Below are 64,938 nucleotides of genomic sequence, written 5' to 3'. Positions count from 1 at the left end.
ATTTATTAACGCATGATTTTGAACTGTTTTCCATGAAACCCTATGAGACGATCTTAGACATGTATACCAGATTCATTCAAATTGTAACATCATTGCATGCTTTAGGAAAAGAATTTTTAAATTTTGAAAAAGTTAACAAAATTCTTCGTTGTTTACTGAATAAGTTCAATGCTAAAGTAGTTGTTATTTGTGAATCAAAAGATTTGAATGAATATTCTATTGATAATTTGATTGGCTCACTCATTGCTACGAGCAAGGTTTGGGTCAAAGACTTTTGGATGCAGGTGAAAAATGATTGTTCTAAAAACTGAAGATACAGAAAGAGATAGCTTAGTTGGTGACGAATGCAATAACTTGACAAGCAAATCACAAAGCTCACCAAAGCATAAGCAAAAGTGAAAAAAAGTAAAAGTGGTAAGGATGTCCATATTTCTTCTAACGTTATTTGCTTTCGATGCAGGAAACTTGGACATATAAAAAATCAGTGCCCTAATTTAAGAATTCTTCCTACGAAAGAAAAGGGCAAGGCGAAGCAAAATTTAAACTGGGGAAATAATGAAAGGCAAAAAATCTCATGGGCCGATTTGGTTTCTAAAGCATCGGACAAGGAGAGAGATAATGGTTAAAAGCCTTTCGTGTTTTTGTGTTGTGTATTTATTTTTATGTTTTTCATTTTTATTTTGTGTTTTGTTTATTTATTCTTTGAAATTTTTATTTTCGTGAAAGTTTTTTTTTTCTGATCAACACACACATTCAATTTTTTAAAAATGAAAAATCTATTTCCTATTTTTTCTTGAAATCTTTGGTAAGTTTTGTTTGACTTTTCTAAAATAGTCACAGGAAGAAAACTCATGTTTTTCACTCTCAATCTCTATTTCCTAAAAGTTGTTATTCTACTTTTGATTTAAAATCTTTTTCATCTTTTAAATTAGTTTTTGATACTAAATTTTTTATCTCCTTACATTTTATTTATCGCATAGGAATCTTTGCAAGTTGTTGAATCTAACTTATAATTTTTTTAATCAAGAATTCGCTTTATCAATAGGATGCGTTCACTTTTGCTTTTAAGATTTCAGAAAGGTAGCATAAAAAAAATTGGTCCATGATGCCAAAAATAAAAGATGCGTAATGATGCCAAATTGAAAAATATACACAAAAGTGTATCAAAAATCAAAAGATGCGCAAAGAGCGCCATTAAAATTGACAAGAGGCATAAAATTAGCCCACAAAATTTTAATGCTTACCATTCTTATACTTTTTAAAATCTTAAGAAAACCCTTGATACTTTCGATACTTGAGTTTGAAAATCTTGATTCCTGATTCAACAATTCATGCATTTATCTTCTATAAGATATATTTTATGAAAGGAGTTTTGAAAAATTTTTGTTTCTTTCTCTAATTTGTCTTATGATTTAGATATTAAATTAAAAAGTTTTTGAGCCTTTTTAAAGAACTTTAGTTTGGATTATCAAATTCTAAATTTCTAATCTTTTCTAGCTGTGCGTTGTCAATCCAATTATACTAAGTTTTTTATTAAAACCAAGAGGTAACTTTGGTTTTTTTTTCCCTCGTTTTCTGTGGCTCTTTCGCTTATGGCGAAAGATCCTTCGTCGGACGGTGGTGGTTATGAGGTTTTTGTTGGGCAGGCTTCAGGTGGTGAAAACCTCCTTCATGCTCGTCGATGGGGAGATGGCAGACCAATTGTGTTCAGAGAACCTAAGGTCCCTGGGGTGAATTCTTGCTCGCCGGTGATTGGTAAGGGGAAAGCGTTGGTAGATAACTGTTTGACGAATCTTCCTGCTGTTCTTGATGATGTTGTTTCATCAAGAAGGATTGTAGAAGCTTTATCGTCGGATAATATTTCCATTGTGAAGAAAGTGGGATTCGTGGATGGGATAGATGTTAAAGAAATTAGGGACAAGGATTTGAATCCTTCAGATGTTTGTGGTATTGATCAAGAAGATGTTAATGAGGTAAATTTAGGTAGAGAAGGATTTATGAATCCTTGGGTTAGGCCAAAGAATATCAAGATCAATTTTCAAAAAGATCCGTCTATTATTTCGGAGGATGGGTTAGCTGTGTAATTATCCGAACCAAATATTAAGGCTAATTCAGATAAGTTGCAATTTTTGATAGTTGTGAAAGTGTTTGGAAACATTATTCCGGTTCAAGTTGTTGCTCGGGAATTACGCAGGCAGTGGATGCAGTTTGGCAAATTCTATTTTACTGTTCTTGGAATGGGATGGGTTCTATGTTCTTTCTTTTCTTATGAAGCTATGGCTGGCGTTCTTTCGGGTGGCCCTTGGTTTGTGAATGGGCATGTGGTTTGTTTAGATAAATGGAGCACTGATTTTAACACAACGTCTTTGCAAGGTTTAACATCTCCAATTTGGATCAGGATGCCATATTTTCCGCTGTATTGTTGGGATGAAGTCAACCTCATCCAGATTGCTTCTATGGTGGGAACTCCATTATTGATTGATGGAAATATGTTCCAATGGGGTCGTAGAGAGTTTGCTCGAATTTGTGTTCATATGGATTTAAATAAGCAATTTCCATTAGGAGTCTGGGTGGAAGGAGTGAGAGGCCGATTTTTTCAAAAGCTGGAATATGAGAAAATTTCGTCTCTGTGCTTTTGTTGTGGTAAGATTGGTCACCAACAAGAAGATTGCGATCAGAAGGTAGGTGCAGGGGGATTAATCAAAGAAGATTTTAGCAAGAAGTCAGATGGTGTAGAATGTGCTAATTCTATTAAGGCTGATAATACGACGTATGGTCCGTGGATTCATGTTAATAAGAGTAGTAAGAAGAATGTCTTTGGATTCAATGCTAAGAAGCAGCGTTCTGCTTTGAAGAAAGATAGTCATTCTGAGCCTGCAAAAGATTTGGACTGTCTCCCTGATACGGCTTCTTCTATGCAGTTGGTGGATAGAGGGGTGGATGAGGGAGAGAAGACTGGAATAAAGGTGGGGTTGGGCTGTCAGAATTTACAGGAAGATATTGTAGATTTTCCAATCAATGGTAATAAATTCCAGCTACTGGATAATGTGAGGGAATTGGATGAGGGTGTTAAGTTGATAGAAGATTGCTGTAAAGATGGCTTAAAAGAGGAGGGGGAAATTTGTGATAGAGAAGTGATCTATAACAGAAAGCTTAAGGAGGGAGCGGACAAGGTTGCTGGGAATTCTAAATCCAAGCTTCAAATGGAATTAAGAAGATTGGGAAGTAGTAATGGGCAGACTAAAGACAGAAAACTAGATTTGTTAAAGAAGAAAGGTGGTGGGACTTTTCCCACACTTACTTCTAAATGACGTCCATTTTGTTTTGGAATTGCCGAGGGGCTAGGAAAAAGGTAGTCTCTCGATATTTGAAGGAGGTGGTGGGTGAGCAGGATGTCTTTTTTGTTGGTCTTGTTGAGACTAAGATTCGTCTGTAGATATTCGGGATGTTGAGATGTTGATAGGGAAGAAATGGGATTTTTTTTTATGTCCCATCTGATAGTTAGCTGGTGGTATTTTTGTTTGCTGGAAGTCGGAGGTTACTTCTTTTTCTGTGGTTTTTTCTTCTTCTCAGATGGTTGTGGGGGAACTGAAAATGTTTAATAAGGATACTTGGTTGGTGGCTACGATTTATGGGAGCTGTGGTGTTGTGTGCAGGAGGCAACTTTGGAGCGATTTGGAGCTATTAGTGGGTAGTTCTCTTCTGGTTATTTTGGCAGGAGATTTCAATTGTGTTCTTTCTCAGGATGATAAAAGAGGTGGCAAGAAGTTTATTCTTTCTCAAGGAGCTAAAGATATGCTAAACTTTATGAACGGGTATGATTTTCATGAAGTTGAATTTGTTGGTCCAAGATTCACTTGGTGTAACAACAAAAGTGGCTCAAACAGAATTCTGGAAAGATTGGATCGTTGCTACATTAATGCTTGTGCGCTGGATAAACTTAAGTTGCCTGTAATCAGGCATTTGGCGAGAGTTGGATCGGACCACTGTCCAATTTCTCTGAAAATTTTGACGGTAGAATTCAGAAGGATAAAGAAAGTCAGGTATGAAGATGTTTGGTCATCTTACCCTGCTTCTCATTTGATTGTTGCTAGATCTTGGAAGAGACGGGTTGGTGGCAATGTGGCGGAAGCTTTGAACAATAAATTTGCTAGTGTTTTAAAAGCTCTGTTTTTTTGGAGTAAAGCCAAACACAAGCACCTGATGGAGCTAAAAGTTCAGCTTAAGAGTGATATTCTCAAACTTCAAAAGGAAGAGGCTGATAGTGGGGGTATTCCTGATCATAATCTTGCTCTGTTGAATTCTAAGGTGGCTGAGTTAAATTCGACTCTAAGTAGACTCTGTACTTGGTGGAAGCAAAGGTCTAAGGTGTCTTGGTTGGAAATGGGTGATACCAATTCCAAGTTATTTCATGCTTTTGCTTCGGCTAGAAGAATCAGCAATTGGACTAAGCAAGTTAAGGACGATAATGGGGTGTTGATTGAAGATTCGAAATTAATAGAGCATATTTTTTCTCAATTTTTTCAGAAAAAATGGGATAGATGTGATTGCCAGTTGGATAATTGGCCTGATGTTTCCAATAAGATTTCTGATGCGGAGAAAGGATCATTGAACAGAGATTTCACTAGAGATGTGCTGGAGCGGGTGATAAAATCTTTGAAAGGAAATGTGGCACCAGGTATGGATGACATTACATATTCTTTCATTATAAACTATTGGGGGATTATTGCTGATGATGTTTGGTTGGCCATTAATGATTTTTTTACTAATAGTGTTATGTGTCTGGGTTGGAAAGAAACTGGGGTGATTCTAATTCCAAAAAATAACAACCCTTGTTTGCCGTCGCATTATCGTCCCATTAGTTTGTGTAGCTCCATTTACAAAGTTGTTGCTAGCATGCTTCTGAACAGGTTCAATGATCTTATGCCTAGATTGGTTTTGGAAGTTCAATTTGCTTTTATTAAAAATAGGAATATGTCTGATCAAATTCTTCTGGCTCAAGAGATCTTCCATAAAATGAGAATTTCTAGAGCTAAAAAAGGTATGGTGGCATTGAAGGTTGACATGGAGCAGGCTTATGATAGTATGTGTTGGGACACTTTAGGAAAAGTACTCAACAGGGTTGGTTTTCCTGTAATCTTCTCAAATCTTATTTTGGAATGTGTCAAGTATCCTAAATTCTCTATTATGCTTAATGGAAAAAATTCTAAGATGATTGTAGGCAATAGTGGATTTCGTCAAGGTTGTCCACTCTTTCTTTATCTTTTCATTTTATGTGCTCAACTCTTAACTGATGCTTTTGATCAATTTGGTATGGGTTTTGGCATCAAAGTGGCTTTGAAAGCTCCTTGGATCTCTCATTTAATGTATGCTGACGACGTTTTGGTGTTCTCTGATGCTAGCTGGATGAGCCTTAAGTTAATTAAGACGATTCTTTTTCAGTACTGTAAGTGGACTGGTCAAAAAATTAATTTGCTTAAATCTTCTATCTTGTTTGGTAAAGCAGTGAAGGGAAGTAGAGGCTCCAAATTGGCTAGGAAGTTGGGCTTTAAAAAAGTTCACGAGTTGGAATATCTGGGAGTGAAATTGGTGTTGAGAAGGAAAGTTATTTCAGATTTTTAGAATCTGATGGTGAAGGCAAATAACAAGTTGAATATGTGGGGTAACAGATTTCTTTCTCAAGTGGGAAAACTGACTTTGATCAAGTCATCTTTTCTGAATCATCCTCTGTTTTTAGCTGCCCATTCTCTTATTCCGTTGCAAATTCTGAAGGATTTTGAATACATGTGCAGAAGTTTTTTATGGCACAATATTAACGGGAAATCTGGTATGCACTATGTTCCTTGGAAGGTGTTGTGTGCTCCAAAAACAAAAGGAGGATGGGGATTACATTCAGTCATAGAGAAGATTGGCCCGTTGAGAGCCAAGTTTGCGTGGAGGTTCATCTCTAATCCAAACTCTTTTCTTAATAGATCTCTTATTGCCATATATGGTAATGATCCTTGGAAAGTTGACAACAGGAGTTGTAACTCGCCTTCATGGAAAATTATTCGTCATGGTGCTGCTTCATTGCTTCCTATCATCAGATGGAATATTGGGAATGGCTCTAATATTAGCATTTTGAAGGATGTTTGGCTTTTAGATCGGAGGATCGATAGATGGCCTACTTATGTTAACTGCTCTGTTTCGGAGAATGGAATGGTTTCTGATCTGATTAAAAACGGAGTCTGGGATATGGCTGCTTTGCAGTGTAACTTTGGAGTTTTGTTGATTGAGTTAATCATTCAAATTCATGTCAACACCGCACAGCATGAAGATTATGTTGAATTGATGTATAAATTGTCGGGAAAGACTATTGCTGCTTTGGCTACAGAATATGTGTATAAGAATGAAGAGGATGTTGATTTTTTAAACTGGTTAAAAAAGCTTAAGCTGAGACCGAGAATTGAGTTTTTTGGTGGAAATTGAATAATGGAGCAATTCCTTGCATGGCTTTTTTGTTTTATAGAAGGTTAGTTAATACAGAGAGATGCCCAAGAGGTTGTCTTTTGGTGGAGGATGGCTTTCATGTAGCTGTCAAGTGTAAGAAGTTGATACAAGTGCTTGCGGTTTTGGCGACGTGGGGTTTCGCTTTTCCTATACTAAATTCCTTTGAAGATTGTTTGGTATTTTTGAGAGATTGTGCTCGGCAGGATCCTTTCTTAAGCAATCTTTATTGCTCTGTGGTTTTCTTATGTTGGCAGAGTAGAAATAAAGGCAATCATGGTGGTTCTGAACATGGTGATTCCTTCATCATTGTGACTGCTGTTAGCTATGCAGCTGCATCCTTTTGTCTTATTCACATCAAGGAGAGTTGGGATACTAATCAGCTTTTTAAGCTGTCTCCGATTTCTTGGTATCCCCCTCCTCCGGGGTGGCTTAAAGTCAATTTGGATGCCTCCTTATCCAATTCCAATTTGGCAGGTATTGGGGGAGTCCTCCGGGACAGCAAAGGCGGGTTTATTGGTGCTTTTGGTATCAGCTTGGTGCATTGGGATTGCTCTCATTTGGATGTCCTTGCTTCAGCATATTTGGGGAAATATATTCAAATTGATTTGAATGATTGGAGAGGCATTATTATTGAAGGAGACAACTTGAATGTAATCAAGTTTTTTCAAAACTCTGTTAATAAGGTGGACATCAAGATGGAGGGGGTTAATCCAAAGGATTTCTTCTATCTCAAAGATTTCGGTCAGGTTGTTTTCCAACATGTAAAGAGGGAAATCAATAGAGTTGCTGATTTTTGTGCTAAGATAGCAATATCCAATAGTTTTTTTTGGAATTCTTTGGTTGGTTTTGATATTCCTACTGGTTTTTTTGCTTTGTTAAAGGAGGATATTACTGGTGTGTGACTGTTTTTTTTTTTCAATAATATTGCTTTAGCATTTTCTCAAAAATAAAAAAGGGGGAGATTATTGCGGATCTATTTTTATGGTTTATGATTTTGATGATAGCAAACACTCTTATTTCTCTACGACGGCCTTATTTACTAACATTTCAGGTCCACACGATCAAACTGCAATTTGGAACCAGCTCAAGATTGGGTAGATTAGGTCTGAGTCAGTTTGTACACTTTTTTCTTTCTTGAGTCTATTGTATTTAGTGTGGCTCTTGATGTTTTGTAACTTGAAAGATTTTCTGTTGCTCCCTAAAGATTTTTGTTTTTGGTAACATCATTTAGGATGATATTTATATCGTCCAGGATGATCTATCCAAAAGCAAAAACCTTAATTATGGCATTCTCATTAAAGCAGCCGTCATTATGCAAAATACATCGTCTTGGACGATTTTGTATCGGCCAGGACGATAGGCTCAATTCAGAAAGAATCTGCCGCCAAATCTAATTAGAAATAACTTATTTTTGGACATCATCCAGGTGGATCGTCCAGGACTATAAAATATTGTCCAGGATGATCCAGGTCAATTTTGCCAAAATTTCTCTGGAATTTAAGGAAAGCAATTATGACTTGATTTTATGGTCAAATCGTCCTAGACGATCGCAAAATCATCCAGGACGATATGCTGGATGATTGGTCATCGAATAGCTGTTTTCCAGGGCGATGTCGAGGATGATATTTCATAATTTGTACTGTTCGTCCAAGACGATATATTATCATCCTGGATGATATGAATAAATTTCTTATGATCGTCTCAAATCGTCCTGGCTGATTGGGCTTAAATTTTACTGATTGTACAGGATGATATTCCAATCGTCCTGGACGATAATGTCGGCAACTTGCATTAATGAGCTCATTTTGAGAGCTTCTATTTAAGCTTTGTCAAGGCACTTGTTAAGTATCTTTGACAGCCATTGTAGCTTCGTCCTTGTGGGGGAAACTTGAAGAGAGAGCTTGAAAGGGAGTGAGGAAAGGGTAGAGTTTGTATAGGGAGAAGATCCCGTGAGGGGGGACTCAAGGGAGTGTGGAGGGGGATCCACACGGTTGCTCTGGAAAGCTCGCACCTGAATACCGTTGGATTCAAGGCTTGTCTCGAGGGAAGTTCACCAAAGAAGAAGATCTCTTTGGTGTCAAAGGACCCAGCGACTCCGCCGCACCGGGGAAGGTGGAAGTGATTTTGTAAGGGCTTCTCCGCCTAGCTGTGGGGGCTAAAGGAGAGACACTTGTTTTAGTGCAATACTTGGAGGGTGCCTCCAAGGAGTGGACGTAGGTCAAGATTTGACCAAACCACTATAAATCCACTGTGTTCTTTCTTATTATTTTCTTCGGCATTTAATTTTTGCATTTGGTTTTGTTTGTAGTGATTTTGGTTTGAGTTTTATCTTTGGTTTTAAAGTTATCTAATTCACCTCTCTCTTTGATAGCCTTGGGCCAATTCATAAGGGCTTGACATCCCTAACAAACTTTCAAGTGCCATCTGAGCATTTTCATATAGTTCAGTCACTTTCTTTTCCTTAAGGTTAGGTGTGAGTCCCACAACTTCCTTTCCTTAAGATTAGAATCACTAGTGATGGAGCATGCTCGTTGTGGCACCAGCCTAGTTTAAAACTTAAATCTGATCCTTTAGGAATAGGTGTGAGTCCTTGTGTTTTCTATCTCCTAGGATCTCGACTAACTAGTGGTGGATTTAAGCCTATCAGGCCCCACTATAGTTTGGTCACTTTCTTTTCCTTAAGGTTAGGTGTGAGTCCCAGAGCTTCCTTTCCTTAGGATTAGAATCACTATTGATGAAGCACGCCCTTTGTGGAACCATCCTAGTTTTAAATTCAAATCTGATCCTTTAAGAGTAGGTGTGAGTCCCTGTGCTTCCTATCTCCTATGATCTTTACTAACTAGTGGTAGAATTAAGCCTGGAGGGCCCCACCATAGTTCAGTCACCTTCTAGTCTTTTAAGGTTAGGTGTGAGTCCTAGAGCTTCCTTTCCTTAGGATTAGATCCACTAGTGATGGAGCACGCCCTCTGTGGTAACATCCTAGTTTCAAATTTGAAATTTGATCCTCTATGTGAAGCAATACTTCCTTCCCACATGATCAACTTCTTTTTCGTAAGGATAGATGTGAGTCCCATAGCTTCCTTTCCTTAGGATTAGATCCACTAGTGATGGAGCACGCCCTCTATGGCACCATCCTAGTTTCAAAATCCAGATTAGACCTTCTGTGAGAAGTAATTCTTCCTTCCCACAGGGTCCTCCATCCTTCTTCTCCTTAAGGTTAGGTTCTTCCCTTCAGTAGGATTAGATCTACTAGTGGTAGAGTACGCCCCTCGTGGCACTACCCTAGTAACCAATTCAAATTCGATCCTCTGTAGTTAGGATTTGTTCCTTCCTATACGATCACTCAGTCTTTTACCCTTAAGGTTAGGTTTCCTCCTTCCCTTAGGATTAGATCCACTAGTGACAGAGTACGCCCATCGTGGCACTACCCTAGTATCAAATTCATTTTTGATCCTCTGTATTTAGGAATTCTTCCTTCCTATACAATCACTCAATCTTCTTCTCCTTAAAGTTTGGTTTCTTCCTTCCCTTTGGATTAGATCTACTAGTGTATGCTCTTTATGGCACTACCCTAGCATTAATTAAAATTTGATCCTCTATATTTAGGAGTTCTTCCTTCCTATAAAATCATTCAAGTTTTCTCTTCCTTGAGATTAGGTTCTTTCCTCCCTTAGAATTAGACCCGCTATTGGTAGAGTGCGCCCTCCATTGCACTACCATAGTATATATTCAAAATTCAAACCTCTAAGGTTGAGCCTCCCCTTCCTTTAGAATCAAAACACAAATCAAATCCTCTAAGTTAGAATTCTTCCTTCCTATATGATTACCCAGGTTTTCTTTTCCTCTAGGGATAGATTTTCTCATCCTTTAGGATTCAACCCACTAGTGGCAGAGTATGCCCTCCTTGGTACTACCCTAGAATCAATTCAAACCCCGATTCCCTAGGGATAGACCTTTCCTTCCCTTAGGACCAGACCCACTAGTGGTAGAGTACGCCCTCCATGGCACTACCCTAGTATAAATTCAAACCTTAATTCCCCATGGATGAACTTTTCATTCCCTTAGGATCAAAATTCAAGACTTAACCATTAAATTTGTTCAACGCCAATATATACAATAGAACTTCATTCTATTACACATATTGGGGGTCCATTTGTTAATCTCATTTTGTATGGGATCACTTGGACCAATTTTAATCCTAAATCAATTTATTCTCCAGACCAATCTAGACTCTAGGATTGTCCCAAAATCTAGATCCTATGATCTACTCTAGACCCTAGGATTCCTCTAGACAAATCTAGACCTTAGGATCTATTATAGGTCATAGGATCCTTTTAAACTCCAGACCTTAGGATCTACTATAGACCCTAAGACTCTTCTAGACTCCAAACCATAGCATCCACTATATATCTTAGGATCTTTCTAAAATTCAGACCTTAGGATCTACTCTAGACCCTATGACTCTTTTAGACTCCAGACCTTAGGATTTTCTTATACTCTAGGATCATTTTAGATTGTAAATTTTAGGATCAATTTAGGCCCTAAAACTCTTCTAGATTCTAGATCTTAGAGTCTATATAGATTCTAGGACCAATCCAGATTTAAATCAATCCAAACCTCTAATCAATTCAAATATTAAACTAATCTAGACATCAATCAAGTCAAGCTTCAAACCCATTCAGACTTTAACCCAATCCAATTTAGAATCCAAACTCTAATTTAAACCTTGATCCTGGCTTTGATCAAGCTTCAATCCTATTCTATCATTTATGATCATCCAAATGATATTAAATGATTTGGATAACTCAAACTTAATCAATCAAATCTAGAATCCAACTTAAACTCTTAAATACAGACTCAAATCTAAGCCCAAAGGTCCAAGTCCTAGAAGCCTTTTTCATTGAATTTTAAAAAACTTCAAAACCTAGTCAAATGACCTCTGATTTAGATTCTATTAATTGTATATTGATATAACATGTCTCTAGAGACAACCCTACAAATTTGAGCCCATTCTGAGGTCTCTAACCCAAGAAATTGAATTGAAATTCAAAGGCTATAAAATCTTCAAATATTTACGGCCTATGCCACTAGACTGCCACCTAGTGGATTTTGACCTTAGAGCTTTCTCCAAAGCCTCTAATTATATCCAAACCCTTAATCTTGACCCATTAAATATTAAACTATATTTTGGTGGACCCACTTTGACCCTTAGTTGACCAGAGGTCAAAATGACCAAAAGGCCCCTCAAGGGCTTAAATAGTCAATTTAACCCAAATGACTTTCTCAGACCCTGAGATCAATTCCATTCAACTTTAAACATCAAACTATGCTTGTTGAGTCCATTTTTAGCTCTTCGGTCAACCTGGTTGACCAAGTCAACTAGAGTTGACCCAACGACCCATTAAGGGCTCAAATAGGCGATTTGACCCAGATAACCCCCATGATCCCTCATATTACCACCACTAGACTTTAAATAACATGTCAAACCCATCAAGCTCAAACCCTGACCCTAGGTCAATCGGTTGACCAGTTTAAACCGTTAATTTTTTTTTACTTTGAATCAAGCCTCAAATTCATTCAAAACTCTTTCAAACTATTATGATCACTTCAGTTGGTGATTTTCCTCCGATTGGACCTTTTACCAAACCATTAGTTGACTTGATCAACTAGACCCAAGCCTAGTCGACTCAAGTTAGCTTGGATCAATCCTTTGAATTTAATCGAAGTAAACCTTAAAACCCTTCTATCACATTCAAGTACATACTTCAAAATTCTCTAAACTTACCCAACAAGACTTTGTAAAATTACCTCAAGTCCCTATTTTTATTCAATTTCAAACCCTTTAACCTCAAGCCTTCTTCCAAATCATCCCAACCAGCTCCTCAAGCCTCTTTGGTTGCCACCTCAGCACCTATTTGATCGTTTGACTAGTCAAACAGTCAACACAAGTCATTATATGGGTCAAAGAGAGTCAAATCAATCCTAGAGTTAATATCCTCTAATCCAATCCACTCCAGCAGCTCTAATCCTATTCTAGAACCTTCGTAGAGCTCCCTCAACCTTTTGATTGAAATTAAATGGCTCTCAATCTTCCCATTTTCTCAAGTGGGGACCAAGAGAGCTTTCCACATGGCTGTCCTTTCCCTTAGCTTTCCAACTGCCCTAGGGACATGTGGCATCATCTGGGAAGCTCTTGAATTAATCTTAGCCATCCAAATGCACGCATGCCATTTGAATAGAGAAAAATACCCTAATGGAGCCTAATTCTGTCCTTATCATTCTCTCACTTAAATCCCAATCTCCAGAGCTCTCCCAACCTTTAAGTTTCCCCTTAAATCTTCTCTAGCAATTTCTATAGCCTCACCAAGCTTTTCCCCACAAAAATCTAGCCTCCAAATCATGTTTTGGTGAAGAGAGAGAGAATAGTGAGAGAAAATGAGATTTTGAATCTATTTTCCAATCCATCCAGAATAAAGTCTCAAAGTCTTCTAGCAAGTTAAAGAGCACATCTCCAGATTTCCAACAAGCCCAAGAAGTCAAAAATTTGATGGTTGGATTATAAGTTATTCTGATTTTTAGTTAATATTTAAATTTGGAACTGTAGAAAATCTACAATACATGGAGCCTCCAAACTCCAGGAATTGGAATATTAGGCTACCATGATTTTATGTTTCAAAATTTATCTAATTTGGAATTGTATTTCTAAAGTTATGGTGATTTGAATATTTCAATTCATTTTGAACTAATCTGAGCTAGCTCAATCATAGCCATCCGATTGTTCATTTTGCATGATCGGACGGCCAACAGAGTGCCACATCACTCTCTCCAAAATGGCGTGTCATTGCTGGGTTTAGAACTTGGGTCATTTGGAACCACTAGGTCGACGTGGCCGCCTCGGAACTGCCGGTTTAACACACACGGATCGGACGACCTTAAATGTCGTCCAAAGTGTTTAAGTGGTGCACGGATGTTTGCCTCGTGGTGGACACGTGCCACCATATGGTTCGCCATAGCCGTTTCAGCGCCAATCATTGATAATGATTGGCACCGGCTGAAACTGAGTTAAAAAAATCAATTTTAATTGCCAAAATGTTTAAAATTCATAGTAAATTGAATTTTCACCAAATTTAATGTTCTTGGGCTTGTTAGAAAGCTCTTGAGCTCTAGTATTTATTAAAATTAAATTAAATTTATTTTTATCACTGTAGTTTGAGATGTTTGGGTTTGTTTGAAATCCAATTTTCTCTAATTCCAGTGGTCAAATAGAGTTCAACTTTGGTTGAAATACTTTTGGACATCTTAGCCATTATTTGTATTTTTCTTAGATCCAGATGCCTAGTGGATTGTTATGGAATGAATTTACAAAGTAATGGGTCCATTTTGGACCCAAAAATTTAAAAATTCTTAACTGTCCAAATTGGTAGAGTTAGGCTTTCTAATTGCTGTGGTATTCTTGCACATGTCTAGGGGTTAGATGAACAAAGATTTAACCCAATTGAACACTAGTGCCACCTAAGAACAATAATTAAGGACAAGGTCTAGCCAACTTAGAAAAATCATAGGATATTTTACACACACCCAATGTTGAAACTCATTCACCATGAATTAGGTTGTTAAACTTAAGCTTATGTCCCAAGGCTATCCAAGAGGGGGGGGGGGGGGAATTGGTAATTTAAAAATTTATCCCTCTTTTGAATATTTTGAACCGAAAGTAAACTTTAATGATTTTTTTTTTTAGAAATAGTTTTTCAACCACAATTTTTAGAATAGAAAAAGCAGAAAATAAAAAGCAGTAAAGAATAAAGACACAAGATTTATAGTGGTTCGATCAAAACCAGACCTACATTCACTCCCCTGAGGCACCCTCCAAATATTGCACTAATACCAATAGTGACTCTCCATTTGCACCCACAGCAAGGTGGAGAAGCCTTTACAAACACTTTTTCCACCACTATCCGGTGCGACAGAGAATCATCGTCTTTTTACACTATCCCCAGTGTTGGCAAAGAATCATTTGTCCTTTCACACTCTTCTGGTGTGGACAGAGAACCCTTCATCCTTTCACACTCTCCTAGTGTGGGAAGAGAACCCTTCGTCTATTCACTCTCTCCAAGTGTCGGCAGAGAACCGAATCTTCTTAACAAATCTCCTCACAAGAAATTTAGAAGGAAGAAAGAAAAGAGTGAAGTAATCACAATTCAAAAGCAAAGACTCTTACCTTTAAACTCCAAGTGAAGCCTTCACGCTCCAGCAGCAAGAATCCTTCTTCAAAACACTCTCTCACATTCTCTCCTTGACTCTTCTTTAAATAGGCACGAAGATCAATGGGCAAAAAGATTATGTGACAATTTAGTTTGGACAATATAAGGAAAGACACAAAAAACCATCCAAAAACTGTAAATTTTCAAGTCAATATGAGTTGGATCGTCCCATATGATCGTGGATCATCCTGGATGATTTTACTTAAGTGTGTTGGAAATGAACCTAATGTATATGAGTACGAAATGACTTCGTACACACATATCGTCTCGTACGAACTAGGTTCATTTGGTATGAACGGTTATTCCATAGGTCGGTTCCCAAAATCTATAGAACAACACTTAATTTTCAGAGTCGAATCACTTCGTCCTGGTTTGAAGTTGAGGTTCGTCCATACAAAATTTTTACAGAGAGCAAATCATCCCGAGATGAAAACACTTCGTCCTGGACGATATCAATCTAGAGAGCAACTCGTCCTGGAATGAATACACTTTATTTTTGAACGAAAATTTTCCAGAGAATATTTTGGCTTGGGACGAATACACTTCGTCCTGGAAGATAAGGACTTAGAAAAATTTTCTTCGACCTCAGTTCGTTCCATTGCTCTTTTAGAGGTGATAACTGATCTGATCGTCCCGTACTAACTATGTTTGTCCCGTACGAATTATGTTAGTCCCATACGATCAATACAAATTTCTCATGATCTCTTTAAGTGTGTGTGTGTGTGTATTCACTAAATTACAATCACTCCCTCTCAAACTTAATTAAAACAAAAATTACAAGCTTCAAATTACAAGATATCTCATGGTGAATTTGATTTGAAGTCTTCATTAGTTTATAGTTCGATTTTCCTGAAATGTTAGTATACATAAGGGAAAAAACAAATTTTCCAAAAAAGTGTTAGGAGATAACTACACATAAAACAATAATATTTTGAATTATCAAAACTATACAAGTTGCAAGAATGTAAAACATGCAAATAACAACTCTCTTAATAATCTCCCCCTTTTTTATGATGGTAAAACAATTATTGTTTGTTGGATTTTAAATTCTAAGAATCTCCTAAACTCCCCATGAATTGATGAATATATGAAAATAAGGAGGCATTGATTCAAAATTTTTGTTTTTCAAAAGTTTTTACACAAAACAAAATGATACAAACATTTTTACACAAAACAAAATGATACAAACGAACAAAAAAAACAAAATGATACGAACGAACAAAAAAAAAACAAAAAATGATACGAATGAAGAACAATATACGAACGAACAAACAATTTCTCTCCCTGTTTGACAATAGCAAAAAGTGAAGAAGAAAAAAACTTGAAATGTAAGCAGAGATGTGAAAAATAATTGATAATTTAATCTTTAAAGTGATTTAAATAAGTTATGCAAATAAAATTAAAATATTAGGCAAATCAAAAAAATTCATAGAATTTAAGAAGAGATATAACTTAGATAATAAAAAGAATTTATCAAAAGCATGGTTCAATTTATACATTGATATAGAGAAAATCATTACAAGAAGGATGAATAAAAAATTGTATATTTCAAATTTCAATATGAAATAGAAATGAACATAAGATTAATTTGAATTAAGAGATTAAAAGAGTTTGGAAAGAAATAACTACCACATGTGGCGCTTTGCGCATCCTTTTTTTTTTAATTTGTGGAACATTTTTGTGCATCTTTTCACTTTGGGCTTATTTTGTGCCTCTTTTTCACATTGCGAACATTTGCGCATTACTTTTGATTTTTCTACATCTTCACAATTTTAAGAGTAATCGTATTCTTTCAAAAAACAATAATTTAAAATTTCAATTCTTTCTATGTGCATAAATATTAATTGAAAAGTGAAATAAAAAATAAGAAACTTATCACACTTACAATAATAATATTAACAATAATGTAGTCTAAATAAGAGACACGAATTGATAATCTTAATAACATCAAGTTATAAGAAAAACTTAAATTTAGAAAATTTTGATTTTCTAATGAATTTATTTTTAACTTATAATTCAAGGTATAACACTATTAAGATTAAAAAATCTAATGATTTTCATAATGCTGCCACACATTTCAATAATATTAAAGCCAAAAATACAAAATCATATATTGATATCAATGTGATGAAAATACAATCTAGCTCAAGATATTAATATAAAAACACCAAAAAAAAATACATCAAACTTCCTAAAAACAACAATAAACACACAAACTACAGAAAAACACATAAAAGCAAATGTAACTATTACTGAGATGTACCCTGATCTAGAGGAGGAGGAGGAGCTGCAACACCAAAGATGTTAAAATATGTACTCATCATCATCATATTGGTGCTGATATCATTCATTTGCTCCCTCATAAAACCCATGTCATGTTGATATTGAACATCCTACTGTTGAAGATGAGCATCAATTTGATCAAAACATTGATCAAAATGAGTCTCTAGCCGATCAAATCTTTGAACCAAATCCTGATAATTTGATTCATTAGCGGGTGCAGGAGTAGCTTCTAGTTCTTCCTCTGTATCACTTATGACATGAGTTCTACTTGGTTCTTCTTTGAAGATCGCTCTAATTGATTCGTCATTGTAGTAGAGCGGTTCTTCAAAGTCTTTATCAGGATGAACCAAATTGTATTTCTTCTCCATAATGTAGGAAATAAGATGTCCTAAGGCGATATTCTTCTTTCTCTTATGCTCTACATGTCCAATTTTAGACAGCCCATAAAGATAGTCAACGATAAGTTGGGCTTCATCTATAGGTTCTTTAGTTATGATCAAGAAAGTCACCATAGTAAGAAGAGGGGTAATGTTGATCCTATCACCAACTTTAGGAATTATAGAAGTTCTAAGGACATGCTGAATGATTCGTGCATTACGAACTAGACCGGATACTCTAGCTATATGTTCATTCACATTGTTCCCTTTCATCAAATTATTAATTTCAGAACTTGAATAATCATGAGTGTTGATCAAATGATGGGCTCTGGCTCCCTCTGTCCTTAAGTTCAAAAAGGCTCCTAAGTCATGCTTGGTGATTTCAACTTTTTGTTTGAAGACATAGGAACGGATTATAGAGTGGTCAGAATTAAAAGACATGTTTGCGAAGAAGAAATGGAAGGTTTCCTTATTATAGAGATGGACGAGGGTAAGGATAAAACCAAATTGAGTTGAAGCAAATAAGTTCATTACCTGAAAGGTAATTTGTTCATGGATAAAAATTCTTGAGGGAGTGATTTTTGCAGAGGCAAACCTAGGAAAGGATTCCTCATTTGCTTAATATTAAATCCTAGAATGTAATTCAAATCTCCCATTAGACTCATCTCAAATTCACTACTCATTGTTTTAGAAAAATTATCATAAAGATTTTTATTTGAAGATCAAAAATTATATCATCCACATAAATTTGAACAATGAGTATATCCTTTTCACATTTCTTTAAAAAGAGAGTTATATCCACACTTCCTTTTTGAAAAGATCTTTCAAGTAGGATGGTGCTCAACCTCTCATACCAAGCCCTAGGTGCCTATTTTAATCCATATAATGTCTTTTTCAACTTGAAAACATGATTCGGGTATTTAGAATTTTCAAAACCAAGAGGTTGTTCTACAAAAATATCATCTTGAATTACCCCATTTAAAAAGGCACTTTTGACATCCATTTGATACAATTTAAATCCTCTAAAATAGGCAAAGGCTAGCAAAACCCTAATTGCTTCAAGTCTAGCTACAGGGGAAAAAGTCTCCTCAAAATCAATCTCTTCAATCTGATTATACCCCTTAGCAACTAATCTAGCCTTATTTCTAATGACTACTCCTAAGTCATTCATTTTGTTTTTGAATATCCACTTAGTTCCAACTACACTTTGATCCTTTGGCCTTGTAATTATTTTCCAAACTTTATTTCTTACAAATTGATTCAACTCTTCTTGCATGACCAAAATCCATAATTCATCAGAAAGTGCTTGATCAATATTAGTAGGTTCTATAGTTGAAATAAAGGCTGAATGATTGACTTCTTTGTTTAATCTACGCCTAGTCCTTACACCCTTACTTGGTTCACCTATAATCAATTCCCTTGGGTGGTTTTTAGAAAATCTCAAATCTCTAGGCAAAGGGTTTTATATTTCCAAATTTTCTTCCAAATGTTCTTCCAAATTTTCTTCCAAATTCATCTTATGAATCTTTTGGGAGTTAATCTCAATTTCATCTTCTTCAACATTTGGCTCTTTTATATTTCCAGATTCATCTAATACAACATGTGTGGTCTCCTCAATTACCAAAGTTTTTCTATTGAATACTCTATAAGATTTTCCAACACTTGAGTATCCAACAAAAATTCCTTCATCTGATTTTTGATCAAATTTTCCTAAGGTAGATTTTTCATTATTATGAATGAACACCTTGCAACAAAAAATATACAAATGAGACAAATTAGGTGTTCTTCCTTATAGCAACTCATAGGTGTTTTATTTATTTTAAATCTTATATACACCCTATTCAGAACATAACATGCAATGCTAACCGCCTCAGCCCAAAAATATTTAGGAAGTGAGTATTCTGCCAACATTTCTTGGGCGGCTTCTATTAATGTTCTATTTTTCCTTTCGACTATCCCATTCTACTGAGGGGTTCTAGGTGTAGAAAATTTTTGATCAATTCCTTTCTCCTTACAAAATCCTCAAATTTCTCATTCTCAAATTCTCATCCATGATCACTTTGTATAGAAATAATTTCACACCATAGTTTTCTTTGAATCCAAGTCAAAAAATTTCTAAATTCCTCAAATGATTCACTCTTATGAAATAGAAATCAAACCCATTTGAATCTTGAGTAATCATTTACAATCACAAATCCGTATACCTTTCCTCCTAGACTCACAATTCCAATAGGTCCAAAAAGATCCATATGCAAAATCTCTAATGGTTTACTAGTTCTATGATCCTTATAGGACTGAAAAGAGGACTTCACTTGCTTTCCTAGTTGACATGCATCACAAAGGTGGTCCTTAGTAAAGTCTAGTTTAGGTATACCTCTCACTAAGGTTTTCATGCTAGAATTACAAAGTCTCCTATGCCAAAGCCATGACTCATCATATACTGTTTTCAAAGAAAAAGCAGTAGGAGATTGAATGCAGTTCAAATCTATCATATAAATATTGTTTACCCTTTTTTCACTCAAAATATCTTTTCTGTTTAGGCTTAATATGCAGCTAGTAGGGAAAATTTTTACACAATAACCTTTATCACAAAGTTGACTTATACTTAACAAATTATGCTTTAAGCCTTCAATCAATAACACATATTCTATAAAAAAGTTCTTAAGATTTCCAATCATACCTGATCCAACCACCTTCCTTGTGGTATTATCTCCAAGTGTAACCTTGCCTCCACTCCTGGCTTCTAGCGTTCTGAATTGAGTAGTATCTCCAGTCATATGCTTTGAACATCTGCTGTCCAGGTACCATATGCTCTCACGAGGTCTTGTATGAGAGCGGCCCTCTTCTTGATCTGACTGATCAAGACTATTGATCATTAAGTAAAGATTAGTGACTTCTTCTTCCTTTTCAGTCTTTGATGAATCTGAAGCTAAGTCCGCCCAGAAAGCTCTTTCAAACTTCTTCTTGCCCTTCTTTACAATTGGTTTCTTCTCTACCTTCTATTTTCTAGGAGTGATTTTGAGTTTTGAGCAATCAGTCTTGATATGACCAGGTTTCCTACACTCATAGCAAATCACATTATTTGAAACCTTGACATTTCTTTTAAATTTAACTATATTCCATTGCTGGCGTCTATTCTGCTTCTTCTTCAAAAAGCTTCTGAACTATCTAGTCATCAATGCTATGTCGTCTTCATCCTCAAATTGAGAGTGTTCACTCTCAGACTCTTCCACTTTTAGTGCTATGTTCTTCTCCCTTCATGGTTCACCTGCATCAATCTTTCTTTGGCTAACTCCTTGCTCGTAAGTAATTAGCGAACCAAGAAGATTATCAATAGAGTAAATGTTTAAATCTTTAGACTTTTTAATTGCAATAATTTTAGCATCATATGCAGTAGGCAAATAACGAAGAATCTTATTAACCATTTCAGCATTCGTTAGTTCCCTACCAGTGCATGCAAACAGGTGACTATTTGTGTGAATCTTGTGTACATATCAGAAATGAATTCATTAGGTTTCATGCAAAATAATTTATAGTCATGTAACAAGATATTAAGTCTAGATTACTTAACCTCATTGGTCCCCTCATATGTTATACAAAGTCTATCCCATATGTCCTAGCCACTTTTGCAAGTGGAAACCCGCATGTAGTCTTCTGATTTTAAAGCACAAAAGAAACTATTCAAGTATTTGGCATTTAGTTATGCTAAGTCACGTTCTTCTACTGTCCAGTCTGCAAAAGGTGTTTCAACTCTAACTCCGTCAACTAATCTAGTTGGTTTTGTATATCCTTCATGGACTAAGATCCACATACGATAATCAAGTGACTGTAAAAAAGTAGACATGCGAGTTTTCCAAAAATCAAAAGGTATATTGTCAAATAGTGGAGGTCTAGTTATAGAGTAACCCTCAAGTGTTTTTTGGTTTCCAAATGTATCCATCTACGTTAATCAAAAAGTAGTCTAAACTTATGATTTTGAAACAAAACTTTGATACCACTTGTTGAAACTCGTTCACTATGAATTAGGTTGTTAAACCTAAGCTTATGACCCAAGGCTATCCAAGAGGTGGGGGGGGGGGTGAATTGATATTTTAAAAATTTATCCCTCTTTTGAATATTTTGAACCAAAAGTGAACTTTAATGATTTTTTTTTTAGAAATCATTTTTCAACCACAATTTTTAGAATAAAAAAAGCAGTAAAAAATAAAAAACACAAGATTTATAGTGGTTCTGTCAAAACCAGACCTACATCCACTCCCTAGAGGAACCCTCCGAGTATTGCACAAATACCAATAATGACTCTCCTTTTGCACTTACAGCAAGGTGGAGAAGCCTTTACAAACACTCTTTCCACCGCTACCCGGTGCGGCAGAGAACCGTCGTCTTTTTACACTATCCCCAGTGTTGGCAGAGAACGGTTCATCCTTTCACACTCTCCTAGTGTGGTTAGAGAACCCTTCGTCCTTTCACACTCTCCTAGTATGGGCAGAGAACCCTTCGTCTATTCACACTCTCCAAGTTTCGGCAGAGAACCGGATCTTCTTGACAATTCTCCTCACAAGAAATCTAGAAGGAAAAAAGAAAAGAGTGAAGTAATCATAATTTAAAAGCAAAGACTCTTACCTTTAAACTCCAAGTGAAGCCTTCACGCTCCAGTAGCATGAATCCTTCTTCAAAACACTCTCTCACACTCTCTCCTTGACTCTTCTCTCAATAGGCACGAAGATCAATGGGTAAAAAGATTATGTGGCGGTTTAGTTTGGACTATATATAGGAAAGACACAAAAAACCGTCCAAAAACTACAAAATTTCAAGTCAATACGAGTTGGATCGTTCCATACAATCGTGGATCGTCCTGGACGATTTTACTTAAGTGTGTTGGAAATGAACCTAATGTATATGAGTACGAAATGACTTCGTACACACATATCATCCTGTACGAACTAGGTTCGTTCGATACGAACGGTTATTCCATAGGTCGGTTCCCAAAATCCACAGAACGAGACTTAATTTTTATAGTCGGTTCACTTCGTCCTAGTACGAAGTTGAGGTTCGTCTGGACAAAATTTTTACAGAGAGCAAATCATCCCGGGACGAATACACTTCATCCTGGACGATATCAATCTAGAAAGCAACTCATCCTGGAACAAATACACTTCGTTTTTGAATGAAAATTTTCTAGAGAACATTTCGTCCTGGACGATCAGGACTTAGAAAAATTTTCTTTAACCTCAGTTCGTTCCATTGCTCTTTTAGAGGAGATAACTGATCTGATCGTCCCGTACAAACTATGTTCGTCCCGTATGAATTATTTTCGTCCCGTACGAATTATGTTCGTCCCATACGATCAGTACAAATTTCTCAAGATCTCCTTAAGTGTGTGTGTGTGTGTGTATTCACTGAATTACAATCACTCCCTCTCAAACTTAATTAATAAAAAATTACAAGCTTCAAATTACAAGATATCTCATGCTGAATTTGATTTGAAGTCTTCATTAGTTTGTAGTTCGATTTTTCTGAAATGTTAGTACACACAAGAGCAAAAATAATTTTTTTTTTAAAAAGTGTTAGGAGATAACTGCACAAAAAACAATAATATTTGGAATCATCAAAACTATATAAGTTACAAGAATGTAAAACATACAAATAACAACTCTCTTAACACCCAATAGGGGTGAAACTTAAGAACATTGAACTTAGAGATAATTTACACCTTATGTACAAATCTCATCAAATTTGGAGCTCAATAAGTCAGAAAATTAAACAATTCAAAATTAATCCATTAATTAAGCATTAAAATTTCTGAAAATTCTAATAAATCAAATTTAAATAAAAAAACAAATAATACCTTATACTGACCAGAATTCAATCCTTGATCAATTAAAATTAAAATCACTTTAATTTAATAGTAAAGATAAACTTAATTTAATTTTAAGTGAAATTGAATATTTAATTAATTTAATTAATTAAAAATAATTCAAAATTCCATAAAAATTCCCAAACACTTGAGTAACTCTCCTTAGGTCATTCCTGACCTTTGGAGTTGATTTCAAGGAGTTTAGAGTTCATTTGGACTCAAATCATAAAAAGCCCCTAATTAAATAATTAAATAAATTCGATAAATCCCAAAGATTGCAAAATCATAACTAATTCCATAAAATTCCAAATTGATTAAATTCAAAGGCATTCCACTCAAAATAAAATCTAGTATTTATTAAAATTTTCAAACCTTCCAAAATTTGTCAAAGTAAAAAAGTCAACAAATTAGTCAAACTTAAGTCAAAATTAAGTCAAAACTTCAAACCTTTAAAATAAAATATGGAAAAATATAAATCCAGCAAACTTAATGTTTAACAAATCATATTAAAGTCTAATATTTTAATAAAATACTAACTTTCTAAATTTTAATTTTAATTAAAAAGTCAAATTTGAACTCTTTAATTAAATGATTAAAATAATCCAAAAAATTCTTAAAAATTAAAAATCACTTTAAAAACTCCAAAAATGTTTAATCAATCCTAAAACCATTAATCAACCAATCTTAATTAAAATTCATCAACTTTCAAACCTTAATTAATTTAAGTCACTTAATCATATCGGGTACCACTATGTAACCTAGGCCTACAAGGAAGGTAAAATAAACTTCACGACCTCGATGAGAAACAAAAGTTGTATTTAAAAAACAATTAAAATAAATCTTAAAATAAATTTAAAATTTTTAATACTTAAATTTTAATCAATATCTTCCCTTAAGCCTTTCAACCAATCAAATTCTTCAACTACCTTAACTAATTTCCCTACCTAGGACATTTCCAAACCACACAGCCTTACTCACACACTTTAGATAGTTTGTTAGGACAGCCAACTCTAGTTTTAGGCTAGGCAGGTGTTTAATTTTCTGCAGTTGTGTGCCGTATTTTTCGTGGCTTTCACTTTATATTGCTTGCTAGCTTAGAATTAATTGATTGTCTATTTATTTCCTACACTTTGTGTTGTGAGTGATTGAGCATTTTAAATTTCAAATATTAACTGCTTGAGATTAATTATAACTACTTGAGATTGATTATAACTACTTAGGATAACCCTATAGGACGAAGTCCATAATTTTTTATTTTCTAAATGTAATTTGTTATAATTTGAGTTGAACTTTAAAGTACTTTGAGAATGGGATGTTAGACATCCAATTTGGAATCCAAAGAGGAAGGGACAACCCTTAGGGGAGAGTCCCTCCCTATTTGGAGCTCCAAATTTGAATGATTTTGGAAATATCTAAAGGGAAAGATAACACTCCTTCCGGTGGGAGTTTCTTTTCATTTGGATATCCGGACCCGACGATCCAAGAAGCAGCAAAAGGATGAAGAAGTGGATAACGAGAAGACCCATTCTCAAAGTCACTTGAATCTTAAGATTAGAAATTTGGGTTGTTGTCAGTGGAGCTCATTCACTTTACTTTTCTACGAATTCTGGGATGTAATAATAAATGGCACTTTCCATATGGACATTCAATTTGGGTAATTAATTTAATTGATTATGTAGTAGAACAACTTGGTTTTCTAGTCTTTTTACCTACATACTGATTTTGATTTGACCTAGATTTCGATCGTAAGCTCTTAAGGACTTATTAAAATTTTTCTACTTAAATGAAATTAAAATTTTTTAGTCAACATTGAAACTCTAACATTTTAAGAAGTAAGCCCGGGACTGCCGGGAGTTCTCATTTCATAATTGCTTTATTTGTTTTCCACTTGTTAGGCACCTCCCAGCTTCCTGGTTTTGGCATACCACCTGATCTATAAGGGTGCAGTTTTGTCAAGAAGATCTGTGCATCATTAGGATAAACCTATTTTTTAAGCCTTTTTAAAACTGCTTCATATTTGATTTAAGCATTTAATCGAGTCGACTAGTATGCATTACAATAGTAACAAACTTAAAAGTGTCAAATCTTTAATTGCATTTATTTAGACATCAAACATTCAATATAAGTCAAAGGGCCAATTAGAATCATCTCTAGATGTTGGCCCTATTCTCAAAACTTATCTTAAATTATGTCCCTACCACTCTACATTAAAAGATTAAACTCATGGTTTTGAAGCGCTTTGGTGGTTTAGCTAGCTCCCCAATCCAAGCCAGGATAAATCCATGTTTGCATTGCATTAGCTAGGTTTGGGTCACTAATTTTTAATACCCACTTTAGACTTAGGTTCTAAGGCTGGCTCGGGCTATAAGACCTCAACCTCCGGGAGTTGAATCCCAATTTTCTAATAAAATTGATCACTCACACTTAAAATCTCTTTCAATCAAATTAAAGCCCAACACTTAGGATAGACTGGAGTGTTTCTGAAGTAATTCAGAATCTCAAAACACTCCATACTCTTCCTTCGACTCTAAAAATAAGTGTTCAAACTTAATCCAATCCTTATTCAAATTCCAAACCCTACCTTCCTTTTATATCGTGCCTTGAAATCTTAAATAAAATTTTAACTGCTATTTTAATCGAGAGTACTCGTAGGAAACTTTAGGTTCCCTACGATGTAGTTAACTACGTAGGAGATTTAGTAACCCAGATCAAATTTTCAACATTAAGTTTTCAAAACCTTTAATTAATTATCTTTGAGAAATTTAAAATTTAACGATCGTTATCTCCATTTTTAAATGATCAATAGTGATTAATAACTTCTTCTTTCGGAGAGATATATCTATTTCTATTAAAATTTTAATTATAAAATTAATAATCTCTTATCCATATTATTATAGTCAAATAATTGATTGAACATTATTTTTATCTTTCGAGATCATATGTTGTCTCTCCTGAGTTTGACTACAATAATCAGGATGAATTCAAAATTTTATTATTCGAATCCATTAGGGAATGATATATTTATCTCCCGAGGTGATATATTATTCATAATGATGCGCTCAATTTTAAAATTCTAGAAATTAAGTCTTTCCCAAAGAAAATTAATATTAAAAAAAAACTATATTTTTCAATCAAACACACTCTTGATTAAAATAATAGTAGAAATTTTGTTTTAGATTTTTAAAGATCGATGTCAAAGGAGGTGAGGTTGGAAATTCAATAGGGATTTGAACAAAGTAGAACACTTATATCTAAAAGTCAAAGGAAGAAAGGTAGGAGGTGTTTTGGGATTATGAAATATTTCAAAAGCACTCCAACCTATCCTAAGTGTTAGGCTTAAATTTGGACCGAAAGAGATTTATGTTCAACTTATCAGTTTTATTAGAAGATTGAGATTCAATTTCTAGAGGTTGAGGTCATATAGGTTGAGCCTGCCTCAGATTCTAAGTCTAGGCATTGAAAATTAGTAACCCAAATCTAACTAATATAGTGCAAACTTGGACTTACCCCAGCCTAGATTGAGGAGCTAGATAACCACCTAAGCACTTTAAAATCACGAGGCTGATCTTTTATGTAGGAGTGGTAGGGATGTTGTTTAGTTAAGTTTGGGGAATCTGGGTCAACATCTACAGTAGATTATAATTGGCCGCTTGACTTATGTTGTGTAGTTTGATGCTTAAAATAAAATACAGTTAAATTTTAAACTTATTTAAATTTGAATCTAATGCAATGCATGCTAGTTGACTTGATAAATACTTAAAATTATATATGAAGTAGTTTTAAAATCAAAAATAGAAAATAAATTTTATCCTAAGGAATGCACAACTTCTCCTTAATAAGACTACACCCTAATACGTCAGGCGACCTACCAAAACCCACTGATAGGGAGGTACCTGACAAGGAAGAGAAAAGTATAATATATATGCATGAGAACAATCGGCGAGCCCTAACTCACTTCTTAAAATCATCAGAGTCTTTATGTTGACTTAAATATTTTAAATTTAATTAAAGTAGAAAAGGTTTTTAATGTGCTCTCACGAGCTTCTGATTGAGTTCCATGAAAAATCAAAGATAAACATACAAAATCGCCAAAAAAATTACTAAAGGCATACAATCCTAATCACAAATCAAGTACATTAATCAATAATTAAATCAATTAAGGTAATATTCAAATTAAAAGACCATATGGCAGGTGTCACTTAATTTATAACTCATAATTGTAGAAATTAAAGTGGTCATGTGCTACTAACAATAAGCCCAAATTTCTAGTCCCAAGACATAAGTGACTTTGAGAATGGGTCTTCTCAATATTCACTTCTTCATCCTTCTACATGCTCCTTAGATCTGTCGGGTTTGGATATCCAAATGAAGAGAAACTCCCCCCTAAGGAGTGTTATACTTTCCCTTTTTCATATTTAAAAGTATCCTAATCTCAATCTTCAAATGAAGAGGTAGTTAGGGTTGTCACTCTTCCCTTTGAATTTCAGATAAGACTTATGTCCAATCTCAAATGTCACTTGACAAATTACAACTCAATAGACTTAAATAACATTTAATGAAAATTAAAAATATAGACTTAATAACCTATAATGTTTTCATAATAAATGAGCATTTAATTAATCCCAAGTAGTTATATTTGAAATTAAACTACTCAACCAGACATATTTGGTCTTCTCTTTTAATTCTAAAGGGGGGCTTAGCATAACGAGTGCCTTTAACAATTTAATATTTATAATTTTTTCTTCCTTTTACTTTTAAATGCCCCATATGAACATGACCACATGTATAAAATTGAATTAGCAAATAAATCATCCATAACCTAGGGGTAATCTAATACACAATCAATCACATCATAGAGTACAAAAAATAAATAAACAATCACATCAATATAATTTCAACCAGCATGCAATGAAATCTTAAAAACTTAGCACACATTAGAAAAGTAAATACTGAACTAGCCTAGATCTAGCAGTGATGTCCTTGCAAACAATCTAAAGTATGTGAGGTAGGATGTATGGCTTACATTTAGCCTATATAGGATGCTTAATTAAAGTTGCTTGATGTTCTGGTTGGTTGAAAGATTTAAAAGAAAATTTTGATTAAAGTTTAAATATTAATGTCCTAAAAGTAATTTTGAATTATATTTTTAAATTTAAATGGCTGCCACCTTTGCTTTTCACCGAGACCGTGAAGTTTTTTTCACCTTCATTGGGGCTAAATTAATAGCCTCGTAAGTCTTGATTATCCAGTGGTAATAAGTATATTTAAGTGAATTAAAGTGATTAAGATTTAAAAGTTAATGAATTTTAATTAGAATTGATTGGTTGCTTGCTTTTAAAGATTTAAATTAATTAAGTTGTTATTAACCGGTTGGTGGCATTATCACAGTGAGCACGTGGAATCAAGCCTCCTTAGGACACATAGCCCCGTAGTAGAATGTAGTCCAACCTAAAAAAACTTGTTAATGTAGTTGGATTAAGGATTTTAAATATTGTTAAGTAATTATTAACCAATTAAATTTAAAGTTTTACAATCTATTGAATTCGTTCATGGCGTTATTATAATGGCTTCGAGAAACCAGACCTCCTTAGGATACTTAGCCCTACAACTCAAGGTAGTTTATCCTAAAAACTTCAACTTTAGAGTGCTTCTTATATATTAAAGGGTTAGTTGATTGATTTTATCAATCAAGCTAATGTTTTTTAGGAGTTTTGATTAATTAATGAATTTGTGAAATTTTTTGGAATATTTTAATCATTAAGTTAAAAAGCTAAAATTTGACTTTTAAATTAAAGTTAATTTTTTCTTAAATAATAGATCTTAAGATGAAAAATTAAACTGTAAAGTTTGCTGGATTTGATTTTTTCTATAATTAGTTATGAATTTTTGACTTAAAGTTGACCAAATGTTTAACTTTTTAATTATAAATTATTTCTTGTGGTTTCATATTTTTAATAAATATTTAACCCCAAATGGAGTTCAATGACTTTAAGTTAACTCAATTTGGAATTTTTTAGAAATTAGTTATAATTTTTTCAAAATTTGGGTATTTAAGGGGCTTTTAATGATTTTAATCCAAATTAATTTCAAACTTCTTGAAATCACCTCCAAAGATAAAAAATGATCTAATGAGGCATTCTCAAGTCTTTGAGAATTTTTTTTAGAATTTTTATTCTTTTGAATTAATTAAATTAGTTATATATTAAATTTTAATTAAACTTAAATTTGATGTGAAGTCAAAAAGGTTTTAATTTTCTTGAGTTAAGCCTTTAATTCTTGTCAATTTGAGGTATTTTATGTAATTTTTAATATTAAAATTAATTTATTATAATTTTTGAAAGTTTTAAGGTTTAATTAATGTTTTAAACTTAAGTTAATTAATTAAAGGGTTTAATGATTTTTAAAACCTATGAGATTTTTTATATGGGCTAGAGGTGACACTATGTTTGAATGGTTTAAATTTGATGCCTATTGCATGTGTATTTTAATTTCTAACACAATTTTTATATTTTCAAGACAAACATCCTTAATTTTTGTCCTTAATGTCACTAGGTTTTCCGGACTTAAATTAATGTTTGGCTAACCCTTGATACGCATGTATAAATATAGTACGCAATCACAATCAAATCCTAGATCTAAGAGAGCCTTAAAACTAGGTGAGTGTGTGCATCCTAAACATACAAAGATTAAACATAACTCATATAATTAAAGACTAAATTAGCGAACATAAAGATATGATTATTCACTAATCATCCCAGATCAAGTCTAGGCCAAATTTATAAAACAAGCATCATTTATCTAAGTTTTAGAAAGAGAACCAAGAACATCACAAAATTTGGAAAATGAGCGGATTCGCCATATGATTGAGTGCATTAAAAATGTAGGAATCATAGTGGCACATTCAAAGATTGCACCGAACCACACGGCTCATTTTTTGAATGCGTCGAAACCTTTGGCATTTTCTTCATTTTCATCATTTACTGGATTTACTTTGGTAGAAGACATAGGCCATTTTTCGGATTTACTTTGGCAGAAGAGAGAGGCTGTGAGAATATTAAAAATTAATATAAATATAAATTAAATATAAGTATTTTTATAATATAAATTATAAACTATAAATTAATTAACTTTATTATATAGCTTAATATAATATGTGCAAAAAAAATGTTTTGAATATTAAAATTAGTAAAAATTGCTTGCTTAATTCAAATATGATTGACATAACGAGTTTGGACTGAGGAAGTGCGTATATAAATAAGCATAAATTCATGAAAATTATTGATAAATAAAATAATAACACGAAAGATATATTAATAGCATGACAATAAAGCAGAAAATATTATCATTACATATTGCCCATTACTATGTGCATATGCCCTTGGAGTTGGCTTAAAATTGGACAGCATGTGAATTCTTCTACAAACTTCTTTTGGACATGTTGCCAATCATTTATATTCAGAAACTCCTTTTAACTAGTGATAATTTTCAGCTTACGATATGCTTAAGACAGAAAGGCATCTGACAAAGTATGACATATAGCTAGGGCTGCAAACGAACCCAGCCGAGCCGACTATGTGAGTGTTCATGTTTGTGTTCATTTAATATTAGCTTGTTCAAGTTTGGTTCATGTTTGTTCGAGCTTTATTATTATTGTTCATGTTTGATTTATTTAAATTAACGAGTGTTCATGTTCGATTCATGTTCAGTTCATATTCGTTCGTTTAGTGTTTATCGAGCTTTAAAAAAACAAACATGAACGAGCTATAAATGAGCTATACTTTTAGATTTTCAGTAACTTAACAAACGAGCTTTATCAAGTTTCCTAACAAATGATTACATCGAGCATGTTCACAAACATATTTAACGAATTTTTTTAACTATAAAACAAACATGTTCATGAACATATATATGAACTAACACATTTATGAATTTATTTACTTTAAATTTTATTATTTAACATTAATTATATCATTACATTATAATAAATATAAAATATTTATATTATTTATGTTTAATAATTCTATAACCAAATATTAATTATTTTTATCGAGCTTATTCACGAGCTCAAAATCGAACACGAATTGAACTTTTATCGAGCTTAATGTCGAGCTTATTCACGAACTTCAAATGATATTGTTCGTGAACATAAATGAGTCGAATGCATTAGTGTTCAAGTTTGTTTATTTAAGAATTGAGTATTTAAAATATTGTTCAATTTATTTGTTTAGTTAATTAAACGATCACAAACAAGCTTTTTAACGTTGACCTCAACAGAAACAACTTCTTTGCATCCAATTTCACCAATTCATGTCTTAAGAATACTCATATGAGCAAAATGACCATCATGATCCTTGAACCTCTGTTGTATAAATTTCCAACCCATTTCACTTATGTCTGTTCCATTCATATACATGCGATAACGAGATTTATTTACTTCATTGTATGTATCCCATAAACTACTATATTTAAACAATGACCATTATGTATACAACATAAAAAAAATTCATTTAATCTCGGTTTCTCCTCTAGGATATCATTTATGGGATACGACAGACATTCCATCAAACTAACAGTACCATCAATTATCAACTTCTTCTTAGGGATTCTATGAAGGAATTCCTTGATGTTGAAACCCTTAATGATGAAGACCTTGATGATGATGACATATTAAACTGAATATATAGCTTAATATAGTCTACAAGAGTGTAACCATCCTCCAGTTCCCTTTCGGCATAGATCAAGTTTTACTGACCTATATAAATGTCTTGTTTGTCCTTGATCATGACCTTAACATTGCAGATGATTTCCAAAGGCTCCACATGGACGGTGAAATTCTTCCCTTGGAGGGTGTTGCATTCTGGAATATTAGCGGTGATAGAGAAATATATAGTTTAATGTCTTAGCATTATACGAAAATTCAACACACAAGCAGATAAGAGAGAGTGTGTAGTATTCATAAGAGACACCATAATTTTTAGGTGGAAACCCTTGAATAGGGGGAAAAACCATAGGGCATGACCCAGTTTGAATGAATCCACTTGTATTTGCAATAAATTATAAATGAGGCCCTTCCTTGGGAGAAAGCCTAGGCTTGATGTTAGAAATATATGTATTACATGATGGGAGTTATAATATAGACATTTTTGTTTGGTCGGCATGACCATAGTCGATGGGATAGAGGTCGGAAAGACTATTTTCAAGTGATGGAGGTCGGAAGGATCATAGGAAGCGACAGATGGATTGCAGTTGGCATGAGATCGAGGTCAAAAAGACCATTTTCTGGTGATGGAGGTAGGAAGGACCATAGTAGGCGACGGACGTCGGAATGACCATTGTCGTAGGGCGATACTTCGGTAGAACTTAACAAAATTTAAATCTAACCTACCATCACATACTATCATTTAAAAATACAGGATCTAGACTACCTATATGATATGCATGAAGAGGAAGTTAATTATCGACATCAGAAAGGAGGTCAACAATATTATTAGTTGAATACATGTTGGATGGTTGAAGTAGAAGAATGGATAAAGAATGTTGTGTGATAAATAAATGTACATTTTTTTTTAGAACTCAATGCCATGATGTTAAATCTCCTCATCGAACATTTCAATCATGTATTGTGGGCCTAGTATTTGGAGTGACATTGCTTTTTGGCAGTGATGAATTCTTTTCACTCATACCCATTAATGGTCAAGTATTTGGATTGGCAATATTTCTCTATTGCATTAGAGGAGTCATTGGCAAGGGTGGCCTCAACACATGCCTTCTTGCCCTTGGACATAGTAAGCTTTAGAAAAGTTTATGTTTTCCTTGATGCGAACAAATTCTTTCCCTAACTCTATGCCACACCTCTACCTGCACGCACATGATGAGGTATGTGCACTTAAACTCTGCATGTACATCATTCATATGGCGTACTTTTTTTGAATAGTTAATTTGAGACCTTGGATGTTCTCATCAAGGAGTTTTATGATTTTTTTCTCATCTCTTGACATTAGAGGAACTAATTATTCTAATAAAAATATTTAATTAACTTCAAGTACTGAATTGATGAAAAGGTATCCCATTCACCATTGCTAAATAATAATAACTTTGGAGTTCTTATGTTCCAATTCTAATAAAAATCATGTCTTTTAACTAAAAGAAACATGTTTAATATTTGACATTGTTTAAAATTGCACAATATGAGGCTATCCTCGTGGACCTCCGAATGTAACACTGCTGTGGTTGCAGGAGAATGCGGAGGGGTATACAACTGCATCCACCCTGAGGGGTAGAGATAATCGCAAGCCTCCGCACTCCTCTACAACGATCCAATGGGAAGGCAGATTAGATTGTGCATATGACTAACCATTGAGGATAGCGGCTCTCACCAACACACCGTGATGGTTAGTAATATACCCGACCTGATGGAAACAATGGGTTTCCCCCACCCAGTACATTAGCTCAAATGGGGTTTAGTAGATGTGGAATTCAGTTTCCCATGGGCGTAAGCCCCCGTGGTTAATTACATCTTAGGCCAGAGCCTGAGAACATTCTTGATTAAGGATCATACATTATCTTTCCTAAAATGGGATTGGCAAAAGGGTAGAGACTAGGAATTCCTACTCAAAATGAAAGGAATGGATCAAGTGGCATAGTCATCATACATGGCTCATACTGACATCCTGAGGGACTAAGGTGAAAGTTTATTAGGGATGTTAAGCCCTTAAGAACTAGCCCAAGGCTAACCAAGAGGAGGTGGGGGGGGATGAATTGTTATTTTAAAAAATCTTTCCTATAATCAAAGAACAAAACGTAAAACTAAAATCACCACAGAAATCAAAGTGTGGAATAATAAATACGAAAATCAAAATAAAGAAAGATCACACCAGATTTATAGTGGTTCGATCAACTCCTAACTTTGTAACATGAATCCATAATGGCTTATCAGTTTCTACAGATGGCTCTTTTGAACCTTCACCTAATCCACTCCCGCCAGCAGCCGAGCTCATTTTGCTAACAAACCAATCATGCATATGAATACATCGAATTAAATTGATATAAAGTGAAATAAAAAAAATCACAACATGAATAAAACAATATACCGGTCTGCCGGGGGTCCAAGGGGGCGCTGCCCCCTGGCGGGGGTTTCCGGGGGCAGCGCCCACGGAACAAAATTTTATTGTAAGAGTAATTTTGAAGTTCTGCTTGTTTTTAAAGTTCGTAAGTTGTTTGTATGTGAAGATACCGAGTGGTACCGAGCATGTACCTAGCAGTACCGAGCATGTACCTACCAGTATCGAGCATGTACCTACCAGTACCGAGCATGTACCTACCAGTACCGAGCATGTACCTACCAGTACCGAGCGTGTACCTACCAGTACCGAGCATGTACCTACCAGTACCGAGCATGTACCTACTAGTACCGAGCATGTACCTAGCAGTACCGAGCATGTACCTACCAGTACCGAGCATTTACTCACTAGTACCGAGTGTGTACCTTTTAGTACCGAGCATGTACCTACCAATACCGAGCATGTATCTACCAGTACCGAGCAGTAACCTACCAGTACCGAGCATGTACCTACTAGTACCGAGCAGTACCGAGCATGTACCTAGCAGTACCGTGCATGTATTGAGCAGTACCGAGCATTTACTGAGCGGTACCGAGCATGTACCTAGCGATACCGAGCGGTACCGAGCATGTACATCAGGTTTTTCAACAATGAAGAGAAGATATGGTGAAATCCACTTACAGTTCTTGGCTCTCTTGCGCGCAGAAGGTGCTCTGTTTGGCCTTGATTGCAAACTTTGCCTCGAATGACAGCAGAAATAACGCAAGAACGAAGGAATGAGAAAGACGAGCTCTGCCTGGCCGAGCATAAATGACGAAGGAACGGGAGGTGAAGGCAGCGGTCTCCGTTTGGCATCGACTATGAGCTCTCCCGGTCCGCCCTAGAAGATTTCTTTCGTGGATCGGAAAAATAGGGCTTCTCGTTCGCGAAAAGTCTAAATAGAACGGACGATTTTATCATTTAATAACCGGACACGCGTGTCCGAGTTAAATTTTAATGTTTTAAACTCCGACACTCCAATGCCGTGTCGAACACGTGTCCATGCCGTGTCCGTGTCCGACACGTGTCCGACACTGCACACCCTCTTTAAGAGGCATGTCGATGCATCATAGAGGAGGATATAATTAGCAACCATGAGTTGTCTCTCCTCAGGTGTTTTGCACATATCAATGTGAAAATGCATATATTTTTTGTAGACATGTTGTCAAAGATGGCATCAGCTTGTTTTCTATTTTTTTTTTTTTGAAAAGTGCAATTATGCATTAAAGGAAACAAAGAGACTAATTACAATTGATAAAAGGAGGGTAACATTCCTCCTTGATTAAATCTATCAAATAGGACGGAATGTTACCAAAAGAGAAACTATCAAAAGTAAAACTATCATCTAATGCCAAAGTAGCACAAAAATCAACTACTTTATTACATTCCCTATTAACATGATGAAAGATGACTTTATTGAAATCATTTAGGAAGAAAAGCTCCTTGATCGGCCAATTCTCCAAATGCCAGTCTACCTTCTTCAAAGAATCTTGAATGAATGTAATCACATTGATATTATCACTCTCAATGATAAGTCCCTTGCTTTCAAGCATCCAACTTTGGATGAAATCCCTTATAGCTATAACCGCCTCCATCTCAAGTTGAGCAACATCCCAGTGTACTTTATTTTTCCCAAAAGCAAGAAGAAGTCTACCTTTGCAATCTCTGAAAATCCCCCCAATGCCAGCCCGATTTGAATTCAACAATGAAGCATCCACATTAATCTTGATCCAATCTAGCGGTGGAGGGCACCAAGTTATGTGGGACTCCTTAGGGAGATTAGCACCCCAACTATCTAGATATGGACTAGATTTCAACATGGCTAAAGAAAGAGCATTTGCCGCCACCAAGGAACTAGACATAGCAGCCTTACCATGCTTTACCACATTGCGGTTCTTCCAGGACAAAAAAATTGCAGCAAAATATATTCTAACCATGCCAGAGTTCCGAACTGAACTTCTTCTCAGTTCCTCTAAACAGTAACCCATTGATTGAAACACAGGGACAGAAAATCCCCAATCTCTTATCTTTGAAATCACATCAACAAGATATTTGCAATGAACCACAATGTCATACTTATCAACCTCTTGACATCCTCTAGCACAAGAGTCATCAACAGCAATCCTTCAAAATTTGAGAAAATGGTTAGTAGGGATAGCAAACTTACTGAGGCGCCACCAAAAAAGTTCCACCTTAGTGTTGAGCTTCAACTTCTTAAGCCAATTACAGAAACCACCATCATCTTCTTTACATCTCCCTTTCATCACATATTCATATGCCAATGCAGAAATTGATCTACCCGAGTATTTGCACACGGTCTCCATCTGATCCTCCTTCCAAATACATTCAATTTGTATTTTCCTGATTAACATAATAAGTTCTTCATGAAAGAACCTATGTAGCTTCTCATCCCAATTTCCTTCATCTGAAATGAGCTGTTGAACCGTCATGTCCTCCAAAGCTCCACATTCAGCAAATGTAGGTCAAGCATTAATACTTTTGTCAAGCAGGCAAATGTTACTTAAGACATTAATTTTATCACCTCTACCCACCTTCCATTTGACAATGTGTTTAAGATGTTTACCTCCATCCTTCATAATTTGCCAAGCACTAGAAGAGCCCTTCTTGCAAGTTCCATTTATGATATCATCACCATACTTAGCAATGAGAGTTTTGTGAAGTAACGAATCAGGATTCTGGATACACTTCCATGCCAGCCTTGCCCTTAGAGCACCACCTCTAAGCATAGTAGAATGCACTCCCAACCCAACGTCACATCTTGGTTTACATATCTCTTCCCATGCAACATAGTGCAATCCTTTCCTTCAATCCGGTTTGTGCCAAATAAATCTCCTACACATTTTCTCCAACTCATATAACACTTTCTTAGGAACCAAAGAATGTGTAAGTACAAAATTCGGCATAGATAGTAATGAAGTCTTTATGAGAGTAATTCTACCTCCCAAAGATAAAGACTTCTTCCCCCAAACATTCAATCTATTCGTCACATGGCTCAAAAGGTCTTGAAAATCTGCCATAACCAATCTCCTTAAAGAGATCTTAATTCCCAGATAATGCAACTCCACCATTTTAAAACCAAGAATTATGGCAATCTTCTTCTTATGAGACCTCCTAATAGCCTTACCAAATATAATTTGGGACTTGTTGATGCTAACTCTTTGACTTGTCCAATTACAAAACTCCTCCACAATATTCTTCAATAATCTTGCCAAAATAGTGGTTGCTTGTGAAAATACAAGCACATCATAAGCATATAGAAGATGTGTAATCCTCGGTCCTCTAGGAGAAATCTGAATACCCAACTCTTGTCCCCTTTGCTCAATTGAGTTGGAAACAAGTTGGGAGCACATAATGAACAAGTATGGTGAAAGTGGACATCTCTGCCGGAATCCACTATGAGCATTGATCCATCTCGAATTTTTCCCATTCAGAATAATTGAAAACCTACATTCACCATACACTCCATGAGGAAATTAGAAAAAATAGTGGAGAAACCATACCATTTAAGAATTTGATGAAGAGTTGGCCATCCCATGCTATCGTAAGCCTGCTCCATGTCAAGCTTTACATCCATCATACCTTTTTTATTCTTAAGAGATTTTAAACTTGTTAAAAATCTCCTCAGCCAATAAACAATGTTCTGACATTGATCTACCTAGAATGAAAGCCAACTGTTCCTCCGATATCATCTTGGGCATGTATTTTTTCAGTCTATTAACCAGTATAGTAGCAACAATCTTATAAGTATTTTGACAAAGGCTTATAGGCCTATAATTGGAAGGCGAAATCAGGTTCTTCACTTTGGGGATTAATACAATTAACATATCTTTCCATTCCTTGTGCATAACTCCAGAATTAAAGAATTTTTTGATAGCATTCTAAGTAGTTTCCCTCACTAAGCTCCAATAACATTTATATAAAGAGGATGTCACTCCATCCAAACCAGGTGATTTATTATTGCCTTGCTGGAATACCGATTCCTTACACTCCTCCAAGGAAAATTCAACAACCAAAGCATTCATATCCGAAGCAGCCAACCTCTGATTACCGGAAATTATAGGCCAGTCAGACAATTTGCAATCTCTGTATTTCCACTTCTCCTCAAAGAACTGTAGAAACACCTGCTCAATCTGATCATCCTCCTCCAACATTTGATTATTAACATATTTGATTTGTCTCACCCACTTTGCATTTCTCCTAGCTAATGCAAAGTTATAAAAAAACTTAGAATTAGTATCCCCCTCCTCTTGCCATCTTGCCTTAGCCTTTTGATTCCACCAAGTGGAAAGCCTTCTTAAAATGACATTAAGTTCATGAACCTTGCTCCTAAGAAGAAGCAAATCTTCCAAAGAGAAAACCTCAACCTTGGCTTCCTTAATTTGTTATTCCAGAATATCCCTCTTCAAGTCCTCCTTCAACTTACACAAATCTTTGCATTTGTTTTTACTCCAGAAGAATAAAGCTCTCAATGTCCTTCGAAGCTTTCTATGAAGCACCTCCACCTCATCACCAAAATGATAATTCTTCCAAGAATTATACACAATGTTCCAAGCAGCCGGGTATGATCTCCAAGTGTCTTCAAATCTGATGACCTTTGTCTTGTTAAACTGCTTAGCTTTCAATTTAAAAACAATTGGACTATGGTCTGACGCTACCCTTGCAAGATGCCTCACTTTCTCCGAAGGGACCAAATGTAAAGATGCAGAATTTAGCAAGAATCTATCAAGCATTTCCCATATCCTTGAAGCTCATTCTTTATTGTTACACCAAATAAAACTTGGTCCAACAAAACCTACATCATGGAAATCAGAGTTAGTCATAAAATTCCTCATCTCTCTAGGTCCTCTAGAAAAGAGGAACCTCCTTCCACCTTTCTTCTCCTCCTTATTCAAAATACAATTAAAGTCCCCCCGCTCCCCCAATGGAAGGCCCAACATACTCCTATCTAGCATGCTCCAAAGACTCCTTCTCTCATTACAACATCAACTCGTTTACTAGAAAAAGGCACCAATTTTTACTCAACAATGGACACACAACATAACCACTTATGGTTCAAATGTACTACTAGATATGATCAACAAATGCTTAGAGGTATGACCGTATGACATGATTATAAGCTATTCATGAGGCTTGGCTTGACTTAAATGAAGTGTCCAAGAGACATGAAATTTTAGGTTTTTGGTTTTAATTAGTAAATTTGATATTTATTGGTGGGCTTCTTAGCATGAATGTTTGCTTGGGTTCAGGTTTGGTTGAGGCTTGTATCTAATAGGCCTATGTTTTGATTTAATGAATTTCTTGGTTTTTTGCTGACCCAATTTGATTGAGATAGGACTTAAATCTATTGGAAGGCTCATAATTGGGGTTTATGACACTTCAAAATAGAGGAAAGTCGGATGATGAATCTTTTAGCCTTACATATATGTAAGGTGGCTTGTTTGGTTTAATTTGATGAGCTTGTTATCCGTATGCTTGCCTATTAATTAAGATCATATTTATGTCCATAAAGGACCCATTATATGTTATTTTGTTTATAATTTGTGTTTGATATTTATAATTAACTTAGTTTAAAGTACGAGGATTATTGTTTTATTTATGAGTTGCCTAAAGGGTTGGGGCATATATTCAGGTTTTCGAGATGCCTGTATATGAGACTTATGACTCAAATTGGAATCATGCCAATATCGGATCTTTTGATCTCGTCATATATCCAAGATGACCTATGTGGTAGGTCTTATAACAATTCCCTATAGGTAATGCGATTAGTTTTATTTTGATTTTTGATGTAGTACATATTTTAAAATGCATATTGAGGAGATGAATCACTAGTACTTTTGGTTCTACTGGGAGATACGATAATTAAATTCAGGTTCATGTCCTATTTGCATGATCGATCAACTTAAGATTTAATACATTTATGTTCGGGCAATGGGGGTATTATGCTAAGTTGGTTCTTAAGTGGACACTTAGTTGATTTGTTATCCTTGGAAGGATATTATAGTCCCCCTATGCCACTAAAAGGATCTTTTAGAATCCTTGGGATTAGTGAAGATCATTCATAATTGAAGAATGTATTTGCATACACTTTGATGCTACAACATGTTCATTGATTTACGGACACTATTATTGATGCACAGTGGACCTTAGGTATGCCCATGATGCATATTTGCCTCTTGGGCACCTATCAAATTATTTGGAGTCATAGTGTGCTTTCTGTATCAAATTAATATAATTGGGGTATTACACAGAAAATAGATATTAGTAGAATTGATAGATACTATGATTAAGTGAAAGATAAACATTCGATGTATTTAGGAAACTAAATGGGGTTGAGAGAAGGCTTAGGAGATTGATACTTTAGAATTTAAATTATAGTATTCTTGTATGAGTTATACTAGAAAAGGTGTATGTGTGATTATAGATAAATGATTGAAGGTAATGTTATAGTAATTAATAGATTAGAGATGAAATTATAATTTTAAAGATTGTTGTTGATGCTAAGATTATTAATATTATAATTACTTATGCTCGTAAAGTTTAGATATGATCCAAAACTAAAATTTTAGAATGACTTTAAAGAATTAATACAAGGATACCTCTTGAAGAAAAAATTTTATTGGAGAAGATTTAAATGAATATGTTGGTAAAGTTGTAGAAAATTTTAAATGCATTCATGATAGCTTTGGGTTTGAAGTGACTAATGAAGTTTGTATGGCCATATTAGATTTTGCTCTAGTTGATGATTTTATAATTATTAATATCTTAAGAAAAAGGGGAGTATCTCATCATTTATAAAAATGGATATAGTAAAACTCATATTGATTATTTTCTTTTAAGAAAAATAAACTATTTAGATTGTAGAGATTGTTAAGTTATTTGAAGTGAATGTTTATGTACTCAACCTCGCTTATTTGTTTTGAATTTTAAGATGAAAATATAAAATATGAAAATAAAGTAAATTGTTGTCTTAGTATTAGATGAGGGATTTTAAAGAACAATAATAAAATTTTTTTTTAGAGTATGATTCAAAATCTTAGGATTTTGAGGAAATTAATGCTATGTGAGAAAAAATAGTTAGTGATGCTAATGTAGAACGAGGATGGGGTTAGTTAATTAATTTCCCTAAGTGGATGTCCAATTGGGGAATTAATTAATTAAGAAGGGAGAGAGGGGTCAGCCAAATAGAGAGGGGAAGTGAGTGATCCAGATTCAATGAATGTGGACATTTGAATTGATTTCCAATCAATTTCAAATTTAAACATTTTGATTTAGGGAAGACCTTCCAAAATTAAATTAAATGATTTAGGAAAGAATTTGAATTTTCAAATTCATTTGAATTTGAAATTCAAAACTTACCAAAATTAAAACAACTTAATTTAGGAAATAATTCAAACTCAAATAGGATTTGAATGCTGAATTTTGAATTGGGATTTTAATGGGAGGAATTAATGTGTGTTAATTGGATTGGAGGGGGGGGGGACCATGCAAGAGGGAATTTGAAACCTTTCCAAACACAGGGTATTAATTAAGGAAAGAAATTTAGAGAAGGATCTCTAATTAATTTCAGATTTAAAAGGATTGAAAAGTTTCCAAATGAGATCAATCTTATTCTAGGAAAGGATTCAAATTCAAATAGATTTGAATTTGAAATTCGAAATCCTTTCTAATTATCCAAATTAGGGGGGGGGGTGGCAATTAATGGAGCTTTGATTGGAGTAATTGATTGATTCTTTTAATTAGAATCTTAAATTAGGAAAGGGATTAAAGACCTTTCAAAATTCAAAATTAAGAGATGGGAGGGAGTTGTGTAATTAATTCAAATTAATGAGGGAAATTCAAATCTCAAATTAATTTGAAATTCAAATTTGAAATTTCCAAATTGATTTGAATCAAATTAGGAAAATAATAAGAAGATGATTGGAAAGTGGCGCCTTGGAGAATTGGTGGGGTGACCGGTGGCAAAGCTAGGGTGCTTGGCCGGCGAGTATGGAAAGGGGAAGGGGATTGGAGGTAGAAAGTCGGCGGCTAGGGGGGAGATTTAGCCGACGGTTAAAGGAGGAGGTGAGGGATTAGAGAAAGAAAATAAACCGCGAGTCTCTGACTCTTCCAAAGATTGACGGGTATTGTGTTGCCCTTCACCAAGGGACTTCAACCGCGAGCCCGGACACATCCTGTGGCTGGTGGGTATTTCATTGCCCTCACATAGGGACTTCCACACTCCTAAGAATTCCAATCGCTCTCAAGAACAAAGTGTAGAAATAATTTTTTTATTAATTCATCATTAATCTAATACAAGAGCAAGAGCCTCAATATATAGGCTTTAAAAGAAACTAAAAGACAATTTTGCCTATTGAGCTTACATAAGACAAGACTCTTAAATAAGGATAAAAATGAGAAATGCAAAATTAAATCAAAATACAATTAATAAACTAAGATAAAAAAAGGAGTGATCTAAGCCGTCGATCTTCGTCTCTTCCTTTGATTAACGTCCACCATCGGATGTCCGCATCAGATGCTAAGAATGTTGCAAAAGATATTTTTGGAGCATTAGAAGAAAAAACTTATTATAGTAAAAATAGTTAGTGGTGTACTTAAAATGTAAAAATAAAAGATAAAAATAAGTAGCATTGTTATAAAAATTGGTTTAGATGTAATAGCTCAAAAATTTGAGAAATATATAAAGGAGCTCGTAAGGAGTCCATGAAAATAATATGCAATGCAAAAAAATTAACTTTTAATGATTTATATAATATATTAGATACTAAGGAGGGCAAAAGATGTATGTATAAATTAGCCAAGCAAAAAGATAGAAGAAGTAAGGATTTAGCTCAAGTGAAGTGCATTAAAGATGAAATAAAAAAGTGCTTTTATTAGAAGACCTTATTCAATAAAGGTGGATGAGATATTTTAATAGGCGTCTCAGTAAAAAATGTGAGAATACGATTGACTTTAGTGACCTTAACACTCTACGTAAAAATAGAGATTTTTTTATCATCTTATTAGTAAAATTGAAGTTAGAAAGCTTTCAAAGAAACTGAAATGTGGAAATTTTTTTGGACCTAATGATATTTCAATAGAGGCATAGAAATGCTTGGCAGATGAAGGAATTTCTTAACTTATGAATTTTTTTAATATTATTTAAAAGGCTAAAAAGATGCAGATGAGTGAGAAGTTTGTTGATTCATATTTGTAAGAATAAAGATGATGTATAAGAGAGTGTGAATTATAGAGGAATTAAATTATCAAGCATTGGTTATGACATGATATTAATATTTCTCAAAATTAATTTGGATTCATGTTGGGTAGGTTTACTACGAAAGCTATAGATTTATTGAGAGGTTTGATTGAGAAGTATAGATTGAATAAGAAGGATCTACATATGATATTTATTGATTTAGAGAAAGCCATGATAGAATTCCAAGTGAAGTGCTTTGGAGAATTCTAGAGAATAAAGGAGTTATTAATGCTTATATTCAAATCAATAAGAATATGCATGCAGGAGCAGTTGCTTGTATTAAAAAATAATATGGTTTGACCAAATATTTTCCTATTTTTGTTTGATTACATTAAGGATCAGCTTTAAACCTATATATATTTTTTGCTTTAAATGTTCTTACTAGACATTTGCAAGCGGTTGTACCCTAGTGTATGCTTTTGACTGATAATATTCTTATTGTTGATAAAACTAGAGAAAGAGTTGAAGGAATACATGAATTATGGAGGTCAACCTTAATGTCTAAAGATTTTTGTTTGAGTAGATCTAAAACCGAATACATGAAGTGTAATTTTAGTAGTAATAGATGTAGTGGGGGATCTGTGACTTTGGGCGATCAAGTCATTAATAAGACTACACATCTTAGATTTCTTGGTCTATTGTTCAAAATGGTGGTGAATTAGATGGGGATATTGTTAGAGGAATTCAAGTTTGGATGATTGAAGTTGAGGAATGCATTGGGTTTCTTGTGTGACATAAAAAGTACCCCTCAAATTGAATGGAAAATCCTATAAGAGGGTGGTGAGACCTACAATGCTTTGTGACAAAAGATAAACATAAAATTAAGTGTTACAAAGTGATGATGTTCAGTTGGATGAGTGATTTCACTCTTAGAGACAAAATGTGAAACGAGTATATATGTGAAAAGGTTAGAGTTGCTCCAGTGGCATATTTTATTAAAGAGAGTTTCCTTAGATGGTTTGGACATAGAAAATGTTGGCCTTTTGATGACTTGGGTAGAAGATTAGATGTATTCGATTTAGCCTATGTTATGGAAGGTAAAGGTAGACTTAAAAAGTCTTGGTTAGAAAATATTAGAAATGATTTTTTTATTAGATTCAAATGAGAATTTGACTCTTAATGGGATACAATGGAGAAAAAGGATCATGTAACTCCACATAGTATGATGAAGGCTTGATGTTATTGTTGTTGTTGTTTGTTGGGTATTGCGTAGAGTTTTATTTTTATATTCTTTAGCATAGGGCCAATCTATTATAATTTGAGCATATGAAATTGATAATTTTTGACCCCATGAGCCAAAGTGTGCTCTAAATTTTGACGTTTGTTAAGAAAGGTAGAGGTAGACCAAAAAAGACTTGGTTAGAAAATATTAGAAATGATTTTTCTTTATTAGATTTAAATGAGAATTTGACTTTTAACCGGACACAATGGCGAAAAAAGATTCATGTAGCCGACCCCACTTAGTGGGACAAAAGCTTGATGTTGTTGTTGTTTCATTTGAGCTTGTGTAAGAAACAGGTATGCTGTTAGGACATCTGAAGCACATGAAGACAAAGTCATTAAACTAAAAAATTTTATTGTGTCTATTATGTGTAAGGTAACACCAAGAGATTGTTGTGGTGCATCTAGCTTTAATTTCTCCCTCAAATGTATGCTGTAGTTTCAAGGTATTTTGGAAGAGAAAAGCACTTGGCTGTTGGTTTTGAAAGTATGGCCCTAGTTCTTCTTATAAAAATTAGTTTAGGTTAAACTAATGCCCATAATATGTTTACCATAGCATTATAATTAAAATTGTGTTGTAGAAATAGTAGGGGCCCATGTACCCATTTTATTTTGCTGGCCAAAACATTTTAAAATACTGATTTTGTCCACTTGATCAGCCTCATAATGGCTAGGTTACATGACAATAATTTGTTTTCAAAAATAGTTTAACGGAGGCCCACTAAGTGGTTTGTGGTGACCTTTAAAGTCTTTGAAGAACCTCACAAACAATTAATCATTTAGGCCATAATCTCTTATCATAATTGAGCGTACGCAACGATTTCTCGCAACCAGTTAATTTTGCAGCGGTCCACAAAGGTTAGAAGGAAAATAAGAAAACAAGTGAGCTAGGCATTCTTTCTAAAAATAGCCAATATTTTATCATATATTTATTTTAATATAATTATTTCTTAAGCTAATTTATTTTCTAAATATTATATTTAATCTTATTATAAATTAACTAAATTGAGTTTTAAAAATTAGGCTTTAGTTATTTGTTTTACTTATTTGTTTGCATTTTGGTTGAATATTTTCTACAGGAGAATACTAGAGGGGGAGCCCTTGCCCAGAATAAGTGTGTGCTTATTGCTTGAATATCTGTCCCTATATCTTTTACTATGTTTATTTGCTCTAAAATTTATAGTTTTAATTGTAATAAGTTTGTGAAAATTTTGTAAAAAGTTTTAATAGCGCAGTTCATCCTTGCCTCTTTGTAAATTAAACTTTTAAAACGTGAGACTTTACCCAATAGCGGTAGTTTCTATTCATAGTCATGTTATTATAAAAGATGCGAAGAAAGTTTGAGTGAAATGGATCAGCACATTGAAGAAAAATATGAAGGCTTGAAAATTCAAACAAGGGAAGAATATTGCAACCTAGATCTATGGTTGGTCAATGTAGCAAGGAACATCTCTATTAATACTAAGTTGTGAAACATTTCCAATTCTACTACCACTAGAAAACTCTCCACGTTGAGGGTAATGAGAACTTTTGGATAGGTCATCTTAGGAGTAGGAATAGAAAGAGGAATACAACGATGCATGATCAGATATAGTTATTAAGGTTAGGACAATGTGCTAGGGTGTGAGTTGTTGTCCTTTCAGCATGATCAATTGTGTTGACATTGAATACATTTGTATTAGGATCATGGGGACATTATAGTAAGTTTGTTCTTGAGAGGGCACTTTGGTGATTTACTGATTTATTATCCTAGGAAGGATATTATAGTTCCCTTATATCACCCAAAAATCTTTTGGAACCCTTGGGTAAGCAAAGATTATTATAAATTCAAGAGTGTATTTGCATATATTTTGATGGTGCAATATGTAATTGATTCATTGATCACTATTGATGCTCAATGGACACTAGATTTGCCCATGATTCATCTTTGCCCATTGAACAATTTTGAATTTTTGGAGTAATAGCATGCTTTATAACGCAAATTAAAGTATTTGGAGTATAATATGAAGTTCATTTTATCATACATTCTTTAGCATACACCAGTTTACTATATTTGGAATATATTGAAGTGATATAACTTTCAAAATTTTATTATTTATTTGACAAGTTATTTTCTATTTAAAAATTGTACCTACATGTTTAGAATTCTTTTTTTAGGCGATGTGATTGTGATTGGTAGGATATGTTTGAATACGGATTTGTGGCATCATATCTCTTGAAAATAAGTGGTAAGGCATAAACAAGTTTTAAAACACTAGTGATGAAATGATGACAAATTTCTTTGCCCTTGGTACCAAGTGGTTTAAACAAGGAAATGTCAATAATGAAAGCACTATCAGGAGAGAGGGCACTAACTAAGAAGGAGAAGCTATGACAGGGCAGAAGGAGAGAGAGGACATCAGGATGAATCTTTTATGATCATTAAAAAGTCGGTTGATGCAATAAAATCCCTAGTTATAAGACAGTGTTATAAAATAACATTAAACTAATTTGAAGCGGAAAATTTTTAAAATAGTTCCCCATCTATTAGTAAGTGACCAATTTAGTTTCATAATTTTGTATTGCTCCAATTTAGTCCTCGATTATTGAAAATTGATCTAATTTGGTCACAGGGCCATAACTAATAGTTAAAGTTAATGTCAAAGTAAAACTTAAAGGCATTTTAGGTAGTCCAAGTGTATGTTAGATTATATTTCTTTTGTTCTCTATTTTGTCATTTAATGAATTATAATAAATAGAAAAACTTGAACAAAAGTTAACCTACTAAATAATAGCGGTGAATAATTAGTAAGAAATGTATGTGATGAATATTAGGCTTTGTAAGTTATTATGACACAAATTATGTTAGTAATTATTATTGATCTCCTGGAAAATTTAACTATCATATAACCCCTTGAAATTTGAAGAAAATAATTAAATATCTGCCTTACATTATATTTTGTATTAATCTTCATTAGTTTACGTAAATTTTGCATTCCAATCATTGACACGAGTTAGTAGTTTTAATAAATGAGTTAAAAATAGAAATTATAAAATTTCACTAAATGCCATCCTTAAATCATGAGGTAGTGGGAGAGCGTTGGCACTTTAGATTGAATAATTTTATTAAAAGACGGACCAAATTGGATCAATTTTCAATAGTCTTTGGACTAAAGTGGGAGTGCGAAACCCTAGGACTAAATTCGGTGCATACTATAGTTGGAAGACTATTTTGTGCTTTTTTCCCTAACTTGAATTTATAGTTATTCCCATTTTAGATAATTCTTAACAACCATTCCATCTAGTTCAAGATAAGATAATACTAGCAATTAAATAAATTTTAAAGTGAAATAATTTTTAAATTAATTCAAGTGTTAGGATATGTTTGAGTGCAAATGTGCGGGCATCAAATCATTTAAACTATTCCTGAAATAATCTAGAGAGATGAGAGAGAGAATGTCAAAGTCTTCCACCTTGACTCCTTGCTAGCAAAGAAGATGCTTCTGGCCGTATTATTTGTCTGAGAATGGCTTTTTATAGTGGCATCTGGCAACTTAATCACATTTCGCATTGCCACTCCAATGGAAGTAGAAAATGCAGGAATGAATCTGTTCTGGCTAAATCCTAAACCCTAAAGTAAAGCCACTTGAAGACAATGTCTTCTTCAGCAAAACGAAGTACTTAAAACTAGCTTCTTGAAATGTTGAAATGGAGAAGGAAATGAATCTTGAAATGCTCGTGAGTACTACAAGTTTTGATAATAATGAGAAAGGTAAATCAATTAGCGCTTACATGTTCTTCTCTGAATGTTTATTCGGATGCAGAATGTGAGTGGCATGTTTGCGCTTACATAGGTTTCTTGGTGTAATAATGCAACCTTTTTCACGTCATTATGTCATTTTTTGCATATTTCTTCTATGCATTTTTTTTTCACAAGTTTCTTTAGTTAAATTTGTCATCTGAAATTATCTTTCTTAAAACATAGATTATTAGCTTAGGGAATGATAATATTGTTCTACATGATCAATAATCCACAGGATATTCATTTAGCAATCAAAGGTCAGTTTGATGCTGTTTTGGATACTATTGGGGGGCCTGAAGCTGAAAGAATAGGTGTCAACCTTTTGAAGAAAGGTGGGCATTATATGACCCTTCAGGTAGCAATTCAGCGAGTTGCTTTCTTTATCTTTCCTGTTTGATTTGCTTGGTTTGAGACAGGCTACTCTTTTTGTTGTGATAGGGCGAAGCAGCATCTTTTGCTGATAGATATGGTTTAGTTATTGGTCTTCCAGCTGCTACAGCTATTTTGCTAAAGAAGAAGCTTCAATACCATTATTCTCATGGAATAGGTAAGACCGGTAGAGGTCATATTGAGAGATCTGGGTCAATTGCAGTTATTTTCTAGTTGTAAAAATTGACAACGAAACTTACATTTTTTTAGTGAAAAATTTAAAAATAAATAATCCAGATAACTTAGTAACTATCTGTCAGATGGGGTTAAGTTTTAACCGTACCTTCCCGTTAAGAGGAATATTTTGATTGGCTTGCATTCCCTGCTAATGTTGTTTTAGGTTCAAGAATTTCTAATTCTTTTTATTTTATCGACAATATATCTGTTTATATAGTCTGCATTATTATGTTCTGTAGACCTTTAGTTCTAAACATTAAGTTCACCAGTTTCATTTTTGGAACATGAAATACTTGATTCCTTTTTTGAGAACGTTTAAGTATACGTCGCTCAGATAACGAACGCTTGCTCTTTGGTTATCTTTTTGCGTATCAAGCATTAGTTTGTAAATTAAGCTCGAGAGATAACTTTTTATCAAAGGACTAATAAGTTCTTTGATAAAGTGTATATGAATATCCCTCCTAGATTTAAGGCCACTCAAGTAAAGTTTGTAAATTTGAGGAATTCTTATATGGCCTAAAGTAATCTCCAAGAGCTTGGCCTAGGAAATCTCTCTCAAAATAAGTACACATTGATGAGCTGCAAAGACAAAATTTGATTGAAAATCTATCTTATCGCTTGGAGGAGTAGAAAATAGGCCGTGTTGCTAAAAGTAGGGGTTGAAGCATAATTTAGGGTCATAGCTCAAAGAATTGGTGAAGAAATGTGACTTTAAAGGTTGTTTGAAGATCTTAGCATTCATATTAAAGAATTAGCAGTTATGAAATGTGATATAACCAAGCTACAATTGACATTTCCAAATATCTTATCCATGATGATAGACCTAAGCATGTAAAAAATGATTCATATTTAATAAAAAATAAATTGATTAAGGTATCATTTAAAGACATTACACTCCAACATTACTTTAAATAGTGGATATTTTGATCAATCACAATTTGATAACCTAACTTCCAAGCTAGGAATGATCAACTTATATTCCTAGCTTGAGAGGAGTATAAAAATTATATAAAAATACTATGGTTGCGCACATTGAATTCTCGTCAAGCAATTCTTGTTCTCTAATTAAATCAACCGCAAGATGATTGCTCTCCTTCTCAGTCAGTATATTCTCATCATTCTTGTCTTTCAATATTTATGTACTATTGTTTTTTTATTTTAGGATTAATAATTAACATTATTTATAAATTATAAATATGCATTTATTATATATTTTGAATTAAGTGAATAAATTCTTATTATATTTTATCTCAAATTCCAACACTCCTCAATTCTAATAAAAACTAATCCAACAGAGATACTGTTGAAATCCAGCCGTTCTCAGTACAAAGGATCCGACGAACACAAAGATCAATCCGTGAGATGCTCTCATGGATCACGCCATAATGAAGGAACGAATTTAGGAAAGATTTTTATGTATTATTTATGTATTAAGTCTGCAATTTATTATTTCCTCATTAGGATATCTTGTATAGATCTATAAATAGGGAAGATTGTAATGAATAATTCAAGCTTTTCCCTCTCAAATTCTCAGCTTTAACATGGTATCAGAGCCAACGGCCTTAATTTCCATCGGAGAACGATCCTAGATCGTCGAAGGAGGAAGAGAAAAAGAAGCTTGGACTTGATCGTGCCGACCCGTGTACGCCGGGACGGACGAGACGAAGTCGAAGCACAATCGGAACTTCCGATCCGAGAGAAAGGCCAAAGTCGTCACTCCCGCTAAGAGCCGAACATCCGAGAGAATCCGGAGGAGCTTCCGAACGCCATCGTTGGTTGTCTTCTCCTGAGCCGATGGATGAAAGAGCGGACTGAGGACGGTAAGCATCCCGATCTGACAAGGAGGGAAGATCATCGAAAGAGCGAAGCACCCTGCTCGATCCTCACTTCCGATCGCACGACCAGTCGAGGCTGATTCTTCCTTCAGCCGCGGCTTTCCTGCTTACGGCAAAAGAGGCGGAATCGTGCAGAAGGACCGCTCGAAGGCTCCTACTTGAGTTCGCATTCTCACGTGCTCGCGTGACTGGGCTCGAGTTACCCTAAGTTACCGATCCAAGCCTACGTACTTGGCTCGGTCGGCTTGTTAAAAATAAAAAAATCGACCTTTATTGTTGAACGAAAAAGAAATTTTTGGAAGCCTTCACTGCTACCCAATGTCTGAAATTAATTCCTGCCAAATCATTGAGCAAAATGAGGAGTCTATGGAGCACCAATGACGAGGTGACCTTCAAAGCATTCAACCTTCCTATCGTCTAAATGGGAAGAACTATCTAAAGTGGTCTCAATTTGTGAGGATCTACTTGAAGGGGAAAGGGAAAGTACATCACCTCCTTGGAGGAGGACTAAAAGAAGGAGATCCTAAATTTGAGGTATGGGATGAAGCAGACTCCATGATTATGTCATGGTTGTGGAACTCAATGACTCCAGAAATTAGTGATACATTTATGTTCCTTTCGACTACAAAGGACATATGAGATGCGGCCAGACAAACCTTCTCTAAAGCTCGTGATGCGGCTCAAATCTTTGAAGTTAAAGTCAAAGTTGGAAGCACGAAGCAGGGGAGTAAGACCATGACGGAGTATGCCACCATTCTACAAAATCTGTGGCAGGAACTTGATCACTATAGGTGCATAGAAACCAGATGTCCGGAAGATGCTGCGATCCTAAAGAACTTTATTGAAAAAGATAGAGTTTATGATTTTCTTGCATGACTAAATGCGAAATTTGACCAAGTTAGGGTTCAAATTCTTTTCAAGGAGGAGACGCCATCACTCAATGAAACCATTTCCCTCATCCGCACAGAAGAAAGCCGACGAGGAGTGATGTTAGAACCGAAGGCAGTTGAAAGCTCAGCAATGGTGATGAACAAAGAATCGTCATGGAAGGAGAAGGGTAAAGATTCTTCAAAGTTCAAAGACAAGGACTCACTTTAGTGCAGCTATTGCAAAAAGTCAAGACACACAAAAGAAACATGCTGGAAGATACATGGAAAACCCCCCAGCAAAGAGTGGAATAAAAAAGGTGAGACAAGGAGCACACCACATGCCAACAACACTACGAGTAAGCTAGAAGCTCAGTCCAGCCTTGGAGAATTCAACAAAGAAGATATTGATAAATTGAAACGACTCCTGGTATCTCTTGAAAAACCAAATGCTTCCTCTTCACTTGCACTCTCAGGTAAGACTTCGATTTCTATCAGTTTAAGTGGCTTCAGAATCATGAAGATTATGGATAATTGATTCATGACGCACAGATCACATGAACCCATCTCACTACCCACTCATAAACTATACTCCTTGCCCAAACAACAAGGAATCCATCACTGCTTGATGGTTTCTCTTACCAGTAGGCTGGCCAAGGAGACATCATATTATCTTCCTAACTCACCCTGAGAAATGTCCTCCACATACCATCAATTATTCACAAAATCTAATATCAATACAGAAACTAACCAATGATTCAGTATTGCAACGCTTATTTTAACCCTACTATCTGCTTATTTAGACCAAAGATCGGGGAAGAAGATTGGACTGCTAAGGAGAAAACGATTTGTACTACCTGGGAACCAAATCAATCTAAAAATAGTTGTCTATGACTTTCCCTAGTCGATAGGGATTCCACTATTTGGCTTCATCATTATAGAACTAGGACATCATTCTTTGATGGTTAAGACATATGTATCCACAATTTTCAGAAAATAGAAAATAAAATGTTTCATTGAGAACCTGTCGATTGGCGCAAGCCATATATAGACCCTCATCCCAAACAAAAGTGAGAATGTGACACACTTACTTTCACTTATCATAGTAGATTTGGACCTAAAAATTCCAATACTCTTGGGGCACGCTGGTTTGTGTCTTTTATTTGATGATGCACTAGAGTCTCTTGGATCTATATCCTTAAAAGATAAATCCGATGCTTCAGTATCCAATTCTTCAATCTTCATTCCAATATCCAAATCAATTCGGGGTAAAATACGAAGATTCCGATCCTCAATGCAAGATTTATTTAACACTAAACCCTTCTCCTGCCTATTCCAGAGTGAGGGATTATCCATGTAGTCCTATATGTGTTCACACCCCAACAACCAATATTTGGGTTTGCACGAGCAAGGAAAAATGCCATCTTCTCTAGCCACCACCCGAGCTTTCTTATTTGCACTACAATAAGACACCACTCAATTTCCTATTGGATGTAAGCTCTTTTTAACTGCAGCTATCTCATAAACCGATTCTTCACAGACTTAGAGCCAAAAATCCAATGAAGCCTTGTCCTCTTTTTTACCAGGCAGTTTTAACCCTCATAAATCTTGCTCCAAAATCTTAGGGATCACGTGCCTCTTATGTTCATTATCACAGCGCAGAGCCGAGCGTAAAATTAGATCCGAAGAACACTTAAATGCATCTCTTGTTTGATATTCAGCTATCCAAAAGGTTATAAGTGTGTATCATCAACCTACACAGAACGCTTTTACTCTAATTGTGATGTTACTTATGAATGAGCAAAATTCCCTATTTTTCAAAACTCATCTTCATGGAGATAAACTTGTAGGACGATGAGGAAATGAACTAAAACCTCTTGACCTCTCCTCCACACCTCAAAACATCCACTGAAACCAAGATAGGGAAACATAACAAACTATCATCTAGATTGAGAAAAAGTTTACCCTAGCGTACAAGCTCAAGCGAGTGCCCAAGCAGATCCGAGAAATGCTGCACACTTCTCCTGAATACAGGTAAGCATCACCACCTTAACCCTAATAACACAACTCTATCTTTATACTTCTCATGCAAACAAAATTTTCTTGCTACAATTACGATATCCATTCCTAAGAGTTTTCTGAGGCCTTTGAGAATAATTTGGGAACATGCATGAAGGGATGAAATGCAAGGCTCTGGAGAAGAACAATAAACATGGAAGATCGTCAATTTACCAATAGGAAAAATCGATGGCTGCAAATCGGTGTTCTCAATAAAGACAAAGCTGATGCACACTAGGAAGATATAAGCAGACCTGGTGCAAAGGTTCACTAACCATATGCGATTGACTATCATGAAACGTTTGGCCTGTAGACGAAAATGAATACTGTCCGAATACTACTTCTTCACTACAGCCAGTACAAACTGCATTTGGACCAATTGATGTGAAAATGCATTCTGCGGGGATTTAGTAGAAGAGATATTTTGAAAATCACAGTTAAAGAAAAATCGAGGTAAAAGTGTGCAAATAAAAAAGACTATATTAGGGCTCAAACAATCACCAAGGCGCTGGTCGAAGGTTCTCTAAATTCATGCTCTGATATGCAGATCAACAGAGCAAGGGATATTCATTACTCTTCAACACTAGATCGGGGAAGTCACATATTATTAGTGATGTTGCATATATACTTTAACTGAGATAATGTAGAGAGAAAGTCGTTTAAGGAAAGTCTTGACTAAGATTTTAACATCAAAGAACTGTAGAGAAAATACTTCATCGGAATTGCAAGTAGCTCACTCCAGCACAGAAGAATCTTCATTATCACAACAGAAATTATCAGATCTTCTAAAAGAAACAGGTAAACTTGCTTGTAAACCAGCACCGACACCAGTAGAACCTAATCTTAAACTGGGGGAAGCTAAAGAAGATCCAGATGTAGATAAAGGGACCTACCAGAGACTTGTAGGGAAATTGATCTACCTCTCCCACACTAGATCAGACATAGCATTTGCTGTAAGCATGGTCAGTCAGTTTATGCAGAATCCAAAGCAGATTCACGTGCTAGCGGTAGACAGGATATTACACTACCTTAAAGGGAGACCAGGAAAAAGAATTCTCTTTAAGAGAGATCGAGGAATAACCTTAGAAGTAACACGGATGCTGACTACGCAGGTCACCGTTGATAGATAGATCTACCTCTGGGTATTGCACATTTCCTTGGAGGTAACTTAGCAACATAGAGAATCAAGAAACAGAATGTAGTGGCAAGATCTAGTGCAGAAGCAGAATACCGAGCTATGGCCTTGGGAATATGTGAGCTACTATGGATTAAATATCCTAGAAGACTTAAAGGTTAAGTGGGATGAGCCCATGAAGCTATATTATGACAACAAATCAGCAATCAGCATAGCCCACAATCCAGTCCAGCATGATAGGACCAAGCACATAGAAGTGGACAAACATTTTATTAAAGAAAAACTAGACAGTGGTCTAGTAAGTGTTGACCATGTATCATCAAAGGATCAACTTACAGATATCCTTACTAAAGGATTGGACATTTCTGCCTTTCTCAGAATGATTGACAAGCTGGGGATGACAGATCCATATATCCCAGCTTGAGGGGGAGTGTTGAAATCCAGTCGTTCTCAATACAAAGGATCCGACGGACACAAAGATCAATCCGTGGGATACTCTCCTGGATCACGCCATAATGAAGGAACGAATTTAGGAAAGATTTTTATGTATTATTTATGTAATAAATCTGCAATTTATTATTTCCTCATTAGGATAGCTTGTATAGATCTATAAATAGGGAAGATTGTAATGAATAATTTCAAGCTTTTCCCTCTCAAATTCTCAGCTTTAACAGATACCATTTGGATCATATTTGAATTGTCATGGATAAAATTGAACACTTTAGATAGCTGGGATTAAAATGGCTATTCACAAATAATCTATGGATCATTTTGACTTTTTCTTTATTCCTTCTCACAGAAAAATGCAATAGTTTTCCAGTTCCATGGGGTGTTAAGGTTTTCTACATGCGTGCTGCTTTTGCCACATAGTAATATAATTGATTATTTTTCTTCAAAAAATTTGTCAGAGTATGGTTGGACATACATGAGAGCTGATGCTGAAGGGTTGGATGAAGTTCGCAGACTCCTTGAAGCTGGAAAGATGAAGATACCTGTGGAGAAGACATTCTCTATTGCAGAGGTAAGACAGGCTCATGAAGCAAAAGAAAAAAGACTTGTACATGGTAAGGTTGTTCTGGAGCTCGACTGATCTAACTTTCCCTATTTCGAATTAAGATGCAATCGAAAATCTTCGAAATATATCTGTATATCATAATAGATGGCGCATTGCTTCTGTCTCTCTTCCATCTTCCTGCCCTTTTTATTTCTCTTTTTTTTTTTTAAATTATATTAATTGTAATCTCTCTTCATCCTGGTAGAAGCATAAGCCCCTCCTTTTGAGGATGAATCAATTAGTTTCAAAAACTTCTCTCACAATCTGATCTAAGGATTTAGGTTTCGTTTGGGACTGTTTTTTTATTGCTTCTTAAAACGTTTTTTTAGTACAAAAATTGCAACTTTTATATTTAAAAGTTGCTTTAAGAAGCAATAATAAAATTGTCTCAAACGAAGCCTTATTCTATTCTAACATTTGTGTAATAAGTCCTCCAGGATTTTTTTTTTGAGGGTTATAAATTTGTAGTTGTTAAATTGAATACAATGCTTTTTATTGTTCCAAATGCTCTCTGCTTTGTACAAATAAAATGTACAATTTTGGGAGACATGAGGTAGCTGTGACTGGATTGTTTGTGTGTACTGCTGCAAGGTCAAAATTATTTCATCTGTAAGTGAATACAGGTTTTGATGTAAATTATTCAATTTATATCTTGTAGCCTGTTGAATCTTATCTAAATTTTAGTTTAAAAATATGCTTATTTAATAATTTATCATACTTTGTGGAGTGCGTATTTGCCTTATGATGAATTTTTTATCTATCCGCAACTAAAATAAGCCATAAAAAGGACATGCAATTGGGTGAGCTAGAAAGCAAGTACATTCATTTTTTCAATTTTAGATTTAAAATTTTTGTTCATGCAATTGGGTGAGCTAGAAAGCAAGTACATTCATTTTAAAATTTAAGTAGAATAGTCAACTTTCGGTTCCAATAACTTTCTTTTACAGAGCATCTATCAAAACCGAAAATAAGTCGCTAACAACAAGCTACTAACCTCAAAAATGTTCTTACATAGACAAAAAGATATAAACAAAATACAAACAAAACTTGATTCTGTTGTGGTTCAATCTTCTTATTCCCTTGTCCTGCAATAGTCAAAATAATCATCTGGTGAGCAACATTGTCAAGAAAGATATACATCTCTAATACAATGATCATGTATAGAAAAAGGGGCTTTCATATGCATCAATTAGTGAATGTAAGAATATAGCTAATTATCATTACAGAGGAATTATGCAGAATAGTTTACAACATAACATGTGAAAATATTGCTATACATTCACTTTTATACAGAGTTTTATATAAATTTCATGACATCACGTGAGCTGTATAAAAGAAAATGATATATTGTATGTATAGGTTAACATGTTGGTTGCTTTCAACCTTAGAAGATGTCATATCAAGACATTTAGGTCTACACCTCCCTCCTATAGTTTCTTGAGATTGCAACACTTCTTGATGATCTCTCTGCCTCTATTGCTTGCAGGCTTGCTAATCAAGATCGCACTACCCATTAAGGTCGCATTGCCCTATCCACTTAACATCGGACACGATAATCTCCAAAACTTATACATGTTTGAGTTATGTGACATAATACAGGCAGTCATGCATAAAGTTAAATGTTGCCTAGATTCTCATTTTATGCAATTTTGAAAAATAAATAAATAAAGCCATATGATCACACTCACTAGATCACAACAGCCAATATCTTCTTTTCCTCCCCTTCTCTTTCTAATCAGCCCCTTCTTTCATCTACAATTCCAGCATCTCCCCTCTCATCAGGATCACTCACAGCAAAGCATTTACCTTCTCAATTTCATGTGTGTTCCACACTGCCATGTCTCTAGCAGAACAGGAATTGAATGATCAGTTGTTAAAGCACTATCTAATGAAATTACAATCTACCTACCCTCCCAACCAATGCATGTCGTGGAACATGCTTTTAAAATTTTCCATTGCCATTGCTACAGTGATTTACGTATATACACAGTTAATATAGGAAAAAAATACAAATCAAATTTAATTCCCTGGCTTTCCATCCTTCACAATTCAACGTATAGTTTTATATATTGAATTGCCCCTTCAACGCGTAGAATACAATGATATCAATTTTTTTGTATTTTGTAAAAATTGGAATTGAGAGGTTTCGATTCAAATGAATTCTAGGGTGGCATATACCTTTCCAAAAGTAGGTTTTACATGTTAATATTTAATCCAACCCGAAACTCGACCCAAAAAAATTCAAATTCAGGTCAACCCATTTGGCATATGGTCCGAGTTTGGGTTTGAGATTCTGACCCATTTTTAAAATCAGGTTGAGTTCCGGTTGATTCAAAAACTCGAAGGTGACTTGAATTGATTGGATCCGACGCTTGCAACCTTCCACAGTGCCACCCCACTCATGATAGCCACAACTCTCCCATGCTCACGCCCGCACTTAGACTCCCACCTGCACCGCGCTTGTGCCCGTGCTCCCATATGCATCCACACTGCCAAATCTGTGCCCTCTCCCCCGCGCTAGCACCCTAGGGTCATGCCTGCTTCCCGACGCCTGCACCCTTGTTCACTCGCTCACGCCCCCTTCACCCGCACGCCTATGCTTGAACTTGTTGTTGTATTTTGGGTTAGTGTCTTGGGTCGGGTTCAGGTTAGCTGAATTTGACTCAGGGTTATTCTGATTTTGACCCCAAACTGACCTGAATACTAATTTTGACACCCCTACTCATTAATTTTTCACTCCATGGAAGCTTTTCTTGAGTGCTAGCCAATATCAGGGAGTATAAATTTCTTCATTTTTTAGCTTTGATAAATTCATCTACCAAACCTTTGTGGGGGTAAAGTTCATCCGTACCATAGCTATGTCCATATGGAAAGTACAATATCTTGAGGTGTCTCGAGGGTGCACATTCACTTTTATGGGTGTCTGAGCTTAAAAAATCCTTTTTGTGGATGGTCTTAACTAACTTGACCATATAAACTCTTAGTGGTTGTAGGTGGGATAGGTCGATAGGCAATGCATGAGTTCTTCATGTTTATGGGTGAGTGATTAGAGTCGGCTCCTCCACCCTTAGAGCGGGTTGTCTTGTAATCCTTAATGGCCTTGGTTATAGGGGTCCCCTCAGGAACTCTAGATAATGGTGATCTCTTAATGGGTTTGGTCTTCTATCCGTCCTATCCTTGAGATGAATTTGTTCCCTTTCTCATTCATGCTACTATTCCCTTTTGGGCAAGTTTATATGGGTGAGTAGCTGAGGAGGATTTAGAACCTATTATACTATTCAACATTTACATGTCTGTTGATCAGATTCAACAGCTCAATAAGAGTTCTAGATTGATACAGGTCGAGTGCATTGCATAATTGACCATCTCTTTATCATTGGGTGAAGTCAGTATAGGAAATTATAAGATTTAAGTTTTTCACTTCAAGCATTTCTATTTGGAACCTCACTGTGTTACTTCCTAGTGACTCTCTCGGATCCTGCCTTATCTTTAGAAGAGCTTGAGAGCACTTCTAATAATTTTGAGCACTAGCAAATTGTGTTACAAACATTCTTTTAAATTTTGGAAGGAGGTGACCACTAGTAGGCAAGTAAATCATTTCATGACCAACTCTTTGAGGGTTGTAAAGAAGAGATGATATTTAAAAGCATAATTGATATCTAGGAGGGAGGTTATGGATATCAAGGTGAAGACATGGTTCATTGGGTTAGTCTTACCTGTGTATGACTCCAAGTTAAGTAGTTTGAACTTGAGAGGCAACTTGGCTTCCATAATCTCCCTTAGGAATGCTTTGGCGAGTTTGGGTTATACTCTCCTATCTTTCCTAGTCGATTGATTGTACTTATCATCACTTGTTAAGCTGGAAGTGGGATTAGCTATTAGTATTAACTTAAAAGATTAAACATTCAACCTTATGTGATGGACTGCCCTTGGATCCCACTTAAGGTGTCTTGGATCCCTCCTAGGGCTCTTGGATCATCTTTATAATCCTCTCCTCGATCTCCAACATGTCGCGACAAGTAGTGTAGTTGTTGATCTCGATATTCGCAGATTGCTCTAGGGCACTTCATTTTTTGATGTGTGCTTTTTTCTTGTCACTAATATCAATCCATGCTCATCACATTAAGAGAATATTGGATACAAACTTATTTGTGGATAACTCTCAACCTTACTTGCATATTAACCTATGAGCGTGCTACCTAGAATCCATATGAGAATGGATATAATGGAGAAATCCTAGGGAGGGTTGTAATAAATGCTTAAAATATTAATCAAATAGAAAAAAAACCAAGTTTTACCATATTCAGAAAGATGCAAAATGCTACTCATTACCCATTATTCATAAGGTTCTTAGCAATATAGGAAAGGCTACATAAAAAAAAAGTAAAAAGCTACATAGACTATCTTACACAAGTGTTGCATTCTGGTTGGTTGAGGGAGAGTAGGACACATAGTAGAAAAGTAAATATGCATTCTATGCTCACAGAAAAGTAAAGGTGGGGTTTTTAAAGTATAAAGCAATAAATCCTATGAAACTAATTTATATCTTATTGACCTTATTTTTGTAAGAGGTCACTAGGATCAATTTAGATCCTAGAATCTATGCAGACCTTAGATCAATCCAAACCTTAGGATCTAATCCAAACCCTATGATCAAATACATATTTTCAAACCCAGAATCCAAGGTTAAAGGCTCTATCCTGAAAGCCGTTCTCAAGGATTTTTCAAACACTTTAAAATCTAATCAAATGACCTATGATTTAGAGTATATCAATTGCATATTTATAGGACATATCTCTAGCAGAAATCCTCCAAATTTGAGCCCATTCTGAGGTCTCTAACCCCATAAATTGAATTGAAACTCAAAGGTTGTAAAACCTTCAAATATTTACAACATATGTCACTAGACCTGCAACCTAGTGGATTTTGACCTTGGAGCTTTATCCAAAGCCTCTAATCACTTCCAGTCCCTTAATCCTAACCTGTTATGCATTAAACTGAATTTTTATGGACCCATTTTAACCCTAGTTGACCGGGGGTCAAAATGACCAAAATATCCCTTAAGGGTTCAAATACTTATTTCAAACCAAATGACCCCTAAATTGCATGGAACCACTTCCAGCAATTTTTAAATATCAAACCAAACATTGGGACCACCTCTACTAGTCTCCAAATGTCATTTCAAATCTGTTGAACCCAATTTTAGCTCTTGGGTTAACCTGGTTGACCCAATAGCTAGCTCCTTAAGAGTCTAAATGGGTTATTCCAACTCATTTGATCAAATCAAGTCCCTTTGAGCTTCACACCCACTCAATTGAATACATTTAAACCTAGCTTGAATCGCATTAATGTGACTTTGACCAAGTTTGAACTTGGTCAAACTTCCACATCTCAGTCACTTTAATAATCACTTTAATCAAAGCCAATCAAGCCCTTCAAGCTCTTAAATCATTCCAATATATTATTCAAACTCATGATAAGTTAAATGAACATGGATTTTAACTTAAATCAAACCTTTAACCATGGTCAAGCTTACACATACCCATGCTTGCGCATTCAAACTCCCAAATGGATTGTCTTAAAATCCCTCCTAATCATTTCAAGAGCACCAAGCCATCATTTGGTTGCCACCTCAGCATACATTGACCCATTGACTGGTCAAACAGTCAATGGGTGGTCAAACGAGCTTCCAAATGGTTAAAACCCTTAATCAAACCTGCTCAATTCAAATCCCACTAAACCCTTGCTGATTAAGCTTCTTCTGGAACCTTCTTAAAGTATTTCCCAACCCTTGAAAATCCAACGGCCTTCATTGCTCCCATGCCCAGGTGGGGACCAAAGCCCCTTTCCACATTGCTTGTACACATGTCCTTTGATTCCCTGCCATCCCACCTACTCTTGGGACACATGGAAACATCCTAGCAGCTCTCCAAAGCAATCCCAACCCTCCATTCGATCAGATGAAGTTTGAATAGGGCAATACCCATTTTGCGCATGGATTCTAACCCTAGCACCCTCTCTCTATCCCAGCCTCTTCAAATCCAAATCCAAGCTCATTTGAGCTTCTAAAAAACCTTTAAACCCTTCTCGACCAAATCCCCATCGGTCAGAACCGCCGGCGACCACTTCTCCGGCAAGCCTTTACGTTTTCATCCAACTAGCTGTATCATTTGATCTAGGCGTTTTCAAGCCGAGGGTTCTTCTACAAATTAGAGCATGGACAGTCTACAAATGCAACAAGTCCATAAACGATCCAAACCTTTCATTAAATCAAGTTAAAAATGAAACCCTAGTTTAGAACACTTAGTTTAAAATAACTTTTGATTAAGTCTTTTAAAGTTATTATGACACATCCCCATTAATTCTGTTCATTATACATAGCCGTGTTTAAAATTTTATTAAGATTGACCGATCAGATCAAGAGAAAACTTTAAAGAACTAGTTCTAGGGCATTTCCATAACCTGGCTCAAGTGTATGTTTTCTGGACCGTCGATCGCTCGATCAAAGGTCCAGATCGAGCCATTCTACGGCCTTGATTAACCACGGATCTAATCCCGCGGTTAAACTTTCCGTCCGTCCAAATCTGGATTGTTCGTTTCAAAAAGCAAAAAATCGGACGACGGCGATAACGTGCTGACGTGGATAAGTAAACCGCGTCTGCGGTTTAATTATTATGCGATGATTGCCGGTGGCGCAATCATTCCCACGCGGTTTCGCTGGGCCAATTGAGTGTCTACACTTATCCCGCGCCACTGCCAAATACTTAAAAAAGATTTAAATTTTAATTATAAATCATTTTTTAACTTAGATTTCTTTAAAAAATTATAAAAAATATTTTTTTAGATAAAACAATTCATATTTTATGTCAAACTGCTCAGAATTTTAAAACCTTTTAAATAAAATTCAAATTATTTAAAAATGTTTAATATATTTTAAAGTTTTTAAATTTTGATATTTTAATTATTAATTAATTAAAATTAATTAAATAATTTCAAAATAAATTTATTTTAGAATTATTTCAAATCATGAAGAATATTTTAAAAAATTTGTAAATTATTAAGATATTTTCAAATGTTATTTTTAAATTATTTTGAATTATCTTAATCTTAAAATCAAATTATTTTCATATATAAAATTAATTTTAAAGTTATATAGGTTAAATTTTAAGGGCCTTTAAGTTGAGTCTTGAAATTTAAACATAGTTTGAGCTTGAATAAATAGTATTAATGGGGAGTGGTGGTTAATCAATGAGAAATTACTTTGTTAATTGTTCATTGATTAATCTCTCAATTAAATAAGCTTTATATTGTTATTTGCATGTATAGGATGCTCACATTTGCACCTAGTTTAGGCTCTCTTAGATTTAGGATGTGATTGGTGTGATTACATGTTATTCATGCTTGTCCAAGAGTTAGTAGAACTTTGATTCAAACCTACATAACCTAGTGATACCATTAAGGATAATAATTAATGACATGTTTAAAAAACTTAGAGAAATTCTAATAATTAGGATACACGTCTTTTTGACTTGAAAATTTGAACAATTAAATATAGTGACATCTCCAACCCATTAAAAAATTTATAGTAATTTTAAAAATCATTAAACCTCTTAATCAATCAACTTAAACTTAAACCCTTAATTAAGCATTAAAAATTTCCATAAATTCTAATAAATCAAACTGAAATCTAAAAAATACAAACGATATCTCAAACTCTCCAAAACTTAAAATTTAATCAAAGAAAATAAAATCACTTTGATTTGATAGAAAATTTGAACTTAATTTAATTTTAATTAAAATTCAATCTTCAATTAATTTAATTAATTAAAAATAATTTAAAATTCTAAAATTTTTCCAAACACTTGGGAATCTCTCCTCAGGCTATTACTGATCTTTGGAGTTGATTTCAATGAGTTTGAAGTTCATTTGGACTCAAAATATTAAAACACCCTTAATTAAAAAAATTTAAAAACTCAATTAATCCATCAAACTTTGAAAAATCATAACTAATTTCAGAAAAAATTCAAATTGACCAAACTCAAAGGCATTCAACTCATGAAAATCTAATATTTATTAAATTACCATACTTTTAGAAACCATTCAAATTTGAAAAAGTCAACTTTTGACCCCTTAATTAAATGATTAAAATAATCTAGAAAATTCCAAAAACTCAAAAATCACTTTAAAACTACTGAAATCTTTAATCAACCTTAAAATTTATAATCAACAAACTTTAATTAAAATTTATTAACTTTCAAATCTTAATCAACTTAAGTCAATTATATCAGTTACCATTCGATAACCCAGGTCTACGAGGCTATTAAATTAGCCCCAATGAAGGTGAAATAAATTTCATGACCTTGGTGAGTAACCCTTTTAAACATACTTTAAAATAAACTTTAAGCCATTAATACTTAAACTCAAACTTAAATCCCTTAAGCCTTTCAACCAACCAGAACTTCAAACAACTTTAATTAATTGCCCTACACAGCCTACCACACAACCTATCTCACACACTTTAAATGATTTGTTAAGACAACCAACTCTAGATTTAGGCTAGGCCGGTGTTTACTTTTCTACAGTTGTGTGTTGGATTTTTTGTGGTTTTCTACACTCTATGATTGATTGTGTGTTAGATCTACCCTTAAGTTAGGGATGATTTATACTAATTCAATCTTAAGTATGTGTCCATGCTTATACAGGGAAAAGAAAAGGAGTCATTTAAATACAACAACAACAACATCAAGCCTTTATCCCACT

The 64,938-nt window shown here is 34.7% G+C and overlaps 2 protein-coding genes across 2 annotated transcripts; both read left to right on the top strand.

Annotated features, from left to right (window-relative positions):
• Positions 1 to 5,628: 5,628 nt before the first annotated feature.
• LOC110093390 lies at positions 5,629 to 7,391 on the top strand. Its single transcript, XM_020818263.1, has 4 exons — positions 5,629 to 6,416; positions 6,512 to 6,665; positions 6,744 to 7,025; positions 7,173 to 7,391. The coding sequence occupies exons 1-4, from the start codon at positions 5,629 to 5,631 to the stop codon at positions 7,389 to 7,391; spliced, it is 1,443 nt and encodes a 480-aa protein (XP_020673922.1).
• A 41,432-nt stretch (positions 7,392 to 48,823) lies between these two features.
• LOC110093391 (reticulon-4-interacting protein 1 homolog, mitochondrial-like) lies at positions 48,824 to 56,856 on the top strand. The gene is made up of 3 exons (XM_020818264.2): positions 48,824 to 48,979; positions 49,063 to 49,171; positions 56,033 to 56,856. Exons 1-3 carry the CDS (start codon positions 48,824 to 48,826, stop codon positions 56,212 to 56,214), a joined length of 447 nt encoding a protein of 148 aa, XP_020673923.2. The 3' UTR covers positions 56,215 to 56,856.
• Positions 56,857 to 64,938: the final 8,082 nt, after the last annotated feature.

Source organism: Dendrobium catenatum, unplaced genomic scaffold (assembly GCF_001605985.2).
Source record: "Dendrobium catenatum unplaced genomic scaffold, ASM160598v2 fragScaff_scaffold_587, whole genome shotgun sequence".
NCBI lineage: Eukaryota > Viridiplantae > Streptophyta > Magnoliopsida > Asparagales > Orchidaceae > Dendrobium > Dendrobium catenatum.
Note: the sequence above shows the minus strand (reverse complement) of the source record. Positions and strands in the feature narration are given on the sequence as shown.

Coding starts and splice junctions, on each gene's coding strand:
- LOC110093390 (XM_020818263.1), top strand. CDS start 5,629: ATGGTGAAGGCAAATAACAAGTTGAATATGTGGGGTAACAGATTTCTT. Junction 6,417..6,511: donor GATGTTGATTTTTTAAACTG/GTTAAAAAAGCT, acceptor GTTTTATAGAAG/GTTAGTTAATACAGAGAGAT. Junction 7,026..7,172: donor GTGCTTTTGGTATCAGCTTG/GTGCATTGGGAT, acceptor TCTGTTAATAAG/GTGGACATCAAGATGGAGGG.
- LOC110093391 (XM_020818264.2), top strand. CDS start 48,824: ATGATAATATTGTTCTACATGATCAATAATCCACAGGATATTCATTTA. Junction 48,980..49,062: donor GGCATTATATGACCCTTCAG/GTAGCAATTCAG, acceptor TTGTTGTGATAG/GGCGAAGCAGCATCTTTTGC. Junction 49,172..56,032: donor CCATTATTCTCATGGAATAG/GTAAGACCGGTA, acceptor AAAATTTGTCAG/AGTATGGTTGGACATACATG.